This window comes from Sitophilus oryzae, unplaced genomic scaffold (genome assembly GCF_002938485.1).
Source record: "Sitophilus oryzae breed Bouriz unplaced genomic scaffold, Soryzae_2.0 scaffold_499_pilon_pilon, whole genome shotgun sequence".
Taxonomy (NCBI): Eukaryota; Metazoa; Arthropoda; class Insecta; order Coleoptera; family Curculionidae; genus Sitophilus; species Sitophilus oryzae.
In genome coordinates, this window is record NW_022147083.1 from 2,126,362 (window position 1) to 2,187,309 (window position 60,948).

General features: G+C 32.7%; 1 protein-coding gene across 1 annotated transcript; it reads left to right on the forward strand.

The window, feature by feature from the left end:
- The first annotated feature begins 26,913 nt into the window (after positions 1 to 26,913).
- On the forward strand, positions 26,914 to 47,955 carry LOC115886833 (solute carrier family 35 member F2-like). Its single transcript, XM_030906138.1, has 7 exons — positions 26,914 to 27,074; positions 27,144 to 27,447; positions 29,378 to 29,531; positions 35,022 to 35,178; positions 37,106 to 37,310; positions 37,365 to 37,519; positions 46,942 to 47,955. Exons 1-7 carry the CDS (start codon positions 27,004 to 27,006, stop codon positions 47,126 to 47,128), a joined length of 1,233 nt encoding a protein of 410 aa, XP_030761998.1. The 5' UTR covers positions 26,914 to 27,003; the 3' UTR covers positions 47,129 to 47,955.
- Positions 47,956 to 60,948: the final 12,993 nt, after the last annotated feature.

The following is a 60,948-nucleotide window of genomic DNA, read 5'->3' on the forward strand; positions in this document are numbered from 1 at the left end:
AGGGGTTGTTTTTTAACCTAACTTTAAAACACCCTGTGCAATAATTTCATCTGTAAATTTTCCTAAAATATAATTTTACGGTCAGAACCATGACACCTCAGCATTCTGTTTCTTGATTCATGTCAATACATGCTTTGGTTAATTTTTAAGAGCGAAATGAATTGATAACAATCTTTTTTTTATTGTCATTACTTTTTGATGGTAAAAATTGTAAAAAATACCCTAATACTTTGTATTGCCGCCCTTGGCTGCAATACGTCCGTTCATACTGTTATATCATATTGCGTTATGTTTTCCCATTCTTTTTTAAGCACCAAGCGAAGTTCATTTAATGAAGCTGGTACAACTTCGCGACCTCTAACACTACTGCCAAGCATTTGCCATACGTCCAACATAATGGGCAGTTCATATTAGTATATAGTTCACAATAATCACCAAAGCCGCCTTGTCACATTGAAAAATGACTTCAAAAAATGAATGATGCCTAAATGAAAAAATTCCAAGTTTTTGGTGGCAAGCTCATCTTGCTCTTAAAAATTAACCAAGACATGTTTGTATTGACATGATCCAAAAAACAAAATGCTCAAAAGACATGGTTCTGACCGTAAAATTATATTTTAGGAAAATTTACACACGAAACAGGTTGTTATAAAGTTAGGGTAAAAAACAACCCCTCGAATAACCCTGTATAATATGCTTAATACCCTTGTTTATATACTAATACTAAAGTATATAAAAAAAAAACTGAGTTTACAAATAAAAGGTGATATAATTATATCCAGCTTGCTAAAAAAATCATGAAAATAGGGCTAAAAATAAAAACTATAAGACTTGAAATTTGACCAAAATTTTCTCTGTTACGTTTTTTTGCATCTAGGTGTAGTTCCATATGATCGAAAAAAAAACGGCGTCCAGATGGCTTAGAAATAAACATCGAAGACATTCCCCATATATTTTTACATATAAAATGACAGCGATCTCCATTCCATAGCCATCGTTTTTTTCGATCATATTGTATATTTTATTTGTAAGTCCCTTTCCTTTTTTATCTCACCTTCTTTCGGTAGTGAAAAGTGGAAAGGCTTTCATTATCTAGACATTATCTGACCTTCAAACAACGGCACGCTTTTTTATACCGGGCGATGCATAGGCATTGGAAACATAGAAAATCCAACAATGCAAATTTTGAACTGTAAAAATATGGACTCCCCTGTTCATTTTACAGCGAAGTCGTAAATATATGGTTTTTAAAGGTCTGCGTATGCTGAATACGCATGCTAAATTTGAAGAATTCTGAACAAGCCGAGTTTATTTAATTTAAGAAAAACTGCATCTAGCTTTAGATTGAACCTAAACAGGTAACAATGTAAAACCCAGACAATATAACATGACATCAATCACCAGCAATTCGTATATCCGATAAACGGAGGCATGGAAATGGGCAATAAATTTCAAAAGTGCGTAATAATTTTCTAACCAATCGGAGTATTTAAATTCAACCAAGAAAATTAATATCGTATCATCGTATCCTCAGATAACGGGTGCTTGAAAATCAAGCTTAAATCAGCAGATCAAATCCGCTAGTGTATGGGGGGGGGGGGTCTAATGGGTTTAAAATATATTATTAAATAACTAATATATTATTTGACGGTATGGTTATTTCATTTTATTTAAAATATGTTTATAGTGTTTTTGTCATATTTTATTTTTACGTAGTTCCTTCTTTATATATATCGTATCGGGTATGATTCGTTGATATACAGTGTGCGTCTCAAAAGTGGTTCACCCCTTTTTTGAGATAAAAAAACGAGATTTGGTATGTTAGTATAGGACATAAATTAGGATTGATTCGATTCATGTATTCAATTGTTTTTCGTCACTTCCTGTTTCACCGGAAATGACTACAACTTTTGATTTTTAAATGGCACCCACTGTATATTTCTACTTTATTCGATAGAAAATGACGCTAAATAGATTGACATATAATGTGTCAACTTTTAACAATTTTGTTTAAAAAAATTATATTTTCAATTTCATTCTAGAATACCACTACTGTGTTAAAAATACCAATTTTTAATCAAGGAGCCTTGAAAAAATAGTTTTGGTCGTTTAATGTTTTTCGTGTTTTGTCCTGGCCGGTTAAAAGATGCTCAAATCCTATTTCTAATTATTAGATGTTATTATATGTATTTTTAATTAATTTTGATCGTATTATTATTAGCATATATTTGGAAAAAGTATTTTTTTACAAATAATTTGGTACCACATACTTGATATTTTGAGTCAAATTGCGTTATGAACCGCATGTTAAAATTTCAAATAAACCGTATGCGAAAATGTCAAAAGTTGACATATGATATGTCATTCTATTCAGAGTGTCATTTTCTATCGAATAAAGTAGAAATACACAGAAGGTGCCATTTAAAAATCAAAAGTTGTAGTCATTTCCGGTGAAACAAGAAGTGAGTAAAAACAATTGAATACGTCAATCAATCCTAATTTATGTTATATACTAGGATACCAACTCTCGTTGTTTTTATCTGAAAAAAATAAAAAAGTTACAGGGGTGAGCCACTTTTGAGACGCACACGGTATATACCCTTAAGCGCCCTTTTTAAAAGTTTCTTTTAGGTTACTGTAAACTATAAAAGATCCGAAAACCGGTGACTGTCAAAGTACTCCGGTGAATGTCAACATTCACCAAGTTGATTGGCGTATGTCCAAAATATTGGTCAAATATCATTATGTTTAACATTCACCATGCACTCATAGTGTACGTTGAAAAGAATCAATTTTTATTAAATGTAAATAAAAATAAAACTCTAGAATATAATATTTATTTATTAAAACATGGAAAACGTTTTCAAAGAAACTTACATGCACACACACGCTATCAAACCTTGGATAAGTCTACGGCCACACAGAAAATAAGGTTTTATAATTTTATAAATAAATATTTATTTTATAAATAAATATTAGTTTTATAAATAATAAAGTTTTAGCGTGTAAAGCGTTTAAGGCGTCTTTTGCGACTTTCTTTCTTTTCATTTACGATGAACCTTCGTTTAGAAACCGCTAAACCTCACACAATTATGGTCAGGTTGCTCGTATATATTCGTGGTAATTTTGTTTTTAAATGCTTTACATGCCAACACGCTTGCTCGCTTTCTGTGCGACCATAGGCTAACATTGACGCCAGAACAGAGGGTGACATAAGAGAAACATAATAAACCCACAAAAAGCTAGTTAGAAGGAACACAAGGAGATATTCACAAACCTAACCTAATCTTATGTCAAGGTAAAATCGTGGTAAAAACAAAGAATACCAAAGGAAAATGTTGAACACAAAGCAATCAAACTCATTCGTGCAACGAAGTTTTGACTGCTTTGATTTCAACCTTTTTTTATATTTAAAACTTTAAATTACATAAAAATTTTAAGGTGTTCGTTTTTCATATCGGTGAGTGGATAAACAAAAACTATACTACTAGAGATATTAATTTGCTGTGAGATTATTATAACAAGTAATTATGCAATTTTTTAACGAAATATGAATGAAAAATCTCTCAATTTTAATTTTAATTTGTACTATTACTATTTTTTATACCGGGTGCGTCTAAAAAGTGGCTCACCTCCTATAACTTTTTTATTTTTTCAGATAAAAAAACGAGATTTGGTACGTTTGTATATGACATAAATTAGGATTGATTGACATATTCAATTGATTTCTGTCACTTCCGGTTTCACCGGAAATGACTGCAACTTTTGATTTTTAAATAGCAGCCTCGGTATTTTTTTACTTTATTCGATTGAAAATGACACTCGGAATCGAATGACATATTATATGTCAACTTTTGACATATTCGCTCAAAAACAAGTTGTATTTTAAATTTCAATCTAGGGTGTCATGACTGTATTAAAAACACTAATTTTTAATCAAGGAGCCTTGGAAAAATAGATTTGATCGTCCAATGTTTTTAGTGTCTTGGCCGGTTAAAAGATGCCCAAATCGTATTTTTAATCATATCTCAATTTTTTCAAATGGGACGAGGGTGGCTCATTAGCATATTTTAAAAAAGCATTTTTTTACGAATAATTTGATACCACACACTTGATATGTCGAGTCAAATTGTCGTTATGAACCGCTTGTTACAATTTCAAATAAACCATATGCGAAAATGTCAGAAGTTAACATATGATATGTCATTCGATTCAGAGTATCATTTTCTATCAAGTAAAGTAAAAAAATACCGAGGGTGTCATTTAAAAATCAAAAGTTATAGTCAAAGTGACTGAAATCAATTGAATACGTCAATCAGTCCCAATTTATGTCATATTCTAACATACCAAATATCGTTGTTTTATCTGAAGAAATAAAAAAGTTATAGGGGTGAGCCACTTTTGAGACGCACCCGGTATAAGGTCATAATTTGTTAAAATATGATACACCTCTAATTGACTTGTAACAAGATTCTTTTTTTTTCAAAATTTTTGGTGTTTTAATACAAAAAACTTGCACCACACTACGGCACGATATTCTTTAATGTAAATGCACGTTTTGCTTTAGCATTATCCGGAATTCTGTCATGTAAATTCGGTGCTGTAGAACATCGAAAACTACTCGTATATGTTAATAAATAAAAATCGTTAAATTTTAAGATAATATAATCAAATAAAGTTGAATTTTGTATTATACTTTGCTTTGCTTACATCCAAAAATACAACCACGGAGTATAAGTGTGCCCGAGAATCTTCTACCTTAAAACTCTGGCTCCAAATTATAGAGGGTAGAAGTTTGATTTGGTTTGGTTTTATGACCTTTTGTGACCTCTTTTATGACTATTTTTTAATACACGAAGATATTTATCCTTACCTCCTACCCTCCATACGCCAAATATAAGTTGACAGATGAAATTAAATAAATACATGAGTTACATTGGTCCTAAATTATCTGCGCTGTTTTGTTTGGCCGATGAGAAAGTGTCATCACTTTTTTGTGAAGCATCTTTAAATTCGCAATAATCTCTGTGCGTGTAATTTTGCCAGATATTTTAGGAGTATAATGTGTAATTAAGAATAATATAGACCATTAGGTACCAATTAGCAGTATAACGTGTACCATAGCATTCTATTCATATACAAAACTGGTTTTCAGAACTACGTATCTAAAGTTCATATTAAATAAAATTTTAGTCAAGTGATTAAGCTTGACCGGCACAGTGTTGCCCACTTTTACATATTTTTTTTAATCAAAATATTTTAGGAAACAAAAATAAATTAATTATAAATATATAAACATTACAGTTGAGGGTTGGAACCTTTGGTGTTACACAGCAAAATAAAAACACTAAATCACCACAATACACCTAAACACTTTTACTTTTACACTGGACGCGCGTTTCGCTAACCATGTTAGCATGATCAGCAGGTGATTATAAACTAAAGTACAATCTACAAGTTGAGCGTTTATATACTGGCTCAGTGGGCACCGAGTGGGCGTGGCAAAATTTAGCCAACCGAGTCAGGGTCCACTGAGCGTAACAGTTAGATTTTCGCCACTAGAGTAGTAGGAACAAACAACTTGAAGGAATTGGACCGTTGTCTCTGTTCATAATATCTTTACATTTATTAATTCTGATGCTTTCATATGCTAATAATATCTAATTGCCTGTAATTTGAGATTTGTTTAATTAATTTAAATTATTATGATCTATACAATGTTCTTTATCAACAATATGTTCGGCAACGCAAGATTTATCCGGTCTACCATATCTTATCTGAGCTAAATGTTCTTTAAATCTAGTTAATATTGATCTTCTAATTTGCCCAACATATTTCTATTTGATTGGCTCTGACTCGGTTGTTCACTCTACATTCAAGTGATTTTGTAAAGTATATTGGGTGCGTCTCAAAAGTGGCTCACCCCTATAACTTTTTTATTGTTACAGACAAAACAACGAGATTTGGTACGTTAGTATACGACATAAATTAGGATTGGTTGACATATTCAATCGTTTTTAGTCACTTCCTGTTCCACCGGAAATGACTACATCTTTTGATTTTTAAATGGCACCCTCGGTATATTTTTACTTTATTCGATAGAAAATGACACTCTAAATAGAGTGACATATATGTCAACTTTTGACATTCTCGTTTAAGAAAATATCGTATTTTAGTATTCAGTCTAGAGTGTCATGGCTTTGTTAAAAACACTAATTTATAATCAAGGAGCCTTGAAAAAATAGATCTGATCATCTAATGTTTTTCGTGTCTTGTCCTGGTCGGTTAAAAGATGCCCAAATCGTTTTTTTAATCATATCTCATTTTTTTCAAATAGAACAAGGGTGGCTCATTAGCATATTTGGAAAAAGCATTTTTTTATGAATAACTTGGTATTTCGAGTCAAATTGTCACTATGAACCGCATTGTTACGTTTTTTGTCGGTTCCGTGTGGATAGAAAGTCACAATTTATTTAAACACTATTTATTTAACACTAATTAACAGAAATAATAACGATAAAAGACTTATAGAACTATTTACAAACGATTTATAACTAAGAATTTATTTTGAATTTTAGCGCGTCAACTGTATATTTATAACTGCCCTCTCTAGGCCACTGCCGCCGGCTTTTATACCGACAGGTAAAAGAAATCTAGAATAGTCCAAAGATCGTTAGGCGCATAGAGAAGGTTTTCGAATGTTCTCGTATGTACGCGTCCATTCTAGTGGGTCTCGATTCTTCTCGAACGAATGAGTCATTGCGGTGTCTATGCGATGTTAAGGTCATCCGAGGGCGGGCCATATTGTGAGGTTAGGGGTCGAGTCCACACCGGCTCGCAACACTGCCCCCTTCTTAGGCACATGCTCGTCCCGAGATTATACGGTGAATGAAGGTATTTGCAAAGCTGGCCCCTGGTACATTGCGAAGTCTGGTAGAAATAGCAGTCTACAGTTTTCTCTCCCGATCTCAGCTTTGGGTTGTAGCAGCAAACGAGGATCTCGATTCCCGTAAATCTGAACAAGACTTCAATCATGTTCCGGATTGTACGCCAACTCAAACCATCGAGTCCACACGCCAGCTTCGGAATGGCTAATCGTGCAATGTTGTTGTTTAGCAGGGCTTCTCTCAGTTCAATCAGGGTCTTCCATAGATTGAGATAAGTCGGCTTACTCGGGGACCATTCCTTGGTGACCAGGTAGAAGATGTGCCTTGCTTGACCATGTGCATTGTCGGTTAGCCTCAAGACGCTTCCAACCTCTGGATCCTGTCGGCGTAGTTCTCCGACACGCCCAAACTTCTCATTGAACGTCGCAGCGATTCCTCTGGACATCCGCAAATCTCGAGCCACACAATGAGCGAGCGAATAATCAGGAGGCACGGAAAAGAGGTCTCGTTGATCTTCTTTGGTTACACCATAGCGAGCCTTCTCACTGCTGTTGTATCGGGCCATGAAATCGTCAAAGGACATCTCCGAATCAGGGGGATCAAAGCTGCAGGTTCTCACGGTCCCAGCACGATCTTCTATTTCGCCTTGGTAGGGGCTCAAACGGTTGAAATGGACTACCCTCGGTTTTCCTTTTGGCAATTTTCTGATACGGTATACGACGTCATTAATTCTATCCATGACTTCGTATGGCCCTTCCCACGAGGATTGTAGCTTCGGAGATAACCCACGACGTCTCTGCGGGTTATATAGCCACACCAACTTCCCTGGTTGGTATCCTCCATGCTCAGCTTGAATGTCGTAGTGTTCCTTCATTCGGTCACTAGCACTTTGAATATTTAGGCGGACTCTCTGATGAATGTCGTCCATCCTTTGACGTAGTGTGTGGACATAATCTTCTCCGGCGACTTCTTCTCCCGGTCGGCAACCAAATTTCAGATCACAGGGTAGGCGCACTTCCCGTCCCATAACGATGCTGGCTGGAGTTTGCCCTGTAGATTCTTGGACGGATGAACGGTAGGCCAACAGGAACAGGTGAAGAAATTTGTCCCAGTCTCTTTGGTGGTCAGAGACTACTTTGGCCAGATAACGGTTGATAGTTCTGTTCATGCGTTCAACCATCCCATCGGATTGTGGATGTAGAGCAGTCGTCCTGGTCTTGCGGATGTTCAGGACTTCACAGACGCCTTGGAACAGATTGGACTCAAAGTTTCTTCCCTGATCTGAATGAAGCTCCATGGGAACACCAAACCTGCAGATCCATTCTTTAACAAGGGCATCAGCAATCGTGGACGCTTCTTGATTTGGCAACGCTAGGCCTCGACCCATTTGCGGAGTAATCCATTACTACCACAATATATTTGTTGACATCGTTCGACTCTGGGAAAGGACCAACCACGTCGATCGCTATTCGTTCGAAGGGACTGCCTACATTGTACTGGCGCATTGGGGCTTTACCGCGCTTTTGTGGTCCATTGATGGCGGCGCAAACGTCACATTTCTTGCACCATTTCCTCACATCTCCTTTGCAGTTCACCCAATAGAACCGTTCCCGCAGCTTGCAAGTGTCTTGGTAACACCGAGATGTCCACCGCTGGTTCCATTGTGAACTTCCTCCAAGACTTCCGGGATCCTCTTCTTTGGAATGACGATCTGCCTTCTCTCTTCTTGTCCCTCCGGTCTCTCGATCACACGGCGAAGTAGTCCGTTATCTATTACCAAGGAATTCCACTGAGCCCAGTACGACTTTACGTTCGGCGAATATCTGCAAACTTCTTCCCACGTTGGTCTTAGGTCTGCATTTTTCTAGTTAATTACTAAACCTAATTCTGGGTCACTGGTTTGGTCATTTGCAAGATCTTCGGGTTGCCAAGTATCATTAACCACAGTTGTTCTTACGAGTTTCGCTTCTTTCTCTTCTGCTCGGGAACAATGCTTACAGTCCTTATCGCAAGGTCTTCTGGAAAGTGCGCCGGCATTTCGATGGATTGCCCCAGCTCGATGTTCTGTGTCGAAGTCAAATTCTTGTAATCGTTCGATCCATCTAGCTACCTGCCCTTCAGGATTCTTAAACTGCAACAGCCATTTCAAAGCAGCATGGTCTGTTCTTAACAAGAACTTTCTTCCATAGAGATACTTGTAGAAGTGTTCCACTGCTTTAACTACGGCTAGTAATTCTCGTCTGGTCACGCAGTAGTTCCTTTCCAGTTTTGACAAGGTCTTACTAAAATAACCAATTACTTTTTCTTGACCATCCTGGATTTGAGACAGAACAGCGCCTAATCCAACATTGCCAGCGTCGGTATCCAATATAAAGTTTCCGTTGCCAAGGGGGTAGCTAAGTATGGGCGCACTAGTCAGGGCCTTCTTCAATGTTCGGAATGCCTCGTCAGAATCTGAGTCCCAAGAGAAACGCCTCTCGCCTTCGGTAAGTCTGGTCAATGGTTTTGCGATGGTGGCGAAACCCTGTACATAGCGTCGATAGTATGTGCATAGTCCCAAAAAGCTTCGTAGTTCATGTTTATCTTTAGGTATCGGCCACTCTTCCACAGGATTTCCCAACCACTATGATGTCATCCAGGTACACTAAACAGGTAGTCCAGGATAGTCCCTTTAACACAGACTCCATTAGTCTCTCAAATGTAGCTGGCGCGTTGCACAATCCAAAAGGCATGACGGTAAATTGCCACAGTCCGGAGCCCACCGAGAACGCTGTCTTCTCTGTCTTTCTTTCGGCGCCATGTCGACTTGCCAATATCCACTCTTCAATCTAAGGTAGAGAATATAGTCGATCCCGCCAGCCTGTCTAGAGTATCGTCTATCCTCGGCAGGGGATAGCTATCCTTCTTGGTAACATTATTAAGTTGCCGATAATCAACACAGAACCTGGTGGTACCGTCTTTCTTCTTTACTAGTACTACCGGCGATGTCCACGGGCTGTTAGATGGTTCGATGACACCCTCTTCTTTCATTTCTCGAAGGATTTTGTCAGCTTCTTCACGTTTGGCGAGCGGCAGTCTACTCGGATTTTGTTTGATTGGTCGTGCATCTCCGGTGTCAATTTTATGTTGTACTAAATTGGTACGACCTCTATGTCCTGCTTCTCCTTTATCAAACACATCTTGATACTTGATTATCAGGTTTCTCAATTTTCTACTATCTTCGGGAAATAATCCCTTAACGTTTACTAACTCCTTAACCATTTTGTCCGGAATTTTTGAAATCGAAACTTTGGAGGCTTCCACGCTTCGAATGACTGAGGAGGCCGAACAACAGTACCCTAACAGGGTTCCCTTCTTCAAGGATACAGAATGATAATTCGTGTTCATTACTCTTACCGGTACAGACTTCTTCGCTCGTAGCAGGGGTTTTCCAACAGCGACCCCTCGTCCTATTTCGCTGTCATGGTTCCTTGGCTCCAACAGAATAATACTCCCATTATTCGTTTTACCTTCCAGGCGACCATCCAAAAATATCTCACAGCGCTCAGGGATCGAAACATCTTCTGCTACTACCACGCGAAGCGTCTCCTCACATTTTCGATGTAGAACCACTTCTTCTTCATTTATTTTCAAAATTTCTTGTTTGAGGTTTAGTTCAAAACCTCTAGTGGTCACGATGTCCATTCCGAGAATAAGTTCATCTTCGATGTCTGCTACTAACACTCGATGATTAAAACAGGTGCTTCCGATAACAAAATTAAGATCTACCTCTCCATGGATGAGAGCGCAGCTTCCTGTAGCTGTACGTAGTCGCCATTGTGTTGTTTTAATCCTTTTTGATGTTTTAAGGATATCCGGCCTGATGATCGTTTTGGTCGCACCCGTATCCAACAGCATGGTCCGTAACTCTCCATCCACGAAACTAGCCACAAAAATGCTGTTGAACTTGTGTTGTAGCGATGCGACTTGAACAGTTTTCGTTGGAACCTGTTGGGTACTGCTCCATATGTGTCCCTTTGATTCGACACTTGGCGAAACCGAGTCCACGTCTTTTTCTTGACAGTGACTTCTTACGTGTCCTGCCTGGCCGCAATTCCAGCAACAAGTCGGTCCTTTCTTGCCCATGTACTCCTCCATGACTTTCCGTACAATGCTTTCCACGGATTTGTCGGAACATTGGTTGACCGCCCGTACTCTCACTAGAGACCGAGAACTGTTTCGCGGCCTCAAATTCTAGGGCACGTGCTAAAGCATCCACCAAGCGCGTTGGGTGGGCTAGAAGAAGCGCTTGCCTTGTCTCCCTGTCACGTAAGCCATCGGAGAATGTCTGTACTGCCAACCGCTCCATAACATTCTCGGGCGTAGCAGGATACGCAAGGCGAACCAGGCGGGCTACGTCGGCTTCAAACTCCTGCAGAGACTCATTTGACTTTTGAATGCGATTTTTTAGCTGTGAATGATAGACATGTTCCAAATGAGCTTGGCCGTACCTCATTTCTAAATGTCGTACCAATTGCTGATAATCTCCCTGTTCCGATGGTGACAGTGTCTGCAGGATATCAGTCGCATCTCCTCGCAGTGCGACAGTCAAAGCGGTAGCCTTTTCAGCGATTGTCCATCCGTTCGCTCTCGCAGCGGCCTCAAACTGGCAAAAATAATTGGCCCAAGCGGTTTTTCCGTCAAACTGTGGAGGCTTAATAACTGACTTTGAGAGATATACTTATTTTCGACTAGTTTCGGTGCCTCCGATGTTTCTTGACATTTTGGTGAATTGGCCTTTTCTATTTCTTGTTTTAAAATTTCGATTTTTTTATTTACATCGTCCTCAATTTGTGTTATTTTGTCTTGTAGCTCCGTAGAATTCTCTATAATCTTTTCTTCTAATTCCCTGGAATTTTCTGTTATCTTTTCTTCTAAATTAAGTATTTTATTATTAAAGCTGGCCTGTATGTCTTTAGAATTTTCTGCGATCTTATCTTCCAAAATATTAATTTTATCACTGATTTTCTCTTCTAAATTAACTTCCAAGTCAATTATTTTACTATTCAAATTGTTCAAGTTGTCGTCTAATTTTTGAGAATTCTCTGTCATTTTATCATTCAAACTGTCTTCTAATTTTTTTGAGAGTTTTCCGTCATTTTAGCTTCTAATTTTTGTAGGCACGAGTCAAGGTCACCTTCGAACTCAAAGCAAAATGTGTCCGGATCCTCGCCTTCCTCCCTCAAAACGTCTCTCAGTCTAGTTTGCAAAATGCTTTTCTTTCCATCTGTCTCGCACTCTCTCTCTTCCAATATGGATTTCAGTTCGGACACTTTCAAGTCTTTCAACAATTTCTTCGGAGCCATTGTTAGTCTTTTTATTTTTCTAGTCTATCACACACGCCACACTTGACACCAATTGTTACGTTTTTCGTCGGTTCCGTGTGGATAGAAAGTCACAATTTATTTAAACACTATTTATTTAACACTAATTAACAGAAATAGAATAACGATAAAAGACTTATAGAACTATTTACAAACGATTTATAACTAAGAATTTATTTTGAATTTTAGCGCGTCAACTGTATATTTATAACTGCCCTCTCTAGGCCACTGCCGCCGGCTTTTATACCGAAAGGTAAAAGAAATCTAGAATAGTCCAAAGATCGTTAGGCGCATAGAGAAGGTTTTCGAATGTTCTCGTATGTACGCGTCCATTCTAGTGGGTCTCGATTCTTCTCGAACGAATGAGTCATTGCGGTGTCTATGCGATGTTAAGGTCATCCGAGGGCGGGCCATATTGTGAGGTTAGGTCGAGTCCACACCGGCTCGCAACAGCATGTTACAATTTTAAATGAACAATGATATATCATTCTATTCAGAATGTAATTTTTAAAAAAGTTTTTATGTATTTAATGATATAATTTATAAATTAGAGAAAAAACGTTTGTTATACGTCTTCTAGTATTATACTGTCTCTAATAAATGCATCGGCATTTTAGCAAATACGAAAATAATAATCCGCTTTAAATATATATCTACACTGCCATAACCAGCCACTACTTTTAAATAAAAGAATAGTGAATACTAAATAGAAAAATGTTTACTAAGAATAGGTACATAAATTTAATAAAATAATAATATAATACGTTAGGATGTAAATTTTCTAGTATTTAGTTGTATTCTATAATATATTCTATAATGTGTTGTAGTTACAATGCCGTATTTTTATAAAAAGAAAAACGAATAAATATTTTACTGAGGAAATTATTATAAAATAGGGGACGTTAAACAAAAGATTATTTTCTATAGCCACCAGTCTAAAGCCCAATGCCACCCCCTGTCGAGTCGCTTATGGTTTCCGTGTACACTCACCTCCACCATCCCTTGTATATAACGTGCAATGAACTAAACAAAACTACGACCCTCCGTACTATACCTCAATGAGCGGTATAATAGAAAACAATACGTGAGGATTAAATGAGACTTCGTATTAAGGGTTTTAAATAGGTTATTTTTTCCTTTTTTAGACTTGAAGCGTGGGTACTTGATATGAAATAATTGAGAGCAAAGCTAACATTTTTTGTGGTTGTATTTGATAGAGATAAAAAAAGATTAGTTAACCACAGAAAGCCTCCATATAACTGTTATATTATTTTTATTATGTGACAGGTATTTAAATAGGAAACTAATATAAATTGAAAAAAAAAGTGAATACTTTAACATAATCTATTAAAATGTACAGGGTGTCCCATTTTAGTTGAAATAATACGGTATCTCTGTTATTCGTGAAGATAGAACAGTGCGGTTTGCACAAACCACTTTTTTGTCAAACGAAAGATGCCGTAAACAAATATTTCATAGCCCTCTTCTTTTCTGAGCTACAAGGTCTTTTTGAAAATTTTGCAATTTGGGTCAGCCCCCGTATCTCCGTTATTATGGATGATATCGAGAAGGTGAAAACTGATTCTTGTAGAACTTTTTACGTAGAATACAGTGGCGTAGTCTGTTATTCTAAGAAAAAAATATTTGTGAAAGTATGAACTATACTTGTTTTTTTTCAAATGGAACACCCTGTATGTTTATAAATCATATGATCCGCCCTGCTATGAGCTTCTCAAAAATATATATCACTTTATATTTATTTTCACTATTTACTGTAATATTTTAAATATATCATTTTCTTATTAGTAAGCCGTGATAAATAACAAAAAATCAAAATGGTATTTATTAAAATAGTCATACACATATTAAAATTTTATTTAGGTTTGATATATTTTACTTTTGAGCCACTGAATCTCATCTGAATATATTTTTCTTTTTTTTATAACGGGATGGGTTTGCAAATATCTAAAAGCTTGCATTATTAAAGCATTTTTCACGTGTTCGCCTTTGTATTATTTGCCACGATATATTTCATATTTCAAAAATCCCCAAAATCAGAAATCGAGAACGGACAAATCCGGGAATCGGGGAGGCCATCATATGGGTCCATTGGTTCCAATTCAGTGATTTGAGAAATAATAATTTAACAAAATTCTTATATTTTTGTTGTAAGTTAAGTTGTGAGGGGGGCACATCTTGCTGAAAGTATATTTAACGTAAATTAGCTAAAGGAATATTTAAAAGTGCCGATACGATAGCTTCCAAGATTTACAAATAGGGGTAGAGAGTTAAGTTTTCCGAATATATAAAGAATTTATTTGTGGATCTCAAAATATCACAAGAGACAGATAGCAGTATACTTTTAATAATTATTTAGTTTCTTTTATTATCAATCATGGCCTACTGATAAATACGATCTTTTAATATATTTTTTTTTGAATATCGCACTAAATAGTGAAAATAAATATAGAATGATATATATTTTTGAGAAGCTTATGGCAAGCCAGATCATATAATTTATAAATATACAAGGTGTTTCATTTAAGAAAACATAACTTCAGTTTATATCTTTAAAAATATTCTTTTCGTAGAATAACAGACTACGCCACTGTATTCTACGTAAAAAGTTCTAGAATAAACAGTTTTCACCGTCTCGATACCTTTAGGATACAGGGAGTGTCCCAAATTGCAAAATTTTCAAACAGACCCTGTAGCTCAGAAACGAAGAGGGCTAATAAAGTGGCACAGGTTTGTGCAAACCGCACCCTTCTATCTTCTCGAATAACGGAGATACCGTATGATTTCAACCAAAATGTGACACCCTGTACAATCACAATGTAAGAGATGCAGTAAATATATTTAATCAATATTAAGAAAAACATTTCAGAAATTAATAAATTTTCCATTTTCTTCAAGTAGCTGTGCAATAATTATACAAATTTAAATAAGCGTTTATTTAAAAATATAAACTATGTAAATATGTATAATATTTGTTTATGGTGAAAATTGTATACATTGCGAAGAAAATATAACATATGTGTAAAAACCCTAAATTTTCACTTAACAAATATTTTTGTCAAAAAATTAAAATCTTGCAGAATAGTAATATAGAAAACAATATCATAATCATAATACAATCAATAATCAATAATTACGGTATTTGCCACAATCTCTCTCTATACTGTACCCTAGTTATTTACATTAATAATGTGTCCTTCAACTATTATGTACATACCTCATTATAACTAAAGCATCCCTGGCGATTACCTTGTAGCAGAGCCATCATAAAACAAGAACTAAAGCATCCGCAACCGTGATGAAATTTGTAACAACTCGTATTTTTTTTGAACTTTCGAAAAGAATTTGACGTTTCTATGTGTCCAGCAACAATAAAAAGACAAAAAATTGACATGTGACTTGTATCAAACACTCCTTACATTATGTAAAAAGTAGGTTTATGTGACGTCATATCGGAAAGTATAAAAGAAAAATGGTGGTCATATTTCGATGTCATGTCTATGTGCCAGTTTTCAAAAATACACAAAAACTTCCAAAGCATATCAATTTTCTTGACTCAAATGAGGTTATACAGGCCAATACAGGGTTGCTCACGCCATTCGACACAGATTATTGTAGCCAAATTATTAGATTTTTGGAAATTGTGGGTGATGGGATAGTTTGAGGACTGCTAAAGCTACAATTTAAAATTATTTTCAAAAGGTGGCTCGAATTTGACGCTCATCATTGGGATTTCGGAAACCGTAACAGATACAGGATCGGTTAAATAGAGGCAAAGTTGCGGAATTTGATGGTCAATAAAATGCCCGTATTGCATTTTTATGTTTCCTTTTTCTGGCATGAAATATTCTGGTGATGGAATTTTCTGTACAAAACGTCGGCAAATATCAAACTGACTATATATAGTGTTTTAAGAGTGATGAAAGAATTTAATTAAATTGAAAAAAAATCAGGCCCGTATCTAAAAAATTAAGTTGATGATGGTCGCCAGAAGCCGAAACGTCAGTGTCAATATTTAATCACACAGAGTTATAGAACAGAAAAAGTGGACATGAAAATGTGTTTTTCATTTTAAGTTATCTTAACAAATAAAGCCAGGAAACAATAGAAAACACAATTGAAAATTCCGTTTTTTTCGAATATATTCAGAAGTATTCGAAATTTTTCAAAATGCAATACGACATTTTATTGAGCATCAAATTGCGCAACTTTGCCTCAATTTAACCGATCCTGTATCTCTTACAGTTTCCGAAATCCCAATGATGAGCGTCGAATTCGAGCCACCCTGTACAGAGTGTTAAATATACAGGGTGTTCCATGTAAATTAAACAAGTTATTACCCTTTAAGCTAGTAATTATTTAAAATACCGTATGATCGAAAAAAAACGGCGTCCAGTTGGCTGGGAAATGAAGATCGCTGTCATTTTATATGTAAATTTACATGGGAAATGTCATCGATCGTCATTTCCTAGCCAACTGAACGCCATTTTTTTCGATCATACGGTATATCTTTAGACACTCTATACAGGGTGGTCCGAACTGTATTCCGAAAACTTCGGCAGCATGTTATATATAAAAATAAGTAGAAAAGTTCGTATAAATGTATGTCCTAAAATGCTTAGTATCGGAGATAGAGGGTGAAGAAGTTCCATTTTTATTTCGATTTTTTCCAAATAATTTCTGAAGTAACGCCAATATTTGCGAAGTGTCTATCGGGAGACGTTCATCCGAGTTCTACGCATGTGCAGTAAGCACATTTCTGTTGATGTTGCCAAATTGTGCATGTGTATTATATTTTGAAATTAGATAATAAATAAATCCTTTTTTATACGCCATAAAATCTCCCTTTTTAATATAATTATAATTTAATTTTCGGTAATTACCTAATTTTCTTTATAAAGTTTTATTTTTGTTTTACTTTTTTTATAAACTTTATTTTTTCTGCTTTGTCATTATTAAAATAGAAATTTTAAATATAATTTTATTATTACCATTACCTATACCTATTAATTTAAAAAAGAAACAATAAAATCTGTTAAAATAAATTTATTGGTTTGAATGAGAATAAAATACAGAAATAGATACTTGAATGTAAAGATGAAAATGAAAATACTATAATTTAATAATAAATAAATAAATAAGAAATTATAAGCTAATATTTTTTACCATATATGTAGGTCTAAAATGATATGTGAATAAATATATTTATATAATTACTTTATTAAGATATATGTATTTAATCATCAAATTCTTGTGAATGAAGTACGTATGATAAAAAACGGAGTCAGAGTTGGCTTGGAAATGATGAATGATGAAATTTACTTACATATAAAAAAAACACCTCTACATTACGTTACCTTTTTCATGCCACCTATGAAATAAACATTATTTTGAAAAATGTTGCTCATGGAATGGAACGCACAAGATAGAATAAAAATATTAAAATTTTAATATATTGACCCAATGCCAAAAGAACTTTTTTTGAGAGAGATATGTTTTTATTTCATGGCAACATATCTTATTATAGATTTAGACAGCTCTAATTTCATTATCAATAGAATTAGACACAAATAAAACACTATAGATGGCTACATTTGAAAATAAAAAGTAATTTAATTAATAAGATGAAACTCCCCTAAACCTAGCCTAGGACACAGTACATTCTGTTTTCAAAATTTAAATTATAGGTACATGATTTAAAAAAAAATAAACAGACAAATTCTGTCCTTAATATCCATTATTATAGGATCCATCTAATTTTGGGGTTTCCGATATTCTCAACACTAGACTGCTGCTTCTCTAGCCCTATTTTTTCTACCTTTATTGCCGTGCTTCTTAATTCTTTGTCATGTCCAATTGTCCAAAATGTCTACAAAATATGTAATATTATATTTAATTAATTAATCTGTGATTTATAAATCATATTTTGTAATAAAACATCATGGCAAATATTACGATAACTTGACATTTGTTTTCCACACCACAAAGCATAATAATATTGTAGTATTAAAACAAAAAATATAATAAAAAGTATCTTGTTAAAACATTTTGATTTTTGCATCATATCATAATGTAAATTTAATACATTCAAATTAGAAACTTCGCCACAGACTTCGCCATATTGTCAAAATTTTCTTGGCGGTATTTTGACAACTTACAAGAAATTACATAAAATAAAATAATGAAAATACAGAATATTAAATATTGTAATGTATTCTACAACATAGACCATCTACCTCCTAAAGAGTAAAAGATAAAACAAAGCTTATCAACTCTATCACCATTTTTTCATAAAAAAATATGTGCCTACATTTTTCTAATACAGTAACTTGATCTGTTTTAGAATTGATACAAAAATTATAACCACACCAGATAAACTGTTGAATGTTTAAAAATTATTACCTTTGTCGCATTGATATCTGCTATAAGACTCTGTATAAAGTGGATTGCGTAAGTAGTTATTTAATGTTACCTCTTTACTAGATTTTACCAAAATTTAGAGTAATTTAATACATAAGTCAGAAATAATAAAATGAATATGTTGCCTGCAAATAAATAAGAATTAAACCGCTTGGATGTAATGACATGATAATTCAGATATAATATTCATAGATTTAAAACCATCAAATAAGAATATCAATAAATGATTATGAATTTATGTTTTTAATGTATATGAATGATAATATTATGATCCGATCACAATGATAATACCTTACTTCAGAATCTCCATTAAGTATCTTTCCTCTATTTTACACATAATTCACATCATTGGAATTTTGATATTCGTCAATATAAACCTAAAAATTTTAAAATATAAAATTAATCATAGAATTTGTATTGTTACTGTACTAAAGATACTGTTACTACATTTACCTGAAATAGGAGAAAATCGAATATGAATGATATAATATGTTTTTGAAGATGCGCTAAAAGACCTTTATCAGTAGGAAAGGATACAAAGCAGCCTTCTAAACATTTATAAATATTTAACTGTCGTTTATACACAACTTCAGTGAAAAAGAGATTAGAAAAAACAAGGTTAGAAAAAATATAAAATAAATATAAATAGTATTTATAGAAATGTGGCAACATCTGCTACCTGCGCATGCGTAGTATCAATGATGAAAGTCTCTCAATAGACACTTCTAATATTTGGATGAAAATTGGTATCTGGGAGTTTTTTGACATCAGAAATTTGATTTTCATGTCAATATAACTCGTATTTATAGAGGGCGCCTCCTATACATGTGTTTTAACTGTTTTGAAGAGTAATAACTTTTCGTCCGTACCTGTATAAAACTACAGAGTGAAAAAATATACATTTCCATGATTTTTTACGTAAAAAATGTCTCTCGGCAAAAATCGCTACGAGAAGCTATTGTCAAGATATTTAGAATGGAAATAGTAAATACATGTCATTATTGATCAAAAATAAACATGTTGATGTAGATAGTTATTGGAATGAAACGATACATTTGGGAAGTTTTTATTTTTTTAAATTAATCATACATTTTTCTTCGAAAAAATGATGATAAAACAATTTCTTCTGAAATTTTGGCACAAAAACATTATGATTTCAGTCTAATAACTGTTTATTTAGTCAACATGTTTAATTTGCGTCAATGGTGACAGGTATGGATAATTTCGATTCCAAATATGTCGAGAACCATTACTCGTAGCAATTGTATTTTAATATAAATTTTCCTGTATATTATAGAAAACTTTTTAGAACTGCCTGTTCACCGAAAATTTTTACACGGAACTAAAAAGGATGCACTCAAAATAAAAAAAATCATTTTTTTTATCTTCAAGCTTGAATAACTTGGTTATTTTAGATTTACGAGTATTTGAAAAACGGTAATGAGAAAATATGTTTGTTTTATCGAATCTACCACCCCAGAAAAAAAATTTCACTTATTTAAAATTCATCCTGTATGGGTAAGTACGCAGATCTCTATGCAAATGTTCGTCATTCGGTAGGCTGGTTATGAATAGGTTTTGCTATTAGTCCGTAGGGAGCAGTAGACGTTAGTAGTCCTGTCAGCTACCAACTGACTATTATTTGTCACATTTCCATTAAATTATGTTTGCTGGCTTGAGTGATGTTTTTTTTTGGGGGGGGGGATTGTTTCAAGTAAGACTTTATAGAGAGAGAAGGAAGAATGGAATTTTATGAAGGAAGAGTTATGGAATAAAATTAGTCCTAAAGGTACATTCAGGCTGAGAGCGTCGAGGATCGCGTCGCGTTTGCGTCGCGTCCGCCCCATTGAACTCGAACCCCGACGCTCAGTGGATGCTAGCGCAACGCCAAACGCGACGCTGTCTGCCTGAACGGTCTAATTTAAGTTAAGTGAATTGATTCCATTTCGACACGCGGACGCGACGCAAACGCGACGCGACGCTCGACGCTCTCAGCCTGGCTGTACCTTTAGGAGTAATTTTATTCCATAACTCTTCCTTCATATAATTGGGATACTAGAAAATTAGAATTTATTAATGTTACTACTGTTTGCTAAAAATTAAATTAAGTTTAAGCATATTAAGAAAAAAATGAAACAATTTTGAACTGATAAAATTTTGTATTAAAAGTCTATCTGCACAGAAGTGTAATGGGTATACAATAATTACAATTCCCAACTAAATAGCGGCAATAATGAACTATTTATTTATAATAACAAATAATGCAAAGCCTGTCGTCAACAGCAGTAACTTTGTCAACAGTTACCTCCTAGATTTATGAACAAAGCAATGCATATTTATTACAAAACTGATAAGAATTTCAGCCAGTTTTATTTAATTAAAATTTATAAATTTGAAATATGAACAGCTATTTCATTCAAAATTTTCATTTAGAGATATTACTACTGCAGCTATTTTTAATTGAAATATATGAAATAAAGTATTAGTATTGCACAAATATATATATGTATTTAATAGTCAGTTTTTAAATTAAATATAACTTTACTTTCTTGCAATGGTACAGTTGTGTCGAAACACCAGTTTACAATCCATCCCCGAAGTTAACCGACGTTAAATGAGTTTATATTTGTTGATTTTTAAATTTCCATCATGCTGTGGTTTCAAAGCAAGAGTGTAAAATCTTTTGAGACGTACTGCTCATTCACACCGGTTCAGATGAGATTGAAAGAGTAAAAGGCCCCACAACACGAGCCACGACTTGATCTGCATGCCAAATCGCACAGTTCAGCTCTTAGAACCAAATCTGTAGCGATCTTTTTACACTACACGTTTAGGTTTTATAAAAGATAATTCCCGCCAAATCTGTGGTTTGTGCAGTTAAAAATTCAGCATGTTGAAAGATCGCAGATCTCATCTCTTTATAGAAACCGCGACTACACGTTGAAATTTGGACTGCATCGTCATCATACGACTGTATGTACAGTTCAAATCTCTCAGATATCGTTGCGTGTAGGGCCCTTTTAAAGTACTTTTTTACGATAAAGTTGGGGCTGGTGCCAGCGCACCTAGATACCTGTGCTTCTCTCTGGTCACCTTCAATAAAAATTCCAAAAGAACTAAGAAACTAAGATTGTTTTTGGTATATCTCCTGTTGATTGTCCTCCTTCCTGTAGCCCTGGCAGATAGAGATGTTTGAACTTAAAGGATCTAATTACAAACTTTATCTCTAAATTTGGTTTCTCCGCAATTCTCCGTCTTCTTCTACACCAACATCAGATACTTTTTTCAGAATAATTTGCAGGTATACCATTAAATCCAGTAAAGACTGGTGCCTACAACTTGAGGATAGAAAATAAAGGGTGACATTCTCTGCCTGACGACAATTAACAACCCGATTCCTCCAGAATTTACCTGCACACTAATATTTTCCTACTTTAGAACAAAAGGCGAATAATTGTAGTTGCAAGAAATCTATATAGATTAAACTTTCAAAAATCTGTTGCACAATGGCAATGACGATCATACAGTACTGTGTTTTGACTTCTAGAATTTCAAGAAGAAAATAAAAAAATAATTTGGTCTTTGAGGTCTAAATAAATAAATGTAAAAATAATGTGAACAGAAATAATGGTCCAATTTTTTTCAGTTCTAGATTCCTTTCTGTTCCCCCTATTGCTCTAGTCTTGATAATTAATTGTTACACCCGATTGGTTCCGACTCGTTTGTCTAGTTTTGTCACGCGTTGTCAGTACCAACCGAGCTCCTATATATAAACGTTCAATTTGTAGATATTAGTTTAGTTGTAATCATCTGCTCATGATGCTAACATGATTAGTAAAACGTGCGTCCAGTGCAATAGTAAAGTGCTAAAGGTACATCTCACAAGTGACTCACCCCTATAGCTTTTTATTTTTTCAGAAAAAAAAAACGAGAGAGGTATATAAGTATATACAATAAACATAAATTAGAATTAATTTGACGTATTCAATTATTTTCGGTCGCTCCCTGTTACACCAAAAATGATCTTTTGATTTTTAAATGATACCCTTCTTATTATTGACACTCTTTATATTGTATTTATAAATGACACTCTTCGTATGTTTTACTTCATTTTATAGAAAATGACATTCTGAATAAAATGACATAACATATGTCAATTTTTCATATTTTTAATTAAAAAAATAGCATTTTAAATTTTAATTTAAAGTGACATGGCCATAAATGTAACTGCAATGTGCAATGAGCCACACTCGTTCCATTTGAAAAAATTGAAATATGATTAAAAATGCGATTTGGGCATTTTTTAAGAGGCCAGGGCAAGAGACGAAAAACATTAGAGGATCAAATCTATTTTTCCAATTATCCTTAATTAAAAATTAGTGATTTTAACACAGCCGTGGCACTCTAGATTGAAATTTAAAATACTATTTTTTTAAGCGAAAATGTCAAAAGTTGACATATGATATGCCATTCAATTCAAAGTGCCATTTTCTATCGAATAAAGTAAAAAAAATACTGAGGGTGTCATTTAAAAATCAAAAGTTGTATTCATTTCCGGTGAAACAGGAAGTGACCGAAAACAATTGAATGCGTCAATCAGTGCTAATTTATGTCATATACTAACATACAAAATCTCATTTTTTTAAATAAAAAAGTTATAGAGAGAGAAGGTAGATAATGTAAAACTTTCAAAGAAGTTATATCAACAGTCTGTAACTAATCAATAATACCAATCTTACATTTTCTTGAGTTTTTTTTCCTGAACGTTTGCCGTCGTCTTTCTGTTATACAGGGTGGTCTGAACTGTATTCCGGAAACTTCGGCAGCATATTTTGCAAATAAAAATAAGTAAACAAGTTGGTATTAACGTATGTCCTAAAATGCTTACTTTCAGAGATACAGAGTGCAGAAGTTTCATTTTTATTTCGATTTTTTCTAAATAGTTTCTGAAGTAACGTCAATATTTGGATGAAAATTCGTGTCTGGGTTTTTTTTGACAAGAGAAATTTGATTTTGGTGTCCATATGACACCTACTAGTAGAGGGCGCCACCTACATGTGTTTTAACTGTTTTGAAGCGTAATAACTTTTTGTCCGTACCTGTATAAAACTACCGAGCGAAAAAATATACATCTCTGTGACCTTTTACGTAAAAAATATCTCTTTGTAAAAATCGCTACGAGCAACCGTTCTTAAAATATTTAGAATGGAAATCGACAATACATGTCATTATTGACGAAAAATAAACACGTTGAGTAGATAGTTATTTCACTGAAATAATAAATTTGTAAAATTTTTATTTTTTGTTAAATTAATCATAAATTCTTTTGCAAAAAATGATGGCAAAACAGTTTCTGTTGAACTTTCGGCTCAAAAACATTTCAAATTTATGATTTCAGTCTAATAACTATTAAGTCAACATGTTTAATTTATGTCAATGATGACAGGTATTGATAATTTTGATTCCAAATATCTCGAGAACCATTACTCGCGATTTTTACCAAGAGACCTTTTTCAAGTAAAAAACGTCGTAAATGTATATTTTTTTACTCAGTAGTTTTATACAGATACGGACGAAAAGTTATTACTCTTCAAACCAGTTAAAAATATGTAGGTGGCGCCCTCTACTAGTAGGAGTCATATTGACATCAAAATCAAATTTCTCATGTCAAAAAACTTCCAGACGCCAATTTTCATTCAAATATTGACGTTACTTCCGAAATTAATTGGAAAAATCGAAATAAAAATGAAACTTCTACACCCTGTATCTTCGAAACTAAGCATTTTATATATATTAAACTAAAAATGAACTAAGCATTTTATATATTTACATACATTTATACGAACTTTTTTACTTATTTTTATCCGCAGAATATGCTGCCAAAGTTTCCGGAATGCAGTTCGGACCACCCTGTATATTTTGGAAGAATATAATTATACAGGGTGAGTCTTAAATAAGTGCTGATATTTTCAGGACTGGTAGATCTCAATAAAAGAAACATATTTTCTTTTTCCCGTTTTGCAAATAAGTTCTCGATAACCGAGTAAAGCTTGATTTTCATGCATCCGTTGTCCGACGATACGTTGATACGATATTAATTTCATTGGTTGTATTTAAAGGCTTCGATTGGTTAACCCAGGCGGATGAAACTGGCATTTGAATTTTGGAAACACGGCGGAGTTTCTGCCAGTAGAGGGATAGATGGCGCTGCGTAGAAATTTCATCTAAAGTCCCTAGATATATATCTAGGGACTTTAATTTCATCATGATTTTATCAAGTCATCCACAGAGTATAGTTTAATTAATGAATTCGTTTGATTATTTCTGGAGTAATTGGAGTAGTTGGAGTAGTTGAAAAATAGAAATATTTATATAAAATGTTACTTTGTCAGCAAATATTGGTATGAAGTTGCTTTCGCCAGAAAAAAATATAATTAAATAATTTAATAAAAATTTAATTTCTAAGTGACCCGGATCAGTTAGTTTAATAAAATAAATTGAAAAGTAAACGTCATTCCATATTTGGCCAGTCTGTCAGTTTCTAAAGTGAAAGTGAATTGTGATTTGTTTTTATGGGAATATTTTAGGGATTTTCGCGAATTTAGAGTATTTTGGACGATATGATTGTGAAATTTAAAAACCAAATAGTTCAATATATAAGATTAATTAATCCCTGTGATAATTTTTATGAAATTTCTCATAATCAAAACAAATTCTTTCAACAAAATGGCTGTCTCAGAAATTTAGAATATCAATTTAAAATTTTATTTAAATGAGGATCGAATCAAGAACTTGTATAACATTTCATATTAAAAGCTTAATTTTTAAGGTTGTGCAGCAATTTTAAGGGAAGGGTACGGTTTTAGATAAATATGAAATATACAAATTTGCAAAGACAAACAAGTAATTTTAAAAAGATTATTTATTTATTTAAACGAGTATAATCATTAATCATTTAGTTTGAAAATATATTTTTATTTACTTATTTATACATTTTCTATACACTTGTATTATTGATAAGCTTTATATGTCCTGTTTTGTTTGTAAAAAAATATTTCGGGTCATCGAGAATAGATTTACTAACAAATTTGTCCTTTTACTTTCTGTATTATACAACGCGAATTGTAAGCTGTTTCTATTTGAATAGGTCATTAAAATTGAGATTAAAGTTATACCAAATTAGATACACGTTAACTAATATGCCTTTTATATAATGATTTATTTATTTATAATTTATAACCTTTTTTATAATTATTTATAACTGATCGTATAAATTCTGATAACTTTTATATATACTTGTATAGTTAGTTATAGGTATTGAATGTGTTATATGTATTTTTATTAACAAATGTTATAATAAAATAATCAAGTTACAAATTTTTCGTGTTTTATTCTAATATCAGGGATAATTTCAATCTAGATTGTTAATTTATTTGTATCAAAATACATTATTTTTATTTTGTAAATATTTTGTTACAAATAAATTAATAATCAAGATTGAAATTACCAAATATAAGTAAAAAACTTATGAACTGGCAGTAAAGGTCCATTTAAAAATATGACGCGAACCTTTAGTTCTGCCAGTAGCCCGCTTGGATCGCGGCGAGCGCGTGTTTCCAAGCTTTAACATAGGAGTTTTCATTTCTTTCAGTTAGCTATTCTATGGGTTAACCGTTTCTAACCAACCGAAGTTTTTAAATTCAACCAATAAAATTAATATCGTATCATCGTATCGTCGGATAACGGATGCATGAAAATCAAGCTTAATTTTACTTTAAAAATTAAAAGAAATATATTTTTTGCTTAAATTTTTAGAATCACCGGATTTTTTCTAGGCTTTCTTCGCTGTAAGTAGGTAAAAATTATTCCATTTTTTTCAAGTTTCAAAAATTTTCTTTTTTGCGAAAAATAAATTTCTAGGGTCGAAATATACCACCCCTAGAAATATTTACACTTATTTAAGACTCTGTATAATAAATTTAATTTGCAAGTGCTGTTTTTTTTTATTCAGTAACAAATTTTAACCCCAGGCATATTCGACAATGCCATCTTCTATATTTCTAGCAATACATAACTCGTTAATTTACCAAAATAAAGTAGTCTGCCCCACTATACACCTCAAGTGTTGTATTGATTATTCTTCTATCCTTGATTATGTAGCCCTACGTGTAGATGGAGCTTTGTACAGCCGCCACGCTTGCGCGGCCGAATTTAAATTCAGGGGAGGTTTATCCGTGGCATCGGGTCTGCCCCGCCCGCCTTTTTTCGCCGAGGGTGAAAGTAAACAGAATTTCCTTAATGAATACTTTGAAAATATGGGAGACACCACTCAAACTGTTGACTTTTGTGATAAAATAGGAAACAATCTCTCCGAATTAGGCAAATGGTATTCAATTTTGTTTTCGTTGTGTTTTAAATATATATATACACTGTGTTTAAATTTTTTTATTTGTAGGCAAGTCTGGCAGAATATAATATTAGGGCAGTTTCTTTCGTTAATCTTGTGCGCGATCAACACGTTGGCCCATTATATTAATTCAGGGTCCAGCGATGTTCTGCCAACGGGTCAGAGTTTTCCGCATTACATGTTTTTATGTGCAATTTATACCAGTTGGTTGGCGTTCCGAAGAGGCGATAGGGGATTAATTTCAATAATCAGAGGAAGAGGCTGGAGGTATCTGCTTCTATGCATTATTGATGTCGAAGCCAATACGTTGATGAGCACAGCGCACCAATTTACCACTCTTACAAGTATACAGGTAACTATTTAGTTTCGGCTTTTCTACACTACGAGTATGTCCCCAGATTATCTTTACAAAAGCAAGAGGAAGAACTTTTTTATTATTAACTTTTTGAGAAAAATGCATTCTTCATAAAAAGTTTTGCTTGTTCTAAAATGGTTAATTCCGTTTATACTTTTTCAAATTTCCGTACTGTTTTAGAGAAAATTAAAACAAAACTTGAAAATTGAATTTATTCTAAGTTCTAAAATTCAAAACACATTTGTATGGTAATATAATTTAGATTTCATTCTTTGATAGATGGATATTATTAATTTCGATTAACGTCATATCTTTTTTTTTGTTGTTAAAGTGTCACACTTTCCGAAAACTATTATCACCGTTTCCGTAGCATTGAACTAAATAAAATTTTTGCTTCTTAAATATTTTAAAAGAGCAAAACATATGACGTTAATTTTCTCAAAAAATTTGACGTTACACCGGGGACATACTGTATACAAATATTTTGTTTCATAACTCGTAACTATGTATTTTATTATTTACCAATTATTTAATCCCCTTGAAGAATTAAATAATATGTTTTAACCAAGTACGTACAGTGTGACCGATTGTTTCGAAAAAAGGTCATTATCAGATTTTCTGAATACGATTTTCACTCAATATCTTTTACAAATGTCGTTAAAGTATACAAATGTTTTACATTTTTTACTCTGCGGAATAAAATTGCCATTTAAAAACACTGTAATCCATATTGAGTTTTGTCACGTCTCGGGTCGCGGTCGCCTCGGCGAGTGTGTACTTCCAGCATTACAATTGCCTTCTTTGAGATAGCCGCTCGGTGGTCGCTCTATTTAGATAAATCAATATTTTTATTTAAATAAATAAAGTACGGTCGCTTCATTTATGGGCTGGGGATCGAACCTAGTTCCTCTCGCACCGCAGATCGACACACTACTGCTTGCGCCACCGGTCGGCCCATATGCATATAATTGCCGGTAATTTGAGATTATTAAAGATTATATTTAGTTATTAAAAATTATTATTGAAAATAAAAAAAAATAGTACATTAATTCCAGCAATAACATATCCCGGAAATATTTGTTATAATATATTTAATAATCTATAATTTCTACAGAATCTCATAATTCTTCATATTACGTTAAAATATAGCTTTAATAGTTATACGCATATAGCCGTATTGAAACCGAGATTGAAACGATGCATGGATGAAAAATCGAAAAACGGCAATCATAGAGAAATGATTTATAACATGGGCTGCTTTTCATGTCCATTTTTAAAATTGAAGGGTTAATGCATTCAAATATTATTGGACAGGATACAAAAATTCGTATATAATTTGAAAGTTTATTTTGTATTTATTTTTTAAGTCATTTGTTATTTTCTTATACGATTTTACCAAAAGTGTGTAACAAATGAAGAAAAGAGATTAAGATGGTTGAATTAAAAATTGCTATTTATTAAAATTGACCCAAATTGCTGTTCAATTTTCACTATCAAAAGAGACTAAAGAAGGTGCCCGGTGGCGTAGAGGTACAGGCTCTCGTCTACCAATCTCAAGGTGTGGGTTCGATTCCCACACCCGGCATTTCATCAACCGACTATTTTTATTAAAATAAAAGTAGTTTGGGTACCTAGGTCGACTCAGCCTTAAATGAGTACTTGGGATTCACAATCCTGAGGTAAAATAGGCGGTTGAAGCGTAGCGCTAGCCACATTACCTTCCTTGTATACCGAACGGCTCTAGTATAGCAAGCTATACCTTGCTACTCCCAAGGCGTCAAACGCTATATACTATATACGGGAGCTATTATTATTAAAAGAGACTAAAGTGGAATGTAGTTATATTTAGTTATATGCGTTAGTATAGTTATGTGGGCGACATTTCACCATTTCATTATTTTCTTTGTATTAACACATATTTTTTCAGTTGTTAGGATGTGTAGCTATTCCAGTGGCATTAGCTTTAAGCTGTTTGATACTGGGTGTTCGATATCGAATGGTACATATAATTGCTGTTTCTGTTTGCCTTATTGGTGTAGGATGTCTCGTATGGGTCAATATTGAAGATAACAAAATTGACGGTAAGAAAAATATGTCGTATAGAAACCATCGACTTAAAATAAAATAGTAATAGACGTATGAAACAAACCAATATTTTCACGTTGTAGATTAATTTTAATAATGAAAATCAATATTTCCACTTTTTTTCTGAGCTATTATTATTTTTTTTATATACAGGGTTGTTCACCGCATACGACACGGAGTATTATAGCTAAACGATTAGATTTTTACAAATTGTAAGTTTTGGGTTCGTTGAAGGACTATTAGAACTACAATTTAAAAATATTTTTACAAGATACAGAGTGTCCCAAATAAGTAAAAAATATTATAGTTGTATTTTTTTAAATGGAACACCCTGTATATTATTCTATTTTTGGATTCTACCATCGAAATAAAGGTAGATTTGATTAAGGTTTATCACACTTAAACCTTACCGTTTTTGAAATATTTTCAATTTTATGAAATTCCAGTAAAAATTTTAAGGCTTCGTTTCTCCAAGAGTATCAAAGTATTTAATACTAAATATTTACTGAAGATTATTCATTGATTAGATATTGTGTTGCATTAATAAAAATTTTACTGTCTTATACAGAGTGTCCAAAAATTTATATTAAATAATTACTAGATTTAAACGGCAATAACTTGGTTAATTTAAATGGAACACCCTATATATTTTACCTGAATCATATGCACAATTTAATTGTCTATCAAATTGTACTATACCATTTTTTACCTATCTCGTCAGGTTTTCGTAGAAAATACATTTTCTTATAATTTAGACCTCATTTATCACTATATCCATGGAATATTGACATTTCAGATTTTTTTATAGCACCATATATGTACAAAATGTACAGGCGGTAAATATTGCAAGCTCATTGGCATACAAAAAAAACTATTTAAATCTTTGTAAAAGAGTATACCAATTAATTATATCACCATTATTTCCGACCAAAACCACCAAAAATTAGTTAATTACATACTTTTAATATGTTTTAATTAATAAAGTATTCTAAATAAATATGGATTTGGCCCAAAAATCAATATAATAATAAGTTATGAAAATGAACGTCTCTGTTTTTATAAAATTTTCATTTATATAAATTCGTCAAAAAATGAAATAAAATTTATAAGGTGTTACTTTTTACCACACTGTCTAATACACATCAACGTAAACAGTCAATTAATGTAGTTTGAATACTGGGATCATATTAATTGGTCCTCTTTAACAAAAAATATTTAAACAGTTTTTTTATTTTTTAATTAAATAAGCAACTATATCGACAATTTTAGTATCTGTACCATTTGAAAATTTGTTACATCTTTAAAAATAAGCTAAAAAGTCAATATTCCATGTGTATAGTGATAAATGAGGTCTAAATTATAAGAAAATGCATTTTCTACAAAAACTTGAAGAGATGGATAAAAAATGGTATAATAAAATTTGATAGACAATTACATTGTGCATTTAATTCACTTAAAATATATTGGGTGTTCCATTTAAATTAAACAAGTTATTGCCGTTTAAAGCTAGTAATTATTTAATACGAATTTTTGGACACTCTGTATAAGGTAGTAAAAGTTTTATTATTGCAACACAATATCTGATCAATAAATAATCTTCAGTAAATATTTAGTATTAAAAACTTTGATACCCTTGGAGAAATGAAGCCTTAAAAATTTTACTGCAATTTCATAAAATTAAACATATTTCAAAAACGGTAAGGTTTAAGTGTGATAAACCTTAATCAAATTTACCTTTATTTCAATCATAGAATCCAAAAATAGAATAATATACAGGGTGTTCCGTTTAAAAAAATACAACTATAATATTTTTTACTTATTTGGGACACTCTGTATCTTGTAAAAATATTTTTAAATTGTAGCTCTAATAGTCGTTCAACGAACCCAAAACTTACAATTTGTAAAAATCTAATCGTTTAGTTAAAATACTCCGTGTCGTATGTGGTGAACAACCCTGTATAACTACACATTTCTATACTTAAATATACAGGGTGGCCCATTAGTGTGAGAAAGTCCAATATAATCGTTGTTGTCGAAGATACGAAAATAAGTTTTATACAGATGTTGCATGTTTTATAATGGTGCTTATTCTAACCATAAAATTACCAATATAAGGTATAAGATAAATTTTCTTTCGCGAGGTTATTCTGTTATCCTTGGTGTTTAAGAAAATATAGCTAAGTATTAATGAAGTTAAATTTACTCTAGTTTTTAACCTCTTTTCGGATAGAGTGTTTTTAAGTTTCAGTAAATATAAAATAATATGACAACACCGCATAGCGTTGGTAATAATATAATAGTAATAGCGTACTATGTACAGAATGCAATGAACAGAATCCAATTATGTACAGAAAAATGGGGGCTGCAAATAAATAAATAAAACGTTATCATAACTTTTTTTTGGCGCACCCTGTATACAACAAAATATTTTTGGGATATGCCCGTTTATAAACCATTCATATTTCTTCAACAACGACGACTATAATGGACTTCGATATCAACCCTTGTACTAATGGACCACTCTAACCGAGTGGTGTCTCACTATTGGAATTACATGTACATTTTCTTGGCAGTGGCTGGCAGTAATTGACAGTCTTACGGCAGTCGCCTATAATAATTGCATGGCAGTCTACTTCGTAGTTATTAGCAGTCGCTTGGCAGAAAAATTATATTTTAACAGTACATGTAGATTTTTTACCCAAGTGGGACACCCCTCGGTTTGCACAGATGTCATTGCATTGTATATAATCGTGCATTGCATTCCATCGTATAAATTTAAAATGTAGTACCAGTGGCGTGTCGTATAGGCGGCCAGGGGGGGGGCCGAACGCCCCCTCCGCCCCTCTGCGCGCCTCCGCCCCTCCGCCCCTCACAACCAAACCGTGCCCTTAGCTCTTTAAGATAACAAAATGACGTATTTTTTTTGAGGTTCAAGTTAACGTCTCCTTTTTGCTGGAATGGCTAAACTGGACTGGACCTACTTGTTTACGCGGAATCCGAACCGCGGTCCTCGGCCATATCATGGTCACTGGCCTACCGACTTAGGAAGTGTTTAAATTAACTCTTACTCACGAGATATCCGATCTCATCCGGCCTTGAACCGGCGTGAATGAGCAGTGTGTATCAATAGATTTTACACTTTTCCCTTTTGGACAACAGCACGATGTAAAGTTTCGAACCGGTCACCCGTCCATCCATTAGCATCGCCTTACGTCGCTTAACTTCGGTGTTCTAATGGGAACCGGTGTTTCGACGTAGCTGGGCCGTTGCCCCAAAATGACGTATATATTTCTCACATTTCATTTTTGTTTTTTAATGTTTACTTATATTTAATAATTTAAATCTCTAATGAAGGCGTATACGTACGAAAGTTTTCATATGGGTTTGAAACTACACTACCGCTAGACCATTGTCTATAAATTAAAAATCAATGGCTAGACATAACGTTGCGCCGGCGCCGCCAAAGAAGAAGACGAATGCAGTCGCGATGGAAATAAATTCGGGGAATCACCGACCAAAATACAATCGATTATAATGAAGTGTTGAATAAAATTAATATATTGTCCAATCACTTGCAAAAGGTTAATATCAACTGTATGTACAGCTGCTCGTATGATTACTGCGGTAACTAAAGATCTCATATATGATTAAGAAGTGAGAAATATTTTAAAAATTTTAAAAAACAGGCTACTATTTTGGCAAATAAATGCAATACGTCAACATCATTTTCCACAAGAAGACAAAGAAGAATAAAAAAAATCATGATGAAATCCAGAATGATTACCTGCGTCAAAATTCTGTAGATAATTTCAAGATATCAGTGTTTTATGGTACTTTAGACATTTTAACTGGTACTCTAGAGAATCGGTTTGAAGACATCCTTAATATATGCCAAAAGTTTTATTGTTTATTGGGTATGGACGTCAATGATGACAATTTAAAATGTCTTATGGATTTACAGATATTGTACCAAGCGGATGTTAAACCTTCTTTAGTTGAAGAATATAAACATTTTTGCAGTTTATTAGAAGAAATTAATGCTGATGACAACAAACTTGCACCTGACGAATATTTATCATTTTTAATTTCCAATGACCTAGAGTCTTCATATCCATCTTTATGTGCATTACTGAGGATTTTTTACACTACAGCCACCAACAGTGCTAGTGCAGAACGATCTTTCAGTAGATTAGGAAGAATTAATAATTGCCAGAGGTGCACCAGCACACAAGATAGAACCAATTATTTATCACTTCTCAGTATTGAAGCAGACACAAATAGTAGACGATATAATTAAAAAATAATAATTCTTTTAAATCGGTTAAAAAATCGGCTTGTATCTTTGAAATAACTGTTTTGTATACTAACTTTTTTAATAAACAAATTTATAATTAAAAAAAATAAAAGTTTTGATGTAGTCTTATTATTTAAAAAAAAGTTTGTAATTTATTTGATCCTTTATTGATCATTGCGCCCCTTAAGGTCTCGCCCCCTCCGGACTTTTATTCACGACACGCTACTGTAGAGCTTAAAATTATCTTTTCAGCGATATATTATAAATGGATATAATTTTAAATGGGAGGCTTCTAATCTAATTTTGCTGTATCGGAATTTTGAAGTTATCTTAACAATCAACCATCAATGGAACCCTGAAGTATGACTCAAAATGATTCTCCTCATTAAATTATCAAAATAATAAGAATTTGTCATAAAGTATAAACACATTAATTTTGTATTTAAAATGTTAAAATTAATTTTAATTTTACTGGAAATTTAGAATAGGACAGATGCGGCTTATAATACTACCAAGAGATAAGTTTTTTTTAACCCAAAAAACTAAATTCTTCGCCCCCACTGGCATGAATATTTCATTACTTTACGGGGACTATATTCGTTAGAGATTCCAAACACACTTAGCAAAAGAATCCTTCTTGACATATTTTACTAAATTTTTTATGTAAACTCCAATTTTAACAAATAAATATTGACAACTTGTGACGTCTCTATGTAAATATGAAAAAAACTACTATAAGGTACTTAATAAAATTCCCCTATTAGACAATTCAATTGTTTTTATGGAAAATTTGTGTTTTTATAAACTACAGTATGCCCCAGGATTGTCTTTACAAAACGATTTTTTTCATATTTTTTTATTATTAACTTTTTGAGAAAAATACGTTCGTCAAAAAGGTTTGTACTTTTTTTTAATTGTTAATCCCGTTTATACTTTTCAAAATTTCCATACGAAAGAAGTTTTTCATTTTTCTCAAAAAGTTAATAATAAAAAAGTGTTTCCTCTTGTAAACACAATCCGAGGACATACTGATTATTTGAAACTAAAATTAAAATTTATTAGATAAAAATCAATAAAAGGGCGTTATACTCTATACATAGTGTCTAACTGTTTACTAATTTAACACTAATCTACCACTATTAGTTATACATATAGCAATATTGGTAATAATACAAAACTATTATTTTTTAAGGAAAAAATCAGCTTGTTGGCGATATGCTGTGTCTTGGGGGCGCCGTGCTTTTTGCCATAGTAACTGTCCTCCAAGAATTATCAGTAAAAAATACTGATATTATTGAATACCTAGGTCTTTTGGGACTATTTGGTAGCATAGTCAGTGGCGTTCAAATGTAAGTATTAATAAGCAATACAATAAATTCTCTTTTTATCTTGAGAAAAATCATGGGGTTTTACCATTGGAAGAGATGTCTGAAAAATTAAAAAGTTATGTGTGAATACCATTGCGTTGAATTCAAACGGAAACCGGCTTATTAGTAGCATTTTACTAGTAAAACAAATTCGTCTAAAGGCCGCTTTATAGTTCGCAATTTTACTTGCATGCCAGCTAAGTTGCAATTCACTTTACAGTCAGCAATTATTATTTGGTATATTTTTCTTATATACGGAATAACTAACTTAAAGAAAGTTTTGTTGACTGACATAGAGGATCTGCAAGTGCTCACGTAGAATGCTCACGTGTTGTAAAAAAAGTTGCTGCAATTTTTGTTGCATGCTTAATAGACAAAAAATGCTAAACCAGAGATATATCTCCTCCCGTCGTCATGCCAGCAAAAAAATATTTAAAATGTCTAAATATAACTATTCAGAGAAGCCAGCGCGGCGTTCTGTGAAAATCTCAAAAAACATTGTAGCGTTAAGCATTTTTTATCGCTTATGCATATTTGTTTTACTAGTAGAAATCCACTGACAAGCTGGTTTGGATTACTTCCTCTAGAAGATACGAAACCTTGTTGATGGGGAAGCTCCTAGTTAGGTGCTAGGGGAAATCCCCTCCGACACTTTGGCTAGGTCTAAGGTGCATCTCACTGTCATGTTTCTGGCTAGGTGGTCACGACACTAAGTGTCCAGGGAATTGCACCAAGACTTATAACGATGCCGGAGGGGACTACCCTGTCCGTACATACCAGGCATGCTCTACTCTATGATCGCTCGATAGCAGAGGATGCGGGGGTAGTCTTGGCTTAAGCGCCCAGATCAAGAGGAGACAAACACATCAAATAACCTAAATCCTACGATGGCGGGACCAGGTCAAAGGGATACGTGGCTAGATAGAAGACTATAGCTTTTTTCGTTTTCCTGTTATTACCGATTCTGAACCGTCCTAGAATTGTATGCGTATGCGCAGAAGGAAATATGCAGACATTATTTCATTTGCGCATGCGCTGCAGAGTACAAGGACGATTCAGAATCGGTAATAACAGGAAAACGAAAAAAGCTTATTGTATAGCCTCTACTGGTGTCAACATTGGGGCACCAGGGGGTATCCCATTGTATTCTCGTCTCCCTTACTTCTACATGCGGGGCTATCTAGAAGTGGACCAACTAACTCTTGCGATGTATTATCAGCTTTTTTTCACCAAAACTCCAATGTAAGGATATAGAGTTGACGAGTCATCAGCTCGAGGGTGGAGGGCCGTGGTCAGGTCCTCACAATAGAAATTGACCTCACATCTAAAAAGGCAATAGAGAAAGAGAGAGAGATATCCTTCATTATAGATCCGGCACAACACCGGTATTAAGTCTAATGAGAGCCCAAGTTAAAGAGGTGGAGAAAATGGAGACAGATCCTCCAGCCTCAACCTCAAGGGACCTACAGTAAAACACAGTACAGACAAGGTACCTCAGCCAGAGACAAGCTCCTGGACTGTGAAGATCATGGAGGGCTAAACCTCAACCATGTGTATATCCTCGTAGGAGGTAGATGTCCACCCCCCTGCCCTGTCCCCTACAAAAGGAAGAGTCCCATGTATGATCAGTTATAACTCAAAAAAGGGAGACACAATAGATCTTTAAGGTTGCGGTGATTAACCCCCTCCAGTCATTCTACATGCTACAAGCCCTACAAACCCTAGCTACTTTTTCATTTGGATTCAACATTGTGGTATTACAGTACAAAAATAACTTTTTATTTTATAATTTTCTCTTTTTCTCTTTCATTGGCGAAAACCCAGGCTATTTTTTTTTCAAGAACTAAACCCGCCGTAAAAATGACATTATTTAAAATTCTTTTTAGTAATAACAAAACTTCTTTTTTAGGTTATTATTAGAAAAACAAACGCTCATCTCCTCTACGTGGAAAAACTCAAGTGCACTATTATCGTCATTCTCGGCGTGCCAATTTATATTTTGTACATTTTCTAGTTTATTCTTATTAAATATGGGCACAACTGCTTTACATTTATCCCTATTGTCGGGAAACTTTTATACATTAATAATAGGAATATTGTTATTTAATTACAAGGTAAGAAATTTATTATTTCTTGATGTTTATCCTACATATTAAACTTTTTTTTAGTTTCATGCGTTATATTTTTTATCGTATACACTTTCGATGACTGGTGTCTACATATATTCAATAAAACAAACGTCTACTAGAATTGGAAATGTACTGGTTAACCAAGTAAGAACCCAGCATCACTCTCATCAGCATCAACATCAACTTAATAACAGGTGGTTTTGTTAGATATATTTATAATTGTGAATCGTTTAGAGTGTTTAAATTATATAGCTACACTACAAATTCTTTCTTGTATAGGATGAAACAAAGTCAAAATATATTATTGACTCTTGTTCAAAAAAAATATTCTTTAGTAATCTAAAATGTTGACATTTATTCTGAGGATGTTTTTAGTCAAATATAATTTTTACGAAAAATTATTATTTGGGTATGTTGTATACAAGGTGTTCAGATAGCCACTCCTTTTGCTGTTTTTTTATTATAAAAATGTATAGCGTCAAAACACAATTTAGAAAGTTCCGAACAGCAAAAAAATATTGTTAGTAAATCTATCTGCACACCAAATTAATAAAAAAATACAGTAAACACCTATTAACATTTACATTAACACTTTAGTTTTTAGCAGATATCAACACAATTTTCTAAATACTAGAACACCTTCTTTGTTCAACATACAGGTGTTCTTGGATAGTTCTATTTAGATATTTTAACTAGTTTTTACTTTATTCTTTGTGTTTTTTTTTGCTTCTGACAATGCGAGCAGATATACGTACTGAAACGTTGACGATTTTTAATCGATTGAGGAAATTAATGTACTAGCGTTGATTGAAGAAATAAGAAGATGCGCAACTTTATGGGCGATTTCGTGGCACAAAACCTATCCGATATGTAACTGGCGTTACCGTCAGCCTGTCCGAGATTTTGTTTAGCTCTTCGCCGCAGCGCATTAATAAAAAATAAAATGCAACCGACAAAGGAAGATAAATGGGCAATACAATAAAGAAAACACACATCAAACAGTGAAATAGATGGACGCCATACACTGAAAACAATAAAGTACACAATGAATATCGGTTCGGAAATGCACTGTCGGACTGTCGGCAGTTTTTATCCCTTTATCTATGAGTGGTAGCATTCCTGTGACGTAGTAAATGACGTTTCCGATAATAGCGGATCGGTTTATGACTTACTACTATGTGTCAGCACGTTTACTGAGCTGAAACGCGGTAGCAAATCTAAATGGCATAGCGGGCTTATGGATTTTTAAACCATATGTAAATTGTGTGCTGAAATCGAGGAGGGTTTCAGAAGCCTTTAAACGCGTAATAGCACTTGAAAACCTACCTTTTCAAAAACGTGCAACGCCATTATTGAGTCAATGTAAAATTTTACTTTTCTTTGTCCGTTTTTGTGACCATCATCAGTGGCCGTACATAGGTATAGTTAATAGTTAATTTTAAGTCTTTCTGTAATGAAAACTTAAACTTTGCTATAATACCCTTACAGAATCCTAGTAACATTGAATATCAGAAGTTCTTGAATTGTACTTACTTACCTATTTGAAAAATCAAAATTGTAGTTTTCAGATGAAACTAAAATAATCGTGGATCGTCCATTCTGAACCACTTGTATACAAGATGCTGTTTCATTGCATAAATAAAAAAATAACAGAAAATAATACGTTTATTCTAATAATATAATGGTGCTCCTAAATATCATAATACATATATGCAAACTTTTGAGATGCAGGGTGATGAAGTTTTCAATAATAAAACATTTTTTTATTAATTTCTGTAATACCATTTTAGAAGTCTGTGTATCAAAAATACCACTTTTTTTCCACCAGTAGCGCTCGTAATGATTTTGTTCTGCTTATTTTAGCAGCCATTGGTAGGTACGCCACCGATTTTTCCTAAAATAAAAATGATTTTTGAAATCCGAAATAATTTCTAAGTAAAGTTGTTTACCTTTTCTCAAGACTGCTTTAGATTAACAATGCATAAATAATATTTTTTTTTGGGAAACCAATTATTACAAATATTCTCTGGAACTTTTCATTTCTTTAATTTATTCTTTTTGTTTGATTTTTCGCGCATGATTTTCAACTAAGAAAAAGTGTTTATCTGCAAAATGATGTTAATTAATGATATAGTTATGATCATGAGATCATACAAAGAAACCGTTTTATGTAACATTCAAACATAACCACAAAATAAATAAAAAATTATTTTACATGCAAGCGGCAATACCAAATTGTTTTAAGAAAATCATTATTTCAAACTACCTAAACACTTTTATCCTACTTTTTACACTGTACTGTTCCACAAACACAAACCACGAAATACTAAACTTTTAGGTACACGAAATATCGTGTACCTAATATCCGTAATTCCACATCGTCTTCGATATGCCTTCGCTGGCCGATTTAAAAAAAAATTATAAGTGTTTTATGCGTTGCCCGCAGAAAGATTGGTATCTCCACCGTACAGCACTTGTTGCGAAATTGAACGAAAAGAGAATTGAAGAAAAAGAAAAAGTACTGAGAATATAAATATTTCAGGGCGCTCAATGACTTACCCTTTTTTTTGGCCACACTCTTCGGATGCACGTAACGTTTTTGCGAAAAAATAGTACCAGAAAAATAGAGACAGTGTCGGATCTCTGCACTAATGTTTGCGACTTGGTCTCTACACACCGGCCGAATTGCGAATGTCCTCCGGTAGTACGCGCACTTTGATCGCGCGCACTGGGTAATAGAGAAATCATCTGAGTTTGAATTTTGAAACGAAATTGAATTTAATTTAATGATTTATGCGATCATTCTCAACCAAACAATTAATAATTGAATAATGTAAAGAAAAATAAACAAAAAATTAAACTACTTATTTTTGCACTTCACTTATATTGTACAAATGATTAAATATTATAAACCCAAACCCAATTAAAGAAAACCAAAAATAAAATGAATAATGAGATGCGTGAACATACCGCCCACCAAAATATATATATTTTAACTAATTTAGAGGAAGAGGACAGTTTTTACAACAGGTCGCTGTAATTGTCCTCGTTGAGTTTTAAGAGTAACTACTCTGCATATACCATCCGCACCTAAATGACATTTTTCCACTCTGGCGAGAGGCCATTTGAGAGGTGGATTATTTTCTTGTTTCACTAAGACCAATGTGCCGGGAACTATCAAACTAGTAGTTTAATTCCACTTTAATTTTTGGTGCAATTGATGCAAGTATTCACAATGCCACCGACGTCAAAAATCTTGCTGGATTCTCTGGATTAGTTGCCATCGGGTGAGTCGATTGACATTAATAGAAGTCAAATCGGGATCAAGAATACTAGAAAGTGGAGGTAAAGTCAAGAAATGCCTTGGAGTTAGGGCAGATAAGTCGTTGGGATCAGAGCTTAAGGGACATAATGGCATTGAATTCAACAAACTTTCGATTTGAACCAAAACCGTATAAAGTTCTTCATACGTTAATCGTTGATCCCCAATGACTCTGAAAAGATGAGTTTTAAAGGATTTTACCCCTGCTTCCCATAATCCTCCAAAATGAGGCGAAGAAGGGGGATTGAATGTGCAAGTCAAATTTTCCTCAATACACGCATCTTCCATACATTTGAGAATTTCACTCTTGGGGCCTACAAAATTAGTGCCACGATCAGAGAATATCTGGTTACACCTACTACGTCGATCAATAAATCTACGCAACGCAGCAAGAGAAGCATGAGTGGTGAGATTGCTAACCAATTCAACGTGTAATGCTTTTGTGGTAAAACAAACAAAGAGTCAAATATACGCCTTCTGAGATTTTGCACCCCGATGTCTTCCTAAAGTTATAAAAAGAGGTCCCGCGTGTGGATTACGCGGACCTCGCCAAACCAAACCAAACCAAACCAACTACTTGAAAAGGCTTAACTTGATTTACTCGAACAGATGGTAGCTGACCCATTGGAGGTTGAGAAATTTTAGGACTATTACGAAAACACTTAATGGATTCAGAAATGACTTTGTAAATAGCCTTTCTAGCTGACAAAATCCAAAAATTTTGAGACAATAGAAATTGCAACGTTTGCAACCCCACATGCAAATATTACGTATGGTACTGTTCTATAATCAATTCAGTCAACCGATATTGAGAAGGTAGCAAGACGGGATGTTTTTGAGAAAAGTTGGAGACCTGAATTACCTCAACGACCGCCCACCCTGAGAACACCAGAGCTATCGAGAAAGGGGGAGAGCTTACGCATAGATTTAGACAATGCCTTACCACTTTGAATACAATATATTTCGTCATCAAATGATTGAGCTTGAACATTCCTAATATGCAACATGAGAGAAGAATGTAACTCGTTAGTAATATATCCACAAAGTTTATCTTTGGAATGTCGAAGATTGTGAACAAATCGAGAGATATAAACAAGAACGCGTTGTATAGTCCTAAGAGATGAGTATTTGGACAATAAACTATCGAAAAAATTTATAGAAACGGCTATTTTCAAAGAGGTTACCTTTTCTTCCTCCTTTATGGACAAAGAATTAGGCTCTAAAGAGTAATTAAAAGAAGGCCAACAGTTTTGTGGCTCTTTAAGCCATGCTGGTCCCGCCCACCATAAGGAGTGATTTACTAGATCCTTTGGCAACAAACCTCGCAAAGCAGAATCAGCAGGGTTCTTATTGGATTCCACATAATTCCAACAAGCAGGTGGAAGAATATCTTGAATATGGCTTACTCGATTGGCAACGAATGTTTTCCAACGGTGAGAAGATTTAATCCAAAAAATAGTTACCATAGAATCTGACCTCGCATAAAGCGTACAGAACTTAAGATTGTTTTCCAGCGTTTTTGAGATTGCTACAATAAGATCAGACAATAAGACTGCAGCGCATAACTCGAGCCGAGGAAGAGATATTCGTTCAAGGGCGAAACTTTTGATTTTCCGCTCACCAAAGAGACCCGATATTGAGAATTCTGAGAAAGAGCACGAAGGTAAACAACAGCCGCATAACCTTTTTCTGATGCGTCACAGAACCCGTGAAGTTCGTAGTACATGCATCATCACAAGTGATGCGACGAGGAACATTGAGAAATGAAATGAGATGCAGTTGGGATTTATAATTTTTTCAAATTTCCAAAATGCGATCAGGAGGTTTTTGGTTTGGTTTTGGAGTTGTTGAATCAAATATTTAGCGAAAAAAGTGAGAGGTGATAAAAATCCCAATGGATCGGATATTTTGGCCAGCTCTGACAAAACGTGCCTTTTTGTACATGGTCTTTCCAGAATATCAACTTTATATGTGAAATAATCCTGCAGTAGATCCCACTGAAGACCAAGAATTTTGAGAACCATGTCCTTTTCAAAATCAAAAGAAAAAGAAGAATCGTGACACACAGATGACGCGATTTTATCTAAAAGAATTTGTGAGTTACTGGACCATTTTCTAAGTTCAAATCCTCCAGAACTGCATAATGCCACAAGCTCTTGCTGTAGTTGTAATGCAGACTCGACCGATGAACAGCCTGTTACAACATCGTCTACGAAAATGTCAGTTTCTAGGACTTTTGCAGCTAGTGGAAATGAAGCTTTTCCCTCGGCAATAAGCTATTGAATGGTGCGAAGAGCTAGAAATGGAGATGAGCTAACTCCAAAGGTGACAGTTTTCAAACGGTAATCTTGAACGTCTTCGAACGGAGAGAACCGCTACAAAATACGTTGATTATCTGTACGCTTTGGTTCTATCCAAATCTGCCGATACATTTGCTTAATATCTGCAGTGAATACAATTTTATCAATGCGACATTTTAACAATATTGAGAATATATCCTTTTGTAATTTCTCTCCCGTTAAAAGACTATCATTCAAGGACTGTCCTTTGGAATCTTTTGCCGAAGCATCAAATACTACTCGAATTTTAGTAGTAGCACTACTGAGTTTAACTACAGGGTGCTGAGCGAGATAATAGAAATGACCTTCATCCGAAGCAGGAGCAGACACTTTTTCCATATGTTCTGACGACAAATATTCCTGCAATACTTCAGAGTAACTGTTATATAGAGAAGAATTTTGTAATCGCTTTTCTAGCGAAACCAAACGACGAAATGCGAGTGAGCGAGAACCAGCGAAAATTGGGGAGATGTGTCGAAATACGATAAAACGAGTAGAATCACAACGCGAGAGAGATTTAAGAAATATGCTTTCGCATAACTCATCTTCCGAAGAACGAAATATTTTTTGTGGCAGTTCCTCAATCTCCCAGAATATTTTAATGAATGAATCCATAGAATCTTGAAAATCTTCTGAGCACACCACACTGCATAAACTAGTTTTTACACAATCTGGTGGGGAAGCATAACCACTGAGAACCCAACCAAAAATAGTGAGAATAGCAGAAGGCATTTTGGAATTATGAGTAAGAATTCTTTGGTCCTTTAATAAAAAGGGATATAATTCTGCTCCTAGTAGTAGATCCACTGGAGCAGGTTTTCGAAAATCGGGATCTGCTAACTTTATACCGGAAAGATGAGGCCAAGAATCGAGATTTAAAGGTGAGGAAGGAGTAGGCTTTCCAATTTTAGGCAATGCGACTGCCTCGATTAATAGAGATGACGACGACGATAAGTTGCATGGACGAATTTGAGACAAGATGAAGCTGGTAGCGGTAGACGATACTTGACCAACTCCGAATATCGATAAATTGATTTTTTGTTTGAACAATCCTAATCTATTGGCACATTTCTCCGTAATGAAACTACATTCACTAGCGGAGTCAATGATAGCTCTGACTTTATGGAAGTTTCCATATTCATCGCGAATTTCGATGAGAGCGGTAGAAATAATAACAGGCGAGCCTGACGATAAGAGACTAATTAACGAATTTACTTGAGAAGAACCAGAAGTGCCTGGAATAGGATTAATTTGAGATGTATGTAGAGAACCAGCAACAGAATTCTTGGGCGTGGGAAGCGATGCTATATCTTGATTTTCGATTTGATTTTCGGCAGAAAAATGCGAAATAGGTGGTTTCCTTTGCATGAGTGACAAACAGAACGAGAACTACACGAAGCGACATTATGATTATTACAGAGACAACAGACAGTTCAAACAAAGTTTATGTTGTTTTGCAATTGAATATCTTTCTTTAGGTGATTTTTCCAGAAATGAACTACAACGATATATAGGATGGCCTTTAGCATTACAAAACGAGCAATAATAGCTTGCATTTTGAGAATTAATAGTAAAAGACGATTTTTTATTGCGAACGAATTTTTCCTTTGAACTATGAGAAGAAAACGATTTTTTGTCAGGTTTTTGAACAGTGAATGCAATCGACTCTAAAGCTACTGTTTTTCCAAAAACGTTTTTAAACTTTCGAAAGTTGGTATATTTGTTGAGCTATGTTCTAACTCAAATCTTTTTAGTGTAGATAAATCAAGCTTGGCAATAGCAATATGAAAAAGAACAAAATCCCACGAATCTACGGGTAAACCTAAATTTCGTAACGCTTAAGTTTTCATTAAAAACATTTAGTAATGTTCTTAATTCAACAGTTTTCTGAAGTTAACTTACGCAAATCAATAATTTGTTGCTAACACGAACTTGATAATAAGCGAACATTTTCATATCGATTGACCAAGCTTTTATATGCAATATCATAGTTATCTTTACTTAAATTTAAAGATTTTATTAGAAGGAGAGGTTCTTTTCCTAACGATAATTACAAGTACTGAAATTTTTGAATTTTTGGAACCGAATTATTTAAATGTACCAATGATTTAAATAAATCTATAAATGCAGGCCATTCAGAATAATCACCATAAAATTTAGGCAAATTTATTTTTAGTAATTGCAAATTACCTTGATGAAAAACATTACATTGATCTGTCTCTGGTTTTATATCTTTATTGAATAAACCATGATAAGTTGTGCGAATTAAAAAATATCTATCATCAAACATTTTACGAATATACTCTTCTACCTCTAAATTATGATTTTCTGTTAAAAACAATAGAGCAATTAGAGCGGTATGATTTTTGTAAAACTCTTCATATATATTATCAATTTGCTCATAACGAATTTTAAATTGTAAGAGATGTGTTTCATCTTGTGATGCACCGTCTGCAAAAATAGCGAGTGGTTCTAATTTAGAAGAAGCAGTCTGTCTAGATGAATAAAACTGTTTAATTTTATTAGATTGTGATGCCATTTTATCTTTTTATGAAACAAAAAAAAAGAATAAATTAATGAATCGAAATTATTTAGGTTTGTTTTTAAATTAATATTTTAATCAAAATGAACCCAAAAAATATCTATTAGCAAACAAGATTTTATTTGTAGTATCAATTTACTAAAATTTAAAAATATTCTCAAGTAAAAATACAATTTATTTCAATAATTTAGAATCGAAAAAAACAGCCAAGAACTGCGAGATATGCGAAGCGAATTTATCCAAACGATTAAATGGAATGCGACAAAAAACGAATTCGAACGATTTTATCGATAGAAACAAGTTTTATTGAAATAAATTATACTACTCATCAAATATTTTAATAGTAATTAATAGAAAACTATTTAAAATCACCCAATAGTAATCAAAAATAGTAAAAAATGTGCAAAAAGAAATATCTAGCTAAATTATCCGGCTCGAAGAACCAAAAATATGTTGCGAAATTGAACGAAAAGGGAATTGAAAAAAAAGAAAAAGTACTGAGAAAATAAATATTTCAGGGCGCTCAAATGACTTACCTTTTTTTTTGCCCACACTCTTCGGATGCACGTAACGTTTTTGCGAAAAAATAGTACCAGAAAAATAGAAATAGTGTCGGATCTCTGCACTAGTGTTTGCGACTTGGTCTCTACACACCGGCCGCATTGCGAATGTCCTCCGGTAGTACGCGCACTTTGATCGCGCGCACTGGGCAATAGAGAAATCATCTGAGTTTGAATTTTGAAACGAAATTGAATTTAATTTAATGATTTATGCGATCATTCTCAACCAAACAGTTAATAATATAATAATCGAATAATGTATAGAAAAATAAACAATAAATTAAACTACTTATTTTTGCACATCACTTGTATTGTACAAATGATTAAATATTGTAAACCCAAACCCAATTAAACAAAACCAAAAAAAAATGAATAATGAGATGCGTGAACAGCACTTGAGACTTAAGGGGAAATCAAATCAGCCTTATCACGAATTCGCCCATTAGGTTGCGCATCTTCCCAATTCTTTCAGTCGACACTACTAGTAAAAATCCACTGCTCATACAAGCTGGAATCGCGCTTTCAGTAGCGAAAATTCCAGAATTATTTTCTAGAAATTACACTATTTGCCTATGATCATGTTTGTGTTAATTTAACAATAGGTATTTCATCCTATATAAGCGAATATTTTTATGAGGTAAACTCAAACCGTTTTTATTTTACAATCAGTATTGGAATATTGGAATATTTTCTAATAAGGACTGATTTTCACAAAGAGACCCTTTATAATATAAAAATTGTTTTATAAATTATTTTCACTTACAATACTTTTACTTACAATTAATTAGTAATTAAAAGTTACATATATTTTTTTCAAATTCAGGAACTAATCATACTTATTTTTCTTTTTTAGAACCAGCGAATGTCAATTACAAGAACACATTATTGTAGATAGCCCAGATCGAATGAACGAAATACTGTCGACTTTCGGAACACTGAACAGCAACGACACGTTCCCGTTAAGTCATAGCACCAATACAACTTTCACATCATTTTATGGTAGTCACGATATCTTAAACAGCCAAACAACTTCAGCATAATAGCGTAATGATCATCAATCCTAGTTAATATTATTATCATACCTAGTTTAATAATATAAAACATAAAACTATACACAACAAATTCAAAATTTTTGTTTTATTTTTGAAATTTAAAATATTCGTATTTTTTACGTTTATATTGTACTAATAAGGTCATTAATTGTAATAATGACCTTATTATTATTTTGTCCGTTACAAAAAAAAATAAAAAAGTAATATATTTTTTTCAATATTCAGAATATTATCATACATATTATTTTCAATATTTATTACTATATGTATAAGTTTTCTCAGAACTAAAAAATAGTCATTGTTACAATTTTCTCGTGTATATTATTTTTAATAAATTCTCCTCTAAGTTATAATTTAACATTACCAAAGACCAATTTTTTATCAACAAAAAATGTTTCGAATTAAAAAAAGTAAAAAAACTGATATATTATCTAAAACTCTTAGCATTAATCATAAGTGTACAATATCTTTTTAATATGAACATGTTTAATGCGTGGTTTTAAGTTATTACAAATCTTTTATGCACGATATGTTTTATAGTCTTGAATAATATTATTATTGTCAGTTTTGCAGAAAAGAAAACTAAAACTTTGTGCTAACTTTTAGTTATAAAGTTATTTGGAACATCCATAACACCGTGTCTGCATACCAAGATAAAAACAATGAATATAACATTCAGACATTGCTTAAAAATAATTTTCATACTTAAGTCTTAAAATAATTTTCTTACTTCACCTACACTATATTAAAGAATTTCAAATTTTAAAATCTATTTTTCGGTCAACTTTCGTTTAGCTGAAATTAGTTATTAGAAAAAAAATTGTCTTTAAAAAGTTACTGTGAACCACGGAAAACACAAATTTTCCTGCGGAAATGCGTAATTTCCAAATTTCGCACTTTAGAATAACTGAAATCTGAATAAAAAATTTTTTTTTTAATATTTTTCTGAACATATAAACACAAAAATTTTCCTGCTGAAATAAGTTGTTTTTATTTTCTAACGAAATTTATTAGACTTTAGAATAGCTGAAATCAGTTATATAAAAAATAAATATATTTTTGCCTTTTAGAAGCATTCACGAATTGAGGAAAATAAAAATTTTCCTGCGGAAATAAACTGTATCCATTTTCTGAGGAAATTTAATAGACTTTAGAATATGCACTGATTAGAAAAAATGCTCTGACTTTAGAATAGCCGAAATCTGTAACATTTATATCAATGTTTTTTGTATTAAATTTTAGACCACAAAAAAAACTGTGCGGAAACTTTTTATTTTCATTTTATATAAAGAATGTTCTGACTTTGGAATAGCCGAAATCAGTTACATTTACGCTAGTTGTTCTGTTGAATTTTAGACATATTTCCACTATAAAAACACCAAAAGAAATGTGCGGAATAGCCGGGGAGGTTGGCACAGTTTTTTTGGCAGAAAATCCTATGCTGATAGAACAGATTAAATGAAAAAATCCTTCGATGAAGCACTTTTGAACCAAAAAAAAATATTTAAAAGTGTCTAAAATGCTGACCAATCTAATAATAAATCTAATAATATTTTTACAAAATCACAGTAACAATTATTAAAATATAAAAACCACAGCTTAACACCCTCCACAAAGAAAAGCTAACCAAAGTAACCCAAATCCTAACCAATCTAATAATATTTTTGCAAAATCACAGTTAATTATTAAAATATAAAAGAAAACTGCATGATCCAATGATTTTTTGTTTTGAATCCCTATTTACGTAAAGCTTAAATAAAAAACAAGAATAAGTGCAACATTCCGGGGTACTTATAGTTTAAAAGAACTATATTATCTATTATACAAGAATTGTTATTCCTACGAAAGATATTTACTCCACCCAGCACCCCTATTCGCTCCCGGGTCCCGTAAGCTTCTAAACTGAAAAATGTATGAAAAACAAAGTGCACAAAATGACATTGACACATTTCCGCAGGAATTTTTTTGTATTTCTTTCCTCGTAAAGGCTCGTATAAAACAAATATAAGTTCATTTTTCATGTAACTGATTTCGGCTATTCTAAAGTCAAAGCATTTTTTTATGTAAAATAAAAATAAAAAATTTCCGCAGACACTTTTTTGTGTTTTTATGTTTAGAAAAATGTCTAAAACACACCCCGAAGACTAGTTTTGATGTAACAGATTTCGGCTATACTAAAGTCCGAAAAATGAAAATGACGCATTTCCGCAGGAAAAATTTTGTATATTTGTACCCACTACAAACGCTTTCTAGAACGCATATATAAAGTCATTTTTTATATAACAGATTTCAGCTAAACGAAAGTTGAGCCCTATTTTTTACTACTACATTAAAGTATACTAGAATCAACTTTTTGTATCTATTCTTTCAGTAATTATTTTGCTTTTTAGAAAAAAACAATTTTTTTTGTTTGGATGACTAGGTCTAAAACGAGATTATTATTTAAAAAAACTCAGAATATCGCAATGCTATATTTTATTAAGCTATTTAAATATAACGTACCAGCTAAAAGTGATCACTTTGGTTCTACTGTAATTCCCAATAAAAATTATTTACAGATCAGGGAAAAAGTCTGCTTGATCATGAATCATTTTAAAATTATAGGGTATATTGTACTAATTTAATACTAAAAAGTAATAAAATACATTTTATTACAGTAATTACTAAATTAAAATGTAAAATAAAAAAAAATCCACAAATTTACAGCTAGAAACTTGAACTACCTATTCTCAGCTAGTACTGAAAGAGGCATTACTTATAGAAAAGTGTAGAAGAAGTGCCATTTGACAGAAACTTAAGATTTCTATCTTCTAGGAATAAGATTTTCAGCATAATTTCTGTTTTTATGATACGCACTGTCTTTTTTATGTATGCACAATTTTTTATTAATTCAACTAAGCAGGCGTGTATCAATAATTTCAAAATTGACGTACCAGCATTTAATACTTTATATAAAATAGAATGGCAGGTAAAAGCAGACACGGTTATCTACAGTTTACAGTAACGAAAAACTAGACTTATTTTCACAAGCTTCTACTATTAATCATTACATCATTATAAATAACATCTCTTAAACAAACTGAACTTTGTAATTATATTTTTATATGTATTATCTTTATTTTTTTGTAAATTTATTAATATCTGTATGTATAACACAGTTTATTTAATACACAGCTGGATATCTCTGCATATTTTCGAAAGATTGCATATTATGACTTATCAGTTAATTTGCGCAAACTGATTTGCACAAACCGAACTTCACCAATATTAAACTATCTTATAAAACTCACCTAACAATTAAATACACACTCGAGAAACAACCTAATAAACCAATTGTGACGTTACATTAACCTACAAATGCCACAACTATCTAAAACCAGGGTAATGCTCAATTAACAATGAAAACGAAACGGATTTTATTCAAACGAAATTTTTGAACTGCACAAACTAATAGTCTGGTCAATATGTAAAATCCCGCGTGTTTTTCTTTTGGGGGGAGGTTTTTTTATGACTGATATTTATTTTTTGCATGATAATGATTAAATTCGTTTATTAACAAAACGGTTATCCCCTACTGACTTCAGATGGCCGTTAGACGAAAACGAATTGCGACCTATCATGCATACCCAACGAGTTAATTCAACGCTAAAGTGTTCCTGACATGGAAACGGACAAAGAAAATCAAGTCGAAGAAATTATTTCTTCTTCTTCAAAAAGTTCCATATTTGTCATTTAACCTGACCGGTATATCCATAGAGACCTGACCCATATCCACTAGAATTCGTGTCACTTATAATAAATACTTGAGTAGTTCGAGTTGAAAATGTGTGTGCTTTGAAATACCATACGATCGAAAAAACTGCGTCAAAGACGGCTGTGTAATGACAATCGATGATAATTTTAGCGAGGTCAAGCTCTAGACGCCATTTACTTAGCCCGTATTCTTGTTTATCTTTTAATGGAGTTAACTGCCAGTTGGCCTCAAAAAGGTTGTAATTTATATTTATATTGACTATAAATGATTTTGAAATGATGTACCTAGTTTGAAATTCAAAAAAAATATTTTTTTGGAAATAAATTTGTGTCTGGAAAGTTTGTATCCTTTTTTAATATTCCTATAATTAGTGCCAATTTTAGACATGTTTTAGTAAATGACGTCTAGAGATTAACCTCGCCAAAATTGTCAGCGATTGTGATTCCCCAGCCGTCTTTGACGTTTTTATTCGATCATACAGTATTTTACGCACACATAATTCTCCAAAACATTCCAAAACTTCGATTTGTACTTTATTGATTTGATCAACAACAATCATTCTCTGAAAAAATCCGGCGAGATATTGAAATTCTATATGTATATAATTCTATATATTACCGTATAATATTCTATATAATACCGTTGATTGAAAGAATTGGGAAGATACGCAACCTAATGGGCGAATTCTTGACTAGGCTGATTTGATTTTCCCCCAAGTGCTATACGGTGGAGCCACCAGTCGTTCTGCGGCCAACGCATAAAACACTCATTCCTTTTAATTCGGCTAGCGAAGGTATATCAAAGACGGTGTGAAACTGAAAGCGACAGTGTTGCCAGATTAAAATATGTAATATCTGTAATAGGTTTGACGAAAATAACATTCGATGAAAAATCCGCGTTTATGTATTAAAAATTTAATCGTGTTAAACATGGAGTAAACAACAAAAATACAATATTCTAAATATAACAAAACATTTCTATTCTTCAGAATTTTTTATTTCATGTAAAAGAATAGTTGAAACATAAAGCAATATATAATATCTTCATTAAAATTAGGTTTAATCCTATTTCTTTATCATTACAATTATATAGCCCGCAATGGACTATAAGCCCGTCATGCGATGGAAACTCTTAGATTTTAATGATAGAAAATCCGTATTATTTACGTAGTGTACCCAAAATTCGTAAATCTACGGATTAATCCGTAGTTCTGAAAACACTGTCTCCGGCAACCACCCACTCTGTCGAATGAAAGCAGAACTACTGTATAGTATTCTTTATCTTCTGCGCTGTAAACGAGTATCAGCGCGCAGCAATGCGGAGAAGCCCGATCGGACAGCCTGATGGTAACGCCAGCTACATCTCGGACATCTTTTGTGCCACGAAATCGCCTATAAGATTGTGCGTCTTTTTATTTCTTCAATCAACGATATTACTCTGAGAAATGGACCGCTTGAAGGTGTACGGTTTTGTCCAAGTGAAGATCCAAATAATCCACGTGCGCCACCGTTGCCGTTAGTCACGCGTAATCCAATCTAATGTCCTGTTGATTAAGATTGATTTATGGTTTTTTTTCTTTATGGAGTACTTTGGTCGAAGGGGTTCTGATATAATTTTTTGGTGGTATTAATGATTATTAGTAGTATTTCAGTCAGGTGTGATATTCTCCAAAATGCATAATGATTGAGCATTGAATAAAATAAAAATGCTTTAAATAAATAAAAGTGAAGCACATGGTGTAGGAAACTCCGTTAGTTGTTCGACAACAGTCATATTGCACTTAAATTAACAAAAATATATATAACGAGTAGACATAACAAAGATTTTCTCATTTTATAGAATTCCACTGCAAGATATCCAGCTAGATATTGAATAATCTGCGATTAATACTTTATATGGACTGTCGGTGTACGAGAACAATAATGCTGTAAAAAATTGCTCAGTTTTATATTAGCTTTTAGAAAATATTTTAATATTTACTATATATTACAAAATGAGCAAATGTATTTACTGCTCAATTGAGTTTAGCTCATTATTATACACTTAATTATATTACGTTCCTCTATTAAAAGATTTACCATGTTGTTTGGTTAAATTTACAAATAATTTGTCGTTTATTTTTTGTTTTTCTGGAATCTCATTATCAAACAACTTTAACCATAAAAATATATAGACAAAATGCATATATTCTCCTTCCAAAAGTATAAGGCGTATTTTGATTTTTAGTTAACCCTTTGTAGTTCGAAGCAGCTTAATATAATATATATTTAATAAACTGATATGATTAATGATTAATCTGATGTATTATATGTCTATACACAATACTTATATACAACGAACTTCTTATTACTTTTTATATTTTAAATATTCGCAATAAATTTCTTATTACAGTCTGTTTATTATATTATTTTATATGTATATACGACACATTAATAAACATTCTTTACAAGCAGTAATTTTGATATTTTTTACTAAAATATACCAATTCAATTCCATACCATATGATCGTTAAGTGTTGTAAGGGTGTTGTAAATCAGGTTCAATTAAATAAGCCATTGTTACTTTAGGTAAAAGTTATTAAGACATTTTTGGTCAATATTTTGTATAATAGTTCATTAGCGTAAATGATTCTTCTTTAACAAAGTTTTTTGTAGTTTCGACATACCGTAAAATGGGGTGAATAGAAACAGTTTCGTAGGCTATTAGCGATATACCGGTTGATAAAAATGTGGTATTATGTTCCCGAATATTTTAAAACATGGGTCTTTGTTTGTTCTTTGCGTATAAATATAATTTGATTTTTGAAAAATATGCATATAAATATTAAATAAAAATAACTTTTGTGTTTCTATTCACCTGCTATTCGGGAGAATAGAAACACACATTGATGTTAAGGTTTTTATCTATTCTATTTCCAACAAGGTGATTAGAAACAGATAATTATTACATATTTAAGTAGGTTTAGCAATAATTAATAATACATATAATATAACAACTTACATGTACCAGCTTAAGTATTACTTTAAAAATAAATATTTTATTTATAAAGTTTTCGCGCCATACAAAATAGGTGATAAATCGATCTCAGGGCTTTTCGGAAATTGTGATCTGATTGATCGGATTGATAGGATTACTAATCCAGACGTTCGAAAAGTGATCTCAAAACGAGTCAATGCGTTCGGAAAGTGATCCTAATAACTCGATTTTTGCCATATGTTGTGATCCTACTAACCCTCCTAATGAGGTGGGTAGAATTAATCAGCTGATCATTTCTAGGATAATTTTAAACGTAACGGTCCGCATAGAAGTATAAAGTTTTTTAATAACCGTTTTGTCCGAAATCACTTTATCTAATGTTGATCAAATACATGATATTTTGTTAGTGACCGTAAAAATGAGCCAATCAGCATAGCATCAAGTAACTCTAGATTTTAAATAAATAAAAAACCAACAAGTAATTCTAAAGATACTGACTGCGAAAAAGCACTATCGGAGACACCCAATAGGAAAAAAATGAAAACTCAACTACAGAAAAGTGGTTTAAAACATTTAGATTAAAATAGCCAGGCATAATGAAAGAATGGAACTTGATAGACAATTCTGAAAATTTTCATCACAATTGGTAGATAAAAATTGATATATTTTTTTATTATTAATATGATGGAATGTTTATTATGTTGGCAGTAAATAAATGATTAAAATAAAGTTTATAGTGTTTTTGTTTTAAATGGCATAATTTTAAAAAAGCCTAAAATAAAACACATTTTGTTTTTATAAAAAATAGTCTTACAGAAACTAAAAAGTATACTTAAAGCAAAACAAATAGGATAAAAATAGATCTTATACAATCGTTAAAGAGGGATATTAGGATTATTTGTTTAATTTATCTCTTTTTACGAAATATATTTAAATGTGATTGTTAACCCGGTAAATCTAATGATCCAACCGTTCGTAATTAAACTACCAGCTGATTACTCTCAGCACTGATCTTGGAACAGCTGATTAGTAAACTACCTAATCTAGGATTTTATTTCCGAGAACCCCTCTCACATTTATTGATCAGCTGATTGACAGAAACAGTGCTGCCACAGATAAAAATATAGTTTTTACATTTTATTGTGTATTACCAATGATAGAAAAATTAGATATGTCGACTCTTTTTACTTTGAATATTTTTAATCGTGATTTGATTTTTTTCAGAAATTTTGTTTCTATTCACCCCTATGTTTCTATTCACCCCATTTTACGGTACTGATACAGCTGAAAACAATTGTATAAAATATATAATTACTGAACAAAAACATCGATTTTAGATATCAAAATTATCTATCAACATAAAGTTGGATAAAAAATAATTTATATAGGTCATAAAATACCGTATGATCGAATAAAAATTAATATAGGTCATAAAATACCGTAAGATCGAATATACCATATGATTTTACATATAAAATGACAGCGATCTTCATTTCATAGCCATCGCTGACGCCGTTTTTATTCGATCACACGGTACATTGTTTCATGTGAAACAATGATATAGATATACAGGGTTGTTCACCACAAACGACACGGAGTATTGCAGCTAAACGATTAGATTTTTACAAATTGTAAGTTTTGGGTTCCTTGAAGGACCGTTAGAGCTACAATTTAAAAATATTTTTACAAGATACAGAGTGTCCCAAATATGTAAAGAATATTATAGTTGTATTTTTGTTAATGGAATACCCTCTATATTATTTTATTTTTAGATTCTACGATTAAAATAAAGGTAAATTTGATTAAGGTTTATCACACTTAAACCTTACCGTTTTTGAAATATTTTCAATTTTGTTAAATTGCAGTAAAAAAAGTAAGGCCTCTTTTCTCCAAGGGTATCAAAGTTTTTAATACTACATATTTACTGAAGATTATTTATTGATCAGATATTGTATTGCAATCATAAAAATTATCATTATCACTTTGCATAATTTGCACAAATGCATTTTCTACGAAAAATTGAAGAGAAAGGTAAAAAATGGTATAATATAATTTGATAGACAGTTAAATTGTGCATCTGAATCACGTAATATATACAGGATGTTCCATTTAAATTAAACAGGTTATTGCCGTTTTAAGCTAGTAATTATTTAATATAAGTTTTTGGACACTCTGTATAAGAAAGTATAATTTTAGCGTTTCGCTAGCTACTGTAATTTTGGAGTTACGATTTTTTAAAATTTTTAACCCCCTCCCATACCCCCCTACCAACCCCCACCCCCATCAAAAACTAATGGCCAGATTCTCGGGTGCCACAGTATTTTTGTGCCAAATTTGGTTAAAATCGGTTCAGCGGTTTTTGAGTTATCATGTTACAGACGGCAGACGGACAGACAGACAGACAGACAGACACCATGAAAATATTTTGTATTTGGGTCATTTATGACCCAAATAACTCATTTTCAGTGAAATTAAAAAAACTTTTTTTTGCCGATCTTAATAGCCTACCATACCTATATTGGTATGGTCGGCTAAAAATGGTATAATATAATTTGATAGACAGTTAAATTGTGCATCTGAATCACGTAATATATACAGGATGTTCCATTTAAATTAAACAAGTTATTGCCGTTTTAAGCTAGTAATTATTTAATATAAGGTTTTGGACACTCTGTATAAGAAAGTATAATTTTAGCGTTACGCTAGCTACTGTAATTTTGGAGTTACAATTTTTTAAAATTTTTAACCCCCTCCCATACCCCCTTACCAACCCCCACCCCCACCAAAAACTAATGGCCAGATTCTCGGGTGCCACAGTATTTTTATGCCAAATTTGGTAAAGATCGGTTCAGCGGTTTTTGAGTTATCATGTTACAGACAGCAGACGGACAGACAGACAGACAGACAGACAGACACTATGAAAATATTTTGTATTTAGGTCATTTATGACCCAAATAACTCATTTTCAGTGAAATTAAAAAAACTTTTTTTTTACCGATCTTAATAGCCTACCATACCTATATTGGTATGGTCGGCTAAAAATGGTATAATATAATTTGATAGACAGTTAAATTGTGCATCTGAATCACGTAATATATACAGGATGTTCCATTTAAATTAAACAAGTTATTGCCGTTTTAAGCTAATAATTATTTAATATAAGTTTTTGGACACTCTGTATAAGAAAGTATAATTTTAGCGTTTCGCTAGCTACTGTAATTTTGGAGTTACGATTTTTTAAAATGTTTTACTTATTTGGGATACTCTTGGGTATGTTGTAAAATTATTTTTAAATTGTAGCTCTAATAGTCCTTCAACGCACCCAAAACTTACAATTTGTAAAAATCTAATTGTTAAGCTACAATACTCCGTGTCGTATGTGGTGAACAACCCTGCATAGGGCGATTCACGACGATGGCACCTTACGTTTATGGAGATAGAATGTTTTTGAATATTCGGATTTTTACATAAAAGCACCTGCTCAATCTTCTAAAATATTTTCAACACGTTACAATGTTGCCGCATCATTCGGAAAGTGGTAGCGTCTTTCTTATTTTAAATGGAACACCCGGTATATTATTACATTTTTGGAAATTAGCTATCTCTAATAGTTTTCGACATAAAAAATGTGTGTAAAATTGACAAAAACATGATCTTGAATAAGCATTGGTAAAATCATAAATGTGAACATTTTAAAAGGTGAAATTTGGGTTATAAATCAACGAAAGTCTATATATTCCATCTGGCTATATCAACTCATTGGATACACAGATACACAGGGAGAGCAAAAAAAATATTTTCTGTTTGTTATAAAATTGCTGAAATATTTGTTATTTTAAATATATTAATATAATATATAAATAATTATTATGTAACAACTTTTGGGAGAAAACAATATAAATGATAAATGAAGGAAATACTGGGACTCTTCGATACCAAATCAAGCAGCTTATGTCATCGACCCTACAGCAGCTCTACCAGGAATGGAGCTGCCTCGCCACGAGTGGAAGGCACTCAACAGGGTAAGAACCTATGGTAAGAACGTCTCTTTATAAATGGGGACTGATTTGATCACCGACTTGTGACTGCGGAGAACCGCGTCAAACTGTTCATCATATTGTATCTGAATGTCCTCTTACAACATATGGAGTAAAAGCGAGTGATTTCTTTGAAGTCAGAAACACCGTGTTGAACTGATCAATAGCCTCGATTTTAAAATTTAAGTGTACTTTTTGTACTATATTATGTAAAATATTTTATAAATTTTTAAATTTCTATTTTTATTTTCACAATTTGTGACAATCTGTTTACATGTTATGTTGTGTTCTCGGTTGTGTTTGAATATATACATTTGATATTGTAATTAAATCCATGTACGCCCATAGGTACGCTAAATAAATAAATCCGACATATATTGTTCCCAGAGTGCTTACAAACTGGATTTGCTTCCATTATAGGTTGATTTATGAGAATATATATGCAGGGTGTCCTAGAAATAAGTGCAAGTATTTTAATGGGTAGAATAGTTCAACCCCAGAAACACGCCTATAAGGTTTTTTCGCAAAAAAAATTTTGAAAATTCTTTTTTGAAAAATTTTTTGGAATTTTTTTTAGATTTTAGTTAAAAAACATAATTTCTTGATAATATGGTAACATAGGTGTTAGATTAAATTTACAAGAAAGAAAATCCAGAAAAAATCCGGTGGTTCTCAAAATTTTAGCAAAAAATCATTTTTTTTTGAAATTTTCAAAGTAAAATAACTCCGTTATTTTAGACTTATTTGAAAAATGATAAAAAGAAAATATGTTTCTTTTATCGAGATCTACCACCCCTTAAAATACTTGCACTTTCTTCTTATCTTTTTATCCAATTTTTTATACACAGATGTGTCCTTATTCTTGTATGATATATATGATTTGTCTCTTATCCAACATCCGTAATATTTTCTCGGTCATCAATTCTTTTTTCTTTTTTGTTTTTTTTATGGGCCTAAACCTAACCTAACCTATACGGCATATCGTATACTTATCAATAAAATACGGACGTTAAAAGCCAAATATCACATGCAAAACTTTAAAGCGTTCTGGTGAAAAATACGCATTTTGCAGATATGCTGGTTTTCCAAATTATTTATTAATTTTTAATATATTACTTTTTCAAAGATTTTCTTTAAATCCTTCAATTTAATAGCTTTTAGTAAGAAGTTTCACTTCAAATGTGAGTACCTACATAATCCGCACACAATTTTTTTACGTGCGGAATCTCCACACGAAAAATGGCTCATGTTTTTTGAAACACTCTGTATAATATATGAAACTCCCTTCTTATTTTTAACAAATTTTTAACGAGCAATCACGAGATGAACAATGAACACACCAGCTGAATTTTCTCGTATTTATATGTAGTCAGATATGAAGTTTATAAGAAAAGATTTATACCGGGTGCGTCTCAAAAATGGCTCACCCCCTACAACTTTTTTATTTTTTCAGATAAAAAAACGAGATATGGTATGTTAGTAATATCACACATTATAAACTTATCGTCAAAAGCATTGTTTTTCGTGGTTCCAATTTTCAGAGTCGCGCACTAGTTAGGTTACTAGTTTGCGCACATAGCACGCCCACTTATGGCCGCAAAATTGTGCACAGCGCCTGACCGGCCTATCAGTTACTACGCGGTTTAAATGCGAGTTTATTTTTGCGCACAGATTTTACTCGTTTGCTCATCGCCATAAAAAACAATTTTCGTACCACGAATTAGGGACAAGATTTTTATCTGTATACATATAGTATACCTAATCTGTGGTAATATAACATAAATTAAGATTGATTGACGTATTCAAGTATTTTTCGTCACTTCCTGTTTCACCGGAAATGACTACAACTTTTGACTTTGAAATCGCACCCTCAGTATATTTCTACTCTATTCAATTGAAAATGACACTTTGATTAAAATGACATATCATATGCCAACTTTTGACATTTTCGCATATGGTTTATTTGAAATTGTAACACAAGGTTCATAACGACAATTTGACTCAAAATACCGAGGGTTGTCTCACATAATAAAAAATGTACAAGTACTGACAAAATATCACTTTACTGCCAAGCGATTCCCAGTTACTGCGAAGAAGACTCCCTATGACTGCCGTATGATCGAAAAAACGGCGTCCAGTTGGCTGGGAAATGAAGATCGTTGTCATTTTATATGGGAAATGTCCTTATTTCCCATATAAAATGACAACGATCTTCATTTCATAGTCATCGCTGACGCTATTTTTTTTCAATCATAGTACGCCGGTATATTATTTATATTATTTTAATATTTCGCACAACACGTGATTTTCATAGTCAATAAAATTAAATAGATATAAAACTCTAGATTCTCATAATAAATCTAATTGCTCTAGATTATTATGCTACGTTTAAAAAGTGTTTTATTAAAAATTCGGGAAATTAAAAGGGACGTGTCCAAGTTTTTTCTTTTTTTTTATTTTTATATGCTGTAGCTCCATGTCATCAGATGTCATATTCATAATAAGCTTTTTTTACATTCCATCAAAACTACGGAGGCCTTAAAAGGCCTTTTAGCCTCCGTAATTAAAACTGTAGAATCAGCTTCAGCAACATTAACAGTTACCTTGTTTAATTCTGCTTATACATATATTGCATTAATTTTTCTGCTACCTTAAGATTTCTCTATTCTTACCTTACACCTAATTTATATGATTTTCTTAGCATATATGATTTATAAACCATATTTTTCCTAATGGAAGGATATGGAATAGGATATGCAAAATTAAGATATTTTAACACTGATTTTCCAGACAAAAGCATAATATAGTATTAAGATTAAGACATAACAAATATTATAAGAAAGATCTTAATATAAATCACAAACTAACTAAGTCTTAATTTGGTCTTGTATAAACATAGGTATAAAACTAATAAGATCAAAACTCAACCTTCACCATATTGTCAAGATTTGGCATTATAGGAAACAAGAAATTACAGTAAATTAAGAAAAGAATACCAAGGTACACGATATTAAATACTGTAATGTATTCTACGACACAAA

Excerpts from the sequence above, each read along its gene's own strand:
- LOC115886833 (XM_030906138.1), top strand. The coding sequence starts at position 27,004 with ATGGGAGACACCACTCAAACTGTTGACTTTTGTGATAAAATAGGAAAC. Across the intron at positions 37,311-37,364 it reads TATTGTTATTTAATTACAAG|TTTCATGCGTTATATTTTTT; the intron begins GTAAGAAATTTA and ends ACTTTTTTTTAG. Across the intron at positions 37,520-46,941 it reads CAACATCAACTTAATAACAG|AACCAGCGAATGTCAATTAC; the intron begins GTGGTTTTGTTA and ends TTTCTTTTTTAG.